The sequence below is a fragment of the Astatotilapia calliptera genome, chromosome 3 (genome assembly GCF_964374335.1).
Source record: "Astatotilapia calliptera chromosome 3, fAstCal68.1, whole genome shotgun sequence".
Lineage (NCBI taxonomy): Eukaryota > Metazoa > Chordata > Actinopteri > Cichliformes > Cichlidae > Astatotilapia > Astatotilapia calliptera.
The window spans coordinates 3,858,636-3,930,724 of record NC_137424.1 but is presented as its reverse complement, the minus strand read 5'-3'; the positions used below and the strand labels follow the sequence as shown (position 1 = coordinate 3,930,724).

At 44.0% G+C, this 72,089-nt stretch overlaps 4 long non-coding RNA genes across 4 annotated transcripts in view; 1 reads left to right on the top strand and 3 right to left on the bottom strand.

Annotated features, from left to right (window-relative positions):
• The window catches only part of LOC145424668 (uncharacterized), a 1,021-nt gene extending 382 nt beyond the window's left edge, over nt 1-639 (bottom strand). Inside the window, exons 1-3 of the long non-coding RNA XR_013905708.1 lie at nt 504-639; nt 352-412; nt 1-241 (exon numbers count right to left, since the gene is read on the bottom strand). The exon at nt 1-241 is cut by the window's left edge and continues 382 nt beyond it. This is a non-coding gene — a long non-coding RNA (uncharacterized LOC145424668). The remainder of the gene's footprint in view (nt 242-351; nt 413-503) is intronic.
• LOC145424924 (uncharacterized) lies at nt 228-3,694 on the top strand. Its single transcript, XR_013905736.1, has 2 exons — nt 228-365; nt 506-3,694. It is a non-coding gene; the product is annotated as an uncharacterized LOC145424924 (long non-coding RNA).
• Nucleotides 3,695-22,240: 18,546 nt separating this feature from the next.
• On the bottom strand, nt 22,241-24,180 carry LOC145425095 (uncharacterized). Its single transcript, XR_013905752.1, has 2 exons — nt 23,700-24,180; nt 22,241-23,374 (listed from the first exon to the last, which is right to left on the bottom strand). It is a non-coding gene; the product is annotated as an uncharacterized LOC145425095 (long non-coding RNA).
• Nucleotides 24,181-26,743: 2,563 nt separating this feature from the next.
• On the bottom strand, nt 26,744-47,418 carry LOC145424597 (uncharacterized). The gene is made up of 3 exons (XR_013905677.1): nt 47,182-47,418; nt 31,434-31,539; nt 26,744-26,802 (listed from the first exon to the last, which is right to left on the bottom strand). It is a non-coding gene; the product is annotated as an uncharacterized LOC145424597 (long non-coding RNA).
• Between the last annotated feature and the right edge of the window lie 24,671 nt (nt 47,419-72,089).

Sequence of the window (72,089 nt, the reverse complement as noted above, 5' to 3'; positions counted from 1 at the left end):
AGGATGCCGTCTGCAAGCAGAGCTGCTTGAACCTCAGCGCTGAGGTCCAGACTACTTCCTGTGAAGCCACGTGATGTAAATCTGCTGCTGTAACTTCACAGTTTACTGAAGCTAAATGCAACGTTACCATATAATCTGTTTTCAACAAAGGTTTCACTCCGTCCGGTGTTGATGGAATGATTCAGGCCGTACTCGTCAGGCTTCCCGTCGACCACACGCATTTCAGTCACAAACCCCGTGACTGACAACAAGGGAAACAGCAGAAGAAAAGATGTGAAAAATACTGGATGATGATGATGGAGGATTAACCGCGGTGGCTAAACTGTTTCCTGTCTTTGTGGGCGTACTCACAGGGAAGTTTCCAGGCACGTCAGTCTTGGTGGCTAAAGTCTCCATTTTCCAACATGTATCGCTACAGGTGCAAAGACACAACATTAATCATCAGTGTAAATATTTTAATGCTGTCCAAACGGTGTTTGCTTTGTCTGTCCTCTCGCGCTCACAGAGGAAACGAGGACGCCACCTTCAACCCATCTTCAGTTGGCTCAACCATGGCCGGACTTCCTGTTGGCTTTGTGACAGCAAACCACTTGAAATGAGAGCAAACTGCAGTCAAGCACCACTTACAGCAACCTGTGGACACGCAAATGGAAAGCACTGAGAATCATACAGAAGCATAAGAGCTGTTTATTGTAACACGTGTGTGTGTGTGTGTGTGTGTGTGTGTGTGTGTGTGTGTGTGTGTGTGTGTGTGTGTGTGTGTGTGTGTGTGTGTGTGTGTGTGCACATTAATAACACACTGATGTATGTTAGTTTGATTTATGCTATATCTGAGAAAACAACTGCAGAATTTTACATCAAAGTTTCCAAAGCTGATGTTTTGTTGTTCACTCTGTTTTATATTCATATAGTTTGTTGTTTTTAAATCAGTGGACAAAATAAATATTATCACACAAAATCCAGGGTGAAACATAACCAAATAACCTAAATGGTGAAGTCATTATAGAAGTACATGTTGCAAAGGTCAGCCTCCTGTATAGACTGCTAAACTGTCTGGGGGGGCCCTGCCTGTCCTCGTTGGATAAGCTCCACCCCTTTTCCATAAGACGGAGACATTTGTATGAAAATAGATGCGCAGTAAAATAAAAAATAAAAAATATTATGGATGACTCTGTAAATCAAAGTCCGCCTGAGGCAGAAGCAGAAACCATGAGGAGCACAGCACCACTCCCAGAAGGGCACGAAGTGAAGCCATAGCTGCTGAAGAGTGAAGACGTGATGATGGAGGAGATCACAGATGAAGATCTGCTGCCTGCTGACTCTTTATATAGAAGAGTGAGACTATCTCCCCACCAGCAGCTGCACTTATACAAACCCCAGGTGCTGGGATGGCTTTGAACATGTGACATTTTCTGCAAACACATGGACAGTTTCATAAGCACAAAGATTATTCCTGCAGCGGCAGAATCGTATCCACTGTGTGAGAGGTGAACGTCAGACAGTTCTTAGAAAATGTAGTTTCTCTTTAAGCTTTTAACGTCTCTTTTACCCCCATTTGTCTAAAACTACTTGACAGCCCTTCATGTCAGAGGTTTATTACCTGTGCAGGATGGAGCACATGGTCTCAGTCAGGCTGGACACGATCACTCCTACAGGAAGTAAATGTGCTGTGATTTTATTTCACCTGTGAAATGATGAAAAACAGCAGAATAGCTCACGCTAACAAACGGGTGTTGAAATGTTTCATTTTCTGCTGTTTCACAGGTCAAAAAGGGCGTCGAAGCAAACTGAAGCTGAGCTGCTGCTGCTGTTGTAGTGCAGCATCTGCTGTGTGCTTCATCAGAGAACCTTCTGTACACAGCAGACAGAGGCTGCTGCCACTGAAGTCCATCTGCTAGAGAGCTTTAAACACTGGTTATTGAAGTGGCTTTGATGATACTGATACACAGTCTTTGCTGCTGTCACAGGACAGGGATCCACCAGGGAGTAGTTGTCAGGATAAAGAGCCTTCGCTTCTCTAAATATAAACTGGATACTTGTAGGAAACTTTGGGAAGCAGCATTTTTCCTCATATCGTCTAAACTGAAGTTAGCTCAGGTGCTTCTTCCATACTTGCTCTGCAGAAAGCCAAAGAGTTTGGAGCTCTGCAAACATTTGCAGCACAGCTGGATGTTTGTAACTTTGGTCACCTCTGTATCATCCCTCAGATTCTTTCTGCACAGCTTTGAAACCACGACAGCACGAGTGATGCTGAGGAGACGTCCAGTTTAAACAGACCTTTATTCCTGGAACACAAACACATGAAGTGATGCTGCTAAAGAAGAACATTTAATCGCACTAATGAATCAAGCATCTGTTTGTCTGTCAGTCTGTCAACAGTTCCTCTGATCGACTTCAGACTTGGTGGGTATTTTGTTTTTGCAGCGGTCAAAGTCGATCAGCGTGTTGCTTTGTCTGCTGTAAATCTGCCTGTACAAAGGGAAACATGCATGTTTTAGATGCAAACTCACAACATGGCTGCATTTTTGTGATTATGTGTATTTTATATTGATTTATTCTATTATGTTTTGTATATGAATCTTTACAAGTGTGTCGATACAAAGGCTTGATTAAAACAAAGGTCTCAGCTGTGCTGTTAGGGATGCTCTCATATTTGTTTCAAATGTAATAAATCAAAGGATTTCAGGCTTTTCATCCTTTTTATTTGTTTGGTTCTAACAGCAGCTGGATAAAAACATGCAGGTGATGAATATAATTGTGTGATATTATGAGCATTGTGAATAAAGAAAGAGCAGAGATAGTAAAAAGGAAACAGATGATGGACGTGAGATTTTCAGAACAAAAGCTCCTCAGTGAGACGATCACCTGGACACAAGGTCAGGCAGCTGGGACTCATCTAGAGAGCAAAATGGAAAAGTGATCTGTGCAGAACATCACTGTTGATTGCAGTTATTTACATCAGACTTCTTCTCTGAGATAAGAGCACCATTTGTGGGAAAGATGACAGTATTTCCAGGCTGGATGCTGTTTGCAGGGAGAACTGAATGAAAGTCTCCTGCACCTCAGCGCTGAGGTCCACACCTGTGAACACAGATGAGGTCAATCTGCTGCAGCACGTAGAGCTTTACTGATCAGCAGGTTCAAAGGATTCAGCAGAGCGTAGAGTCAGAGCTAAATGCCACATCACCATAGAGTTTGTTAACAACAGCTTTCTTTGCCCTTTGTCTCGATGGACTGAATCAGGGATACTCGTCATACTTCACCTCAACCACGTCACTGAGAGACCCCAGCCTGACACAGCAGCAGAGATGATGAAAGCAGAAACAGCAAACAGATGCTTCAGTTGTGTTTCTCTCTGTGTGTGCGCTCACGCCCACTTGTGTGTGTGAACTTTCCACGTACCTCAGCTTGTTTCTCCAACATGAGCCATCAGGGCTGAAAAACATCACTAACACATGAATTCTTTCTCTTTTTGTTATCACCTGTGATCATGTGTCTCATGTTTCTGTCATTCACCAGTTCTTGTATAGTTACGTGTAACTAGACTTCTGTGGGACGTAAATGATTGTTTTGTATGCAGATCTGTACAAAGGATGTAAACACTTGATTACAAAGGAGATCTCAGCTGTGTTGTTGTGGATGGACTTCAACGTATTTGTTAAAAAAGAGAATAAAGCAAAGTGTTTTAGCTGTTTGGGAGTTTTTGTTTAATTCGATTCAGTTTTATTTCTATGGAGTCAAATAATAAGAAAGGCTCTAGAACAGCCCTGAGTTTGTCCAGGTGACACTCCTCTGAAGAACAAAGACAAAGAGGAAGAAGGGGATTCGTTTTCAAGTCTTGTTTCTTTCAAAATAAAAGCTGAAATGTTTTGGAAGCATGATAATATTTCAGCCAGGATGCCGTCTCCAAGGAGACCTGCACCTCAGCGCTGAGCTCCACATCACGCCCTGTGAAAGCACAGATATAAATCTGCTGCAGTGAGAATAACTTTACCCAACACAAGTGTAGAAGTAGACATTTGACTTTACCTACAACCTGTTAACAACAAAGCTTTCATTGCCTCTGTTGTTGATGTCATGTAGGACTAATCATACTTCACATCAGCCATGCACACGTCAGAGGATCTCCAGGCTTTCAGTAATAAAGCCAAGCAGATGATGTGAACATAGCAATAGTAAAACATGCATCATAATCAGCTGTATGTGTCGACTATGTGGCACCTCAGTCTTGTTGGCATGAAGAAAAGTTGTGTAACATGTAGCATAAGGGCTGCAAAGACATCATGTAGACAGCAGTCGTCTGTTAGTCGTAACGGATCTCCTGTTAAAGAGTTAAATGTGCGTTCTCCATCTCTGTCCTCTCACAGCTCGCCGTACACCAACTCCAGCTGTGGTAACCATGGCTGTGCCCATCAACACGCTGAAGCTGAGACGCCACCCGTCAAAATAAAAGTCTTAGTTCTGATATTTTGTAATGAGTTTGTAGATTTCCCACAGCTGATCGTAACAGCAGGCTGCCGGTTTGGAGAAGCCAGTTCAGGAATACTGGAACAGAAGCTAAACAAAGTCCTGCTGTGAACAGCAGCAATATGGATTTTACACATCCATCCATCTTTTCAGCTCAGGGTCGTGTGTGTTTGCACCATGTTTACAGAAACTGGAACGTGACTCCACTTGTGGACAAAATGAGCGTCGCCAAGAGTTTGAAGGCGTTTTTGAGACTAAACATGGTGTTTTAGTGTCAGAGGTACGATTAGGTTGTGGTTAGGTTTAGGGCTGAAGGTTAGGGTCAGGCATTCAGTTTTTAGGGTTAGGGTTAGGTAAAGCATTACATCAATGTCCCCACGGAGATATGAAAACAGGACTGTGTGTGTGTAACCCTATCCCAGCTGTTATTAGGCAAGAAGCAGTTAAACTGTGGGAGGATGTCAAGGTACCAGGAGAGAATCAGACATGGATTCAAACCCAGGACCTTCTTGCTGAGAGCAGGTTGATCCCACCTACAAAGATCATCTGTTTAAACGTGCGCTGTAACTGAGTATTTTTTAAACATGAGAAACCGAATATAAGGGTTGCTCTGCCACTGCTGCCTTGACCGGTTACTTCATTTTATCCAGTGACCACGTTGGCAGCATCAAAGCTGAGTAAGGCCACGCCCACACGTACACCGGGATTTTTGAAAACGCAGATTTTTCTGAGTGTTTGCGCCTTTCATCCACACGTAAACGGCGTTTTCACTGAAAACTGAGATTTTTGAAAACGTCTTGTTAAGTCTAATTGTTGACCCCTTTTCCCTGGCGGGTCGCGGAGTGTGGGAGTGCCTACTGGGGTCAGCGGGGGAGCTGGCCCCAGGGAGGGGTCACCTGCCCCTCCCTTCCTTCCCTCCCCATCTCCAGCTGCCTCCCTCTCCCCGCTCCACCACAATCACCCACACATGCAGGGCCTTGGAGTAGGGGTATGTCACCAGGGTGCAGAGGAGGCTACCCCCCCCCCCCCCCCCCTCTGTCCCCTTCTGGCTGCCCCTGCCTCAATTTTATCCCACAACTTAGACATTCACATTACTCACACCCTCATTACACATACATATAGGATCTTGGGGGTGGGCACAATACACGGAGTCCAAGTTACCATCAGGGTGCACACCTCACCCCTGGCTTCGTTACCCACCTCTCAATTTTAAATACACGTAGACATTGAGGGCTAACACGAGGGACTATGCGCTTACCTGCTGCTCTCTGGCAGGTAGCTCCATGCCCTCCTGGGTTTTAACTGCACCTTAGAACACACATGCATCAACACTACTATGAGCGGGTGGGAGTAGGTTTGGAGTCTTTTCTCACCCCCGTTCTCTGCGACCTGCTGGAGCGGGGGGGCTGGGAGGAGTTGGCCGTCTGGCTGCGGTCTGGGGTGTGGGGCCTCCCTGCTGCTGCGGAGTCGGGGCGGTCTGCCTCTCCCCACCGCAGGGAAAAGGGTAACACCACCTGGGTCTGGGTGCAGTTCCCCCCTCCAGGGGCAGGGGTACCTAGACCCGGTTTGTAGAGTACGCTTGGGGAGTGTGATCGCGTGTACAGCGTCTCTTTATATTTGTCTCCACGTCGGTTGAGTGTGAAGTGCACATGAGAGCATGAGGGTGGGAATGGATGTTTGTGTCTGTGTGTGCCTGTATGTTTGTATCTATATGTCAGGTTGGGTATCAGACGCCACCTCTCTGGGGACATCTCGGGCCTTCCAAGGTTTGGAGGCCTATCTCCACCCACCACCACTTCCCCTGCCGGTGGCGGACTCCCTCAGGTGTCGGTGCATTGGTGGTTCTTTGTATCTGGGGGTGGGTGTCTGGGTACACACCGGCTCACTCCTTGGCTGCCGCTTATTGGGGCTCGCTTGGGCCATTTCGGAGGTGGGGTGCCCCCGGCCTCTCGGCCTGGGGCTCGGTCACTCAGGCACAGCTGGCTGCCGGCGGAGCCCACGGGCACATCACTGCAACTCCCCCTGGCTTCTGCTCCGCGGCTGCTGAGTGAGCCCTCATCTGGGACTCTCCTTAGCTCTTACAGGGACAGTGGCGCAGCTGCCCCTCTGTGGGTCTTCCTTGGTCTCTTGTATTCTGGGGGCCTCTGGATGTCTGGAGTTTTGATCTCCTCCATACCCGCTTGATACCATAAAGGACAGGGCTGTGGCTCCCCACACTCCCTAACAGATCATTACATGGAGAAACCTTTGGAATGCAAGCATGCTGATCCACACAGGTATGCACACAGGTGTACACATGGGTATTCACCGACGCGGACTAAAGCTTTCTTGGCTGCTGCCTCAAAGCACACTGTGCGCTGTCTATCTTGCGTGCTGAACAATATCGTCTATTATTTAGTAACTATTGATATGTCTTACACACCTCTCTGCAGCTTCTCTCCTCCTGCTACCCCCCCAAAAACCCATCTCCATAGAGACTGTGTCAGCTTCCAAACAGACAAAAACCAAACTAAAAACCATCAACAAACAACTTAAACATAAACAATTACAAAGAAAGAACAATACAGTATCCACATCTGAACCAAAGAGTAAAACAGTGAAATGTGGATTATTAAATATTAGGTCTCTCTCCTCCAAGTCTCTGTTAGTACATGACTTAATAATTGATCAACAAATTGATTTACTCTGCCTTACAGAAACCTGGTTGCAGCAGGATGATTATGTTAGTTTAAATGAATCAACACCCCCGAGTCATTCTAACTACCAGAAATCTCGAAGCACAGGCCGGGGGGGCGGTGTGGCAGCAATTTTTCACACCAGCCTATTAATTAATGAAAGACCAAGACAGACTTTTAATTCATTTGAAAGCCTGATGCTTAGCCTCGTCCACCCCAGCTGTAAAACTCAGAAACCAGTCTTACTTGTTATCATCTATCGTCCACCTGGGCCTTACACAGAGTTTCTGTCTGATTTCTCAGACTTTATATCTAATTTAGTTCTGAGCTCAGATAAAATAATTATTGTGGGTGATTTTAACATCCATGTAGATGCTAAAAATGACAGCCTCAACATGGCATTTAATCTGTTATTAGACTCAATTGGTTTCTCTCAAAATGTAAAAGAACCCACCCACCACTTTAATCACACTCTAGATCTTGTTTTAACATATGGCATAGAAACTGAACATTTAACAGTGTTTCCTGAAAACCCTCTCCTGTCTGATCATTTCCTGATAACATTTACATTTACAATTATTGATTATACAGCGGTGGAGAGTAGACTTTATCAAAGTAGATGTCTTTCTGAAAGCGCTGTAACTAAGTTTAAGAATATAATCCACCCACTGTTATCATCTTCAATGCCCTGTACCAACATAGAGCAGAGCAGCTATCTGAACGCTACCCCAACAGAAGTCGATTATCTTGTTAATAATTTCACCTCCTCACTACGTACGACTCTGGATACTGTAGCTCCTGTGAAAACTAAGGTCTCTAATCAGAAGTACCTGACTCCGTGGTATAATTCTCAAACACGTACCCTAAAGCAGATGACTCGTAATCTGGAGAGGAAATGGCGTGCCACAAATTTAGAGGATCATCATTTAGCCTGGAGAAATAGTTTGCTGCTTTATAAGAAAGCCCTCCGCAAAGCCAGAACATCTTACTATTCATCACTGATTGAAGTAAATAAGAACAACCCCAGGTTTCTCTTCAGCACTGTAGCCAGGCTGACAAAAAGTCAGAGCTCTTTTGAGCCAACAATCCCTTTAACGTTAACTAGTAATGACTTCATGAACTTCTTCACAAATAAAATTTTTATCATTAGAGAAAAAATTACCAGTAATCATCCCACAGATGTAATATTATCTACAGCTACTCTTAGTACCATTGATGTTAAGTTAGACTCTTTTTCTCCAATTGATCTTTCTGAGTTAACTTCAATAATTACTTCCTCCAAGCCATCAACGTGTCTTTTAGACCCCATTCCTACAAAACTGCTCAAAGAAGTCCTGCCATTAATTAATTCTTCGATCTTAAATATGATCAACCTATCTCTAATGATCGGCTATGTACCACAGGCCTTCAAGCTAGCTGTAGTTAAACCTTTACTCAAAAAGCCATCTCTAGACCCAGCAGTCTTTGCTAATTATAGGCCAATCTCCAACCTTCCTTTCATATCAAAAATCCTTGAAAGAGTAGTTGTCAAACAGCTAACAGATCATCTGCAGAGGAATGGTTTATTTGAAGAGTTTCAGTCAGGTTTCAGAGCTCATCACAGCACAGAAACAGCTTTAGTGAAGGTTACAAATGATCTTCTTATGGCCTCTGACAGTGGACTCATCTCTGTGCTTGTCCTGCTAGACCTCAGTGCAGCATTCGATACTGTTGACCATAATATCCTATTAGAGCGATTAGAACATGCTGTAGGTATTACAGGTACTGCACTGCAGTGGTTTGTATCATATCTATCTAATAGACTCCAGTTTGTTCATGTAAATGGAGAGTCCTCTTCACACACTGAGGTTAATTATGGAGTTCCACAGGGTTCAGTGCTAGGACCAATTCTGTTTACATTATACATGCTTCCCTTAGGCAGTATCATTAGAAGACATAGCATACATTTTCACTGCTATGCAGATGACACCCAGCTCTATCTGTCCATGAAGCCAGATAACACACACCAATTAGTTAAACTGCAGGAATGTCTTAAAGACATAAAGACCTGGATGGCCGCTAACTTTCTGCTTCTTAATTCAGATAAAACTGAGGTTATTGTACTCGGCCCTGAAAAGCCTAGAAATATGGTATCTAAGCAGATTCTTACTCTGGATGGCATTACCTTGGCCTCCAGTAACGCTGTGAGGAACCTTGGAGTCATTTTTGACCAGGACATGTCCTTCAATGCACATATTAAACAAATATGTAAGACTGCGTTCTTCCATTTGCGCAACATCTCTAAAATTAGAAATATCCTGTCTCAGAGTGACGCTGAAAAACTAGTTCATGCATTTATTACTTCCAGGCTGGACTACTGTAATTCATTATTATCAGGATGTCCAAAAAACTCACTGAAAAGCCTTCAGCTAATCCAAAACGCTGCAGCAAGAGTACTGACAGGGACTAGAAAGAGAGAGCATATTTCTCCTGTTTTGGCTTCCCTTCATTGGCTTCCTGTTAAATCCAGAATTGAATTCAAAATCCTGCTCCTCACATACAAGGTCTTAAATAATCAGGCCCCATCTTATCTCAATGACCTTGTAGTACCATATCACCCTATTAGAGCACTTCGCTCTTGCTCTGCAGGCCTACTTGTTGTTCCTAGAGTATTTAAAAGTAGAATGGGAGGGAGAGCCTTCAGTTTTCAGGCCCCTCTTCTATGGAACCAGCTTCCAGTTTGGATTCGGGAGACAGACACTATCTCTACTTTCAAGATTAGGCTTAAAACTTTCCTTTTTGCTAAAGCATATAGTTAGGGCTGGACCAGGTGACCCTGAATCCTCCCTTAGTTATGCTGCAATAGACATAGGCTGCCGGGGGATTCCCATGATGCATTGAGTTTTTCCTTTCCAGTCACCTCTCTCACTCACTATGTATTAACAGACCTCTCTGCATTAAATCATATCTGTTATTAACCTCTGTCTCTCTTCCACAGCATGTCTTTTATCCTGTCTTCCTTCTCTCACCCCAACCGGTCGCAGCAGATGGCCGCCCCTCCCTGAGCCTGGTTCTGCCGGAGGTTTCTTCCTGTTAAAAGGGAGTTTTTCCTTCCCACTGTTGCCAAAGTGCTTGCTCATAGGGGGTCATATGATTGTTGGGTTTTTTTCTCTGTATCTATGAAGCGCCTTGAGGCGACTTATGTTGTGATTTGGCGCTATATAAATAAAATTGAATTGAATTGAATTGATATTTATGACTAGGTAGTTTATTGTGATGGTGCTTTTTTTTCTATTATTATGTTGCTCTTTGTTGTTTGCTGTCTCCTCTGTTTGTTTGTTTTTTGTTTTTTGTTTCTCTCTCCATACAGGTGACCCAGGAGTTTTTTTTTGTTGTTTTTTTTTCCCTCTCTTCCTCCCCTTCTCACCGTCTCTTCTCCCCTTTGGTTTTCTTTCTTTCTCTCCCCCTCTTTCTTTTATTCTTTCCCCCTGTCCTATTAAAAAGAGAAAAAAATAGATGACAAAGGATGAACTGAAGCTCCGCCATCACGTGACGTCACATGCTGCTGTTTCTGATGTCACTTATAAATAAAAAAAAAAGTCTAATTGTTGAATGTTGCCATTGTGTTTCTTAAATTTGTACAGTCTTAGTTTAAGCCATAGGATCAAAGCCATTCCTTTGATCCTGACCACCTCTCCAACCACTCTGTGCTGGAGGAGGTTTTATTGTAGATACATCCTATCTGAAAGATCTGTTTCTTTTGATGTAAGCTTCCTGGGTTTACGACCCTTTGGTCAGCAGGAGGTCTGACATACACACACACACACACACACACACACACACACACACACACACACACACACACACACACACACACACACACACACACACACTCAGTGTATACATTTACATACAGTGCCTTGTCTTTGTAACCAAAGGGGGTTGCAAGGGGAGGTGTTTAGTAAACTATTGTTTGAAGTTTGTCAATAAAAGTCAGCGAGAGGAGGCCATCATCGGGGTCATTTTCGTGCTGGACACAGACGAGGCCTCCCTTGCGCAAGTAATCGATCGATTGACTGTCTTGTTTTCTTCATGATGAATAAGTCTCTAGAATTGGCGGGGTTTTTGGAAACACAGACCCAACATTTGTTTGGTCCTCCGAGCCGGAGCCTAACACATTGCATCCACCGAGGAGAGGGAGAGGACGCCACCGCAATGTCTGGGATGATTGACGTAAAGCCCTGGTGTTTCACTTTGCTTTGTCACCAGGCCGGGAAGTTTGCGCCTGAACTCCCCTCGGGATGGATGACGATTGACGGGATCCAGAGACTCTTCCCATGAACGTAAACAAACAGTTAGTACAGAAGCCTTAGAGAGCGGCTACGTGACCCTGCGTTGACCGCAGGTACGGGAGCGCGCTAGCCGCGTGAGAAAGACGCAGGCTTCTCCGCCGTTTGGGGCGTGGAGATAACCTAGGTTCGGTAGCTCCGCCGTGAGGAGTGTCCGGAATCTCCGCCATTTGGGGGCGTTAGAGAGTGTCCGAAGGTTGAATTCTCCGCCATATGGGGCGTTTGAGAGTTTTCAACAGAGAGCGCTAGCTGTGCGTGCAGACGCAAGCGATAGGCCTATGTTATGTGGTTGTGCGGGCCAGACGTGGTCTGCGTGAGTGTGGCTGGTTGTTGTCTTGTAATGGAGAATAAAATGTGTAAGTCTGCCTTAGAAGGGGATGTAAAATTTATGCAGAAAGTTTTACCAGGCAGCACGCAGTATGTAGGTTGTTGGTGTGAGAAATATGGATTTGAAGGGACATTAGTGGAAGTTCAGTGTAAAATGCTTGTAGAAAGAATAGCTGTAAGTGTAGCAGGTAAAACAGGGAAAGCGAAGCAGAGGAAGGAATTGCAGTTAGCAGTTGCTAAGTTGTGGCTGGAGCAGACTCAGAAGAGGAGAGAAGCAAGAATGTTAAAAGAGCAATATTGCAAGAAGTAGTTGTGAAACCTGAGGATGAAACTACAGCTCAATCCACTGCAACTACTCTAGAACAACACCGTAGAAAAGCTTTAGGAAGAGCAAGAATGTTAGCAGAAAGAAGAGTCAGAAAAGAGCGTGAGAGAGCAGAGGCAGAGGTGGAGGAGAGACTAAAGGCTGAGTATGGAGAGACATTAGGAGCAGCATTGAGTCCAAGACAGACTAGGCAGGGTAGGAAACAGAAAGTAAAGTTAGTGAACACAAACGTTACAACCACATATCCATCCCTGACACAACACAAAAAAAACATATGGTGTTTCTGTCCCAGAGTGTGAAGATGAAGAAAGTTTTTTCTCCTGATCCATTCCGTGAGTGTGAGCATGTTTGACGTCATGGTGTGTGTGAAAAGGTATCCAGCTGGGGCAGACATGATTCTGCAGGTCACCTGCCCAGTGGACCAAAAGAAATAAAATAGTTGTGTGGATGAATGATGGCATGAAGAGTGTTTGGTGTTTCTCAGTCTGAAACAGCTGTAATGCTATTTTCTGTTTTGGAGAAAAGTACAGTTAAAGAAAAAAACAGAGAGAGAGGTGTGTTGTTTAAGCAGTGATGAGAATAATTAAAGTGTGATGAGAGAGGAACACAAAAACATACAGAAAATGTATGTTAACTATACCAACCCTACATGCATATACACATACAATGACACTCATGAAGACCAGACAGCATCTTAAGCATGAGATTCTGTTTGTCATCTTGTCCAAGTCACTAGTAAGATGAAAGTGATATATAGACTAGTGGACTGAATATTATAGGAGGACAGATGGTTGCATCATAGAGGAGAAAACAGAATGCTGATGAGAGGTCTTAAATGAGTGAGTTGAGTGAGCTGATTGTGAGTTTCTGGTGTGTGAAGAAGTTTTACCATGGCACACATTTAGTTACATGAGAACTAAAACTTATTATGTGCTGAGACAGCAGGGTTATGCTGTATGTTGTGTGTATGGCTGATTGGATGAATGTTTGAGATTGAACTGGCTGTTGATTTGTCTTTTGTTACTAAGTTGAGCCTGCCAATTGGGTTGTGACGATTTATCCCCCTGGCATGAAGAACACGTGTCATGATTTAAACAAGGCCTTTCTTTCCTTTGCTTTCCTTTATTTTCTTTCTTTTATTTTGTTACTTTCATGGTGCACTGAAAGTTTTGTTTGATGATCTCTGTTTGAGCAGATCTGCATGATTAGAATCGAAGCGTCGTCGAGAAAACTGTTGCAAAGTGAGCTTCTCCAAAATTAAAATGGGCTCAGGAGAAAGCCACTTATTTGGGACAATTAGGAAACAAGTTCCTGTCCAAAAGGATTCAACGAGGAAATCCAGTCTAAATTCTTTTTCTTTTTGAAATGACGTTGTTTTGCTGAGCGTGGAAACGAATGCGACGATAATTTCCACAATTAGCAAAAGAAGGAATCACTGAGTGAATGAGTAAGAATTTTAAAATAAATGGGGAACTGACTGACTGACAAAAGCTGACAAGACTGACTGACTTAACACCATTGTGTGAAGTCAACCCCCACCTGACAAAGGTGTGGATGTATCTCTGTGTGTGTCTCTGTTGCAGGAGCAGAAGGAGACCACAGGAGGAAACTTGGGTCACATGACTATGTGAACTCTGAAAATTTAACCTTTTTAGTTTAAATTCTCTGTCTGTGAATTTACCATGTGTGTGTGTCATTCACTACCTTGTGTTGCTCACAGAGATAACTGTGAGAAAGAGTGTATACACCTGCGCAGCGCTAACATTTACATTTCTTTTTACAGCCGATGGTTAATCATGTGATTCGATCATGTGATTTACAGCAGGACACAACTTGATGTTTCTCTACCACAGGATTACTGAGATTTTGTATGAAGGAAACTATAGTTACAGGCTATATGTTGATGATGAAATTACACTGTGTTGTTGAGAGACTGTGAATGTTACAGGGGAGAAATTAATGCAGTTTGAGACATACTGTGATGAGACCATTGTTACTTTTTCCACAGCGAGCGTTAACTTTACGACTTTTCACAGCTCCTCTGGAATCTGGATGGCCGACACCTGACAACCAGGATGAACCGTGTGTTTGGCTGATGTTTGTTTTTCTTTTAGAATGCTTGTAAAGGATTCAGCACAGACAGACAAGTGACAATTGAACAGATGTGCAGTGGTTACAGAATAGTTACATAGAGCTCATTTTCTGACCACACCGTTGGGCTCATGGTGAGTGACAAACTTAAGGGAAGTCACTGATTACAATGTGGAATAACATTGAGATGTTAAATGATTTGGAACAAATTATGGGAAAAGTAGGAGTTTAATGAGTTTCAAATAAACCTGCAATGATACTCGTCTCTGTGATGCTGAATACTTTATTACTCTTATGATCTACAGTTGGTTGCAAATGTGAAGTTGTTTTATCTTTAAGACTTTGTCTTCTAGGATACAGGAGCTGGAAGCTAAACAAGCTGAACATTTAAGTGCTGACTAATGTTTGGAGTGAAGCTGCTCCAAGGGACCAACCCTGGAGATTGTTTTAGGGAGACGGTGCAACACTCTTGTACATGTCTCATTGGGGAGTTGACACGTGGCAAAAGCCGTGTGGCGAGAGCAGTGTCATTTTTCAATTTGTAGATGTCGTGAGGTGCCATGACGAGAAGGAGTGACTGAGAGGATCGCCCATAAGATGGAAGCTGAGGCCTGGAGAGAGTCTTCAGCAGGATCAGAGATCACCTTCAGCACAGAGAGCTGTGCTACTGGGCTTCCAAAGGATTGTCACGAGGAGACTTTGCACAGCAAATCTTAAATAAGATGAAAGAGTTTCGACGTTGACGTTAAGGAAGACAACTAAGGTGTACGACGTGCTCTGCCTTAAATCTTCAGCAGTGTTGGAAAATGGAACCTGAGGGAGCGTGCCAAGCTCCAAAAAGTGACAGCGCAGAGGAGGTCCAACGATGGACTTGTGGTTCTGTGAACAGCACAAATGCCAGGTGACTGTAAAATAACTAACAGCACTTTTTCCACAAGTGAAGCCAGTAACTTACTATCCTAAAAGATTAGCTCTAGTTGCTCGTGCTTTACCTCCATGCGTGAGATCAGTATGTGCAGCAGCTTAAGCTGTACAATGTTTCAATAGTTTATTTCACCTTTTGACATTGTTAGTTCCAGAAGAGGTAGATGTTTACTACTGCAGACTAAACTTACATTTCTGTCACCTACAAGACACTTGTCTTTCATGTTACTCTCACAACCACACATATTACCATAAAGTGGTGCACAATTCTGAATCTGTCCAACCCTTTTTGCCAATGGAGGGCACTTCTCATGAGAGTAGAGAGCGCGAGGAGAAGACGTGTAAGCTGAGGGATGACTTAATAGATGTGCCACTCGTTGAGGGAAAGGTTTGGTTTGTTGATGGTTTGAGTTTTACAACAGCAGAGGGACAGACTAGAACAGGTTTTACTGTAGCAGACAGTGAGAGAGAGTTATCTATGTAGGACAACTAGCATGTTTCATATTTGCTTGAGCAGCAGAGATGCTAGCTTTAACGGAAGCGTGTAAAGCTGTAGAGAGACAATATACACTGATAGGCAGTATGCATTTGCTACTGTACATTTCTTTGTAGTGCAGTGAGTGAGACGAGGTGTGACAACCTCTACAGGGAAACCTGCAGAACACACCAAACTCTTGCAAAATCTGCTGGAGGCAGCGTTATTAACCAGTAGAATTGCCGTTTGTAAATGTGCAGCACACATGTGAGGGAAAGATCCAGTTGCATTAGGGAAAGTTCTTGCAGATATGATCACAAAGGAGGCAGCAGTAGTTAAACATGGTGTTAACATTTTAGCAGTACAACATCAGCAGACATATAGGGCCACTCACCTACTGCAGGAAAATAGTTGTGACTTACAGAAGGAGCGAGCTTGCAGGTTGGTGTTTATTATCTGTGTGATAAACCAATACTGCCTAATAATTTGTATAAGACTGCTGCTATTTTGAGCCATGGGCTATACCATGTCTCAACAGGAGGGAGATGAGCAGTCGTTATACTCACTCTAGGATTAGTTTATACTTTAGGATTATTAAATACTTAAAAAAAAACTTTTTGCAGGCAGAGAGAACTAATGGAACAGTAAAGTTAAGATTTAGGAAGACAGGCAGGACATGGTTAGACTGTATAGAATAAGTACATGAGGATTACTCCAACAGAGAACGGTCTGACTCTTTGAGATAACACATGTTAGAGCATTTAGAGTTCCAGTCTTCTGTAGTGATGATAGAAAAGCAGAAGAGAGAGCATATTAGCAGATTAGATGATTGAAATGTTTAAAAGTAAAGTAGTCATGAGAACAAATGATCTGCCAGATGATTCTGTTTCTCTGCAGGAGCAGAGCCTGAAGTCTGGAGATTGGATGTTGATAAGGCCATGGAGAGGAAGTGCTGGTCCAGTCCACGATGGGAAGGTCCATATCAGATGCTGCTGACGACGACTACAGCAGTGAAGATTGCTGGAAGGAACATTTGGATACATCAAGCGCACTGCAAGAAGGTGACACACATCCAGGCCAGCTCGGAGTAAGTGCCAGGAAGACAGGGTACAAGGGGGGGGGGGGGGGGGGGGGAAAGCCTCCAGGGCCCCTCGTCTCAATCCGGTGAAGAAACCAACTGAGCCACAGGTACTCATCAGAATGGCTGGGAATGTGCTGTGCATCTTCTTGTGCCTGTGGACCCTGAGTGGGATGACAGGGAGCGCACTGGAACAGAGCAAACCACACCCAGTACCCGCATGGGTTTTCAACAACTACTGGTGGCAGTTTAAGAACACAACCGCTCACATAAACAACGAGACCAATGGTTATGCTTGTGATGCCACTGGCTACACATTCTTCTGGACTGTGGCCATATAGCATCACTGAGAGCGAGACAGTTTGTTTGGTTGCTTTAGCAACACATCCAGGAACACTGCCAACTTTTCAACTGCTCTGAACCTGAATGGAAGGTTGATTCACCAGTAGCTGGGAAGGTGAACTGCTCTGGTAGGACAGACCTGCTCGTCTGACTCAAAGAATATGACTTGTTGCAGGACATTATACAGTTAAACGAACTGGAAACAGGCCAATTGCCTATGTGTATGAAGGACAATGGATTAGCCCAAGTTGGAGATTAACCATGGAACATGGCAACATCACTTATTCTTTTGTCTTCTGCAAGAAGGATGTAAACAGAGAAGCCTTTTGTCTACATTTACATCATGAACACTTGAGGTTTTGAGCCAAGAAGATCAAAACAGCTTGATCCAATTTCCTTTACAAAGCTTTTTCTGTGGTGACAACAGGACAGGAGAAGAGTTGTAAATGCAGATAATTCACATGTTGACTCTAACCCCCACAGGATGCCTACAGTGAGAAGATTTGGGGGGTTGATAGGAGTCATAAAGACGGGTGTTGACCAGGCTGCAGCTTTGAAGTTAGCTGAGAGCCACATGGACAAACAATAAAGTTGACTGATGCATTTAAATACCTATGTCTATATACAGTTGGATTGTAGTGACATATGATTTTTGAGAATGATGATTCTTCTTGTTTGACCTTTGACATTCAGTTGTTTACTTGCAGAAATACATAATGAATTGCACGACAGGAGTAGATCCACCACAAGGCTGGATAGCTTGGTTACCGTCTGGTCCTTGGTGGCATCTTCTTTTGAAAATATTAATTCCTGTTTTTGGACTGTTGACATTGATTTTCTTATGTATAGGATGTAGTTTACTGTGTATGAATGAAATCTACACTGACACTGTCCAAACAAAGGGTGCATAAGTTGAAATTTAAGTATACAATGACAAAAAGGAGGGAAATGTTAAGTCTAATTGTTGAATGTTGCCATTGTGTTTCTTAAATTTGTACAGTCTTAGTTCAAGCAGTAGGATCAAAGCCATTCCTTTGATCCTGACCACCTCTCCAGCCACTCTGTGCTGGGGGAGGTTTTATTGTAGATACATCCTATCTGAAAGATCTGTTTCTTTTGATGTAGGCTTCCTGGGTTTACGACCCTTTGGTCAGCAGGAGGTCTGACACACACACACACACACACACACACACACACACACACACACACACACACACACACACACACAAATTCTCACATAACACACACACACACACACACACACATTCTTACAGAAGTTCACACATATACCGTATTTTCACGACCATAAGACGCACTGTACTAAAAGGCGCAGTCTCAGTTATGTGTGCCTTTACTGTATTTAACACACACATAAGGCGCACTGGATTATAGGGTGCATACAAGTACCATATGCGTATTTAAAAATAAAGCGGGAGCAAACCTGAATTCGGTACCTTACTCACATTTCTATTACCGGTAATCGTCATCATCAACAACACACAAGCATACAAGTGTGCGTATTTAAAAATAAAGCAGGAGCAGAACGAAGTTTGGTACTCACATTTTTATCATCAAACCCATCGAAGTCCTCATCCTCTGTGTCTGAATTGAACAGCTGCGCTAAATCTCCATCAAACATGCCAGGTTCACTTTCTTCACTGTCAGAGTCACTTTCCGTGCCGTGCGGCTCCTCGGAAATGATGCCGGCTTTTGCGAAAGCTCGAACAACAGTGCCAGCAGACATGTTAGCCCAAGCATCTACAATCCATTGGCAAATTGTGGCGTAACTCGCCCGGCGCTGCCTTCCACTCTTGGTGAAACTGTGGTCTCCATCGGTCATCCATCGCTCCCAGGCCGCTCGCAGCCTTACTTTGAACACCGATGTCCAGCGGTTGGAGTTCCTTTGTCAGGCCTCCCGGAATGACAGCAAGCTCACAGTTCATTTGTTTCACTAGTTTTTTCACATCGGCTGTGAGGTGGGCACGCATAGAGTCACAGATTAAGAGTGATGGTGATGCGTGGAAAAAACCACCTGGTCTCCTTACATACACCTCCCTCAGCCAGTCTTTCATCATTTCCTCATCCATCCAGCCCTTTTCATTTGCCTTAATGATGATTCCTGCTGGAAACTTCTCTTTAGGCAAAGTCTTTCGCTTAAAAATCACCATAGGCGGCAGTTTCTGTCCATTAGCATGGCAGCCAAGCACAACAGTAAAAGAAGACTTTTCATACCTCGTTGTGCGTATTGCTACCGTGTTGGTCCCCTTCTTCTCCACTGTGTGACTCACTGGGATGTCGAAAGTGAGCGGGACCTCGTCCATGTTTGTGATGTGGCTGGGCTGGATGTGTTTGTCGCCGATGTGTTTGCTGCAGTAGGAGCGGAAGATGGCCAGCTTTTCCTTATAATCCGCTGGAAGCGGCTGCCCCTCTGTTGGTCTTCCATGGTCTCTTGTGTTCTGGGGGCCTCTGGATGTCTGGAGTTTTGATCTCCTCCATACCCGCTTCACACCCTGGAGGACGGGGCTGTGGCCCACCCACACTCCCTAGCAGATCATTACATGGAGAAACCTTTGGAATGCAAGCATGCTGATCCACACAGGTATGCACACATGGGTATTCACAGACGCGGACTAAAGCTTTCTTGGCTGCTGCCTCAAAGCACACTGTGCGCTGTCTATCTTGCGTGCTGCACAATATCGTTTATTATTTAGTAACTATTGATATCTATGGCTAGCTAGTTTATTGTGATGGTGCTTTGTTTTCTCTATTATTATGTTGCTCTTTGTTGTTTGCTGTCTGTTCTGTTTGTCTTTTTTGTTTGTTTGTTTTTTCTCCATACAGGTGACCCAGGAGTTTTTGTTTTTTTTTTCTTTTTTTTTTCTCTCTCTTCCCCCCCCTTCTCACCATCTCTTCTCCCCTTTGGTTTTCTTTCTTTCTCTCCCCCTCTTTCTCTCATTCATTCCCCCTGTCCTATTTATTAAAAAAAAAAATGACAAAGGATGAACTGAAGCTCTGCCATCACGTAATGTCGCATGCTGCTGTTTCTGATGTCATTTAAAAAAACAAAAAAAAAACAAAAAAAAAAATATATACATATATATATATATATATATATATATATATATATATATATAATCCGCTGGACGTTGCTGCGCTACCGTAGTCCTGGTCCGGATGGAAAAATGGCACCGTTTCATAAAACGAAAGCACCAAGACGGGCCTCCTCGGAAATGTTCAATGTTCATCTCTTTAGCTAGTGAAACTGCTTTTAGCCGAATGGTGACCGTCGAAACGCTTCTCCCGCTCGTTCTTTGCTCGATGATCCACCGCTCGAGTCTTTCCTCCAACTCGGGCCACCTCGCCTTATGTCCGCGGAAACTCAGCTGCTTTTTCTTGACCTGCCGGAGCTTGTTTTCTAGCTTCCTCCATTTGCGAACCATCGATTCGTTAATCTTAAATTCTCTCGCTGCTGCTCGATTTCCATGTTCCTCCGCGTAGCTGATGGCCTTCAGCTTAAACTGTGCTTCGTAAGCGTGTCTCTTTGCCATTTTCAGGGTTGTTAAAACAACGGTGTCCTGCATAACGCACATACCTGTTCTTTTATACAGGTATGTGCGATAAAGTCAACGCACACACTTCACCCTTTAGCATTCTCATGGTGTTCTCTACTACGTCCTCATTACAACACACAGGGCGCACTGCGCTATAGGGCGCGCCATACTTTTTGAAGAAAATCTAAGACTTTTAAGTGCGCCTTATGGTTGTGAAAATACATATTTACATACAGTGATTTGTCTTTGTAACCAAAGGGGGTTGCAAGGGGAGATGTTTTGTAAACTATTGTTTGATGTTTGTCAATAAAGGCAGCGAGAGGAGGCCATCATCGGAGTCATTGTCGTGCTGGACACAGATGAGAGGCCTCCGTTGCGCAAGTAATCGATCGATCGACTGTCTTGTTTGCTTCATGATGAATAAGTCTCTAGAATTAGTGGGGTTAGTGGAAACACAGACCCAACAGAAAACTTTAACCTTGTAGACTTCATTATGTTCCAGCTGCTCTACAGACGCTGTGACCTCGAACTTAAGCAGGTCGTAAAGTATGTGCAGCTCAATAACTTCATAATTAGACCCTGTGGTATTTAGGCAGCAGAACAACTAAGAATAACAACTACAAATAATGTTTTTAGGTTTCTGTTGTACTGCAAGGTTCTGTACAGGAGAACCAAACCAAGAGCAAATATTACGTCTCATTTACACCTGAGCACGAAGAGCCATCAACATTTAGCAAATTGAATTATCTTTGTTTAGATGCAAGAAGAATCATATAGAAATGAAAAGTAGAAATAGAAATCCAGAGCAAAGATATCCTCTAATTCAGCGTAGCACATGTGCAGCTGCTGCGATTCACGTAAGCATTCGGCTCGTCGCTGTTGCAGATTTTTCTCTCGCTGTTCTGGCTCACAGCGCTGCAAACACAAAAATAAATATCCCCAAAGGTGTGAAAGGGAGCTAATTAGTAAGAGTATTGTTACTCTCCGCAGGAGTAGTCCAGCAGTAGAAATCAGTCCAATAACAAGGTGTGTAACATCTAGCAGGGTGACAGAAAAACCCAGGGTAACTTCTAAGGAGCTCAACGTCTCTCTCACATTGTGTTTTTTAAACATGCTTCCATTTGTCACTTCAGTCTTTACTCTGAAATACAGGAAGAGAAATCATGGCTGAAACAATTTCTCATGAAACCAGGGGTGTGGTCCAACAGTCAGTTTGGTGAGGAAGGTTCCTAACTGAGAGAAGTGACCCAGAAGTATCTGTGTAGCAGCCACAATGAATCCAGATCATGAGCTTTATTAACTGATCAAAGTCTCTTCTTTCATCTTCTGTATCATTCAGTTTGCATTGGTAATGCCCATTATTGTAATGCTTTTTTAAGACCAGCAAAACTTTATTTCACTTTGGGTTAGCTGGGATAAGTGATGGATGGACGGAATTTTACTTCAGCCACAGAAATCCTAAACAGGAAGGAGGAGCAGAGTTACAGTGGATCACTATCCAGCAGGGAAACAAGGTTTATTTCAATTTCTTGGCCATGAGTGAGATTTACTGAGTGGGCAAATTAGGGAGACGACACCATCAGATCCCGAGCCCTCCATGTGTTAATCAAGAGACGGCTGCTGTGCTACATCCATAAATAATGAATAAATTAGGAGCTAAAGCTGAAAGGACAGTTTATTTGTACCATCTTCACGTGAACACATTCAAGAACATCACAGATGAAGAAACATTAAAAACTTCCACACTACATAAAGCAAGAAAAATAGTTTTTCTTTCAGGTGGTTTCAGAAAAACAGAAACATCAAACATCTCCAAGACTCTCTTTGAAAGAACTAAAAACCTTTGTTCTCATGGTCCAATCATGAGTGAACTCCCTGATGAAGCCTTGTGTGCTAAAACATGTCAGAGTTTTAAAGGTTAAACATGAGTTTCCAAAACGTTTTGCTGGAGAACAATGAACTATTTGACTGAGTTTCAATCATTTACAGACGAGCAAAACCAGGACAGAGAAAAAAGGACAAAACTGACTCAGTAAAAAACAGAAAAGAAGATCCCATGTAGATCTGTATTATGTAGAAGTTCAGCCCAGCAACCAGTTCAGTTCAACACAAGTTTAAATGATTCTATCTGAACTCTGTGGAGCCTGATCTCAAGCTTTTTGAGTCTGACACAGAAACCAGAGGATCTTTCTGTGTCTTCAGATTCACTGTGATCCAGTGATGGGAGTGATTTCAGCCCTGAGTGATCGCGCTGATGTTTGCACAGAGCAGACAATGAGGTGAATGTTTGGGCACATTGGTAACAGTGAAACAGTTTATTAGTAACGTGGGATCGTTTGTGTGCAGAGTATGATCTGAGATTCCTGAAGCTCTTGTCACACTGGTCACAGCTGTAGTTTCCTTCCATGTGTGCACGTTCATGAATGTTACGACTACCTGACTGTGAGAAGCTTCTCTCACAGTGTCTGCACTTGTGTGGTTTCTCTCCTGTGTGGACTCGTTTGTGTGTTTTAAGCTGACCTGCAGTGGTGAAGGATGACCCACACTGATCACAAAGGTGCTTTTTAACCCCACTGTGAATCAGTTCATGTTGTTTTAAGTGATTTGTTTTGGTGAAGCGTCTCCCACATTCTTTGCAGTATTTCCATTTGTCTCCAGTGTGTCTACGTTGATGTACTTTTAGGGTCTTTTGCTGACTGAAAGTTTTTCCACAGAGGTCACAATGAAAGTCTTTCCCACCACCACAGTGATGACAGGGTTGAGAACTGGATCCATCTGTGTCGCTCTGCTTCTAAACAAAGACACAAAGACAGTGTAAGTCAGTCCTTCAACATTTGTATCCTGAACGTCGCCTGAAATAAAGAGCATCTCTGCAGACGTCCAACTACATTTGACTGTTTCAGTTAACACACTCAGTTTACTGGGCTGCAATAACTACAATACTACCACCATAATACTACAGTAATACTAAAATCATAACTGAAAGGAAAATCTGAATAATCACTCAGAGCTGCTTTTCCATGCAGTAGAATTGCTAACATGCTAACACAGTTTAATGAGCAGAGTTGTTCCAAACAGTCAGGCTAAAATGACAAGATAACAATATAAATACATACCTCACAGTAGCTGCACTTGTAGAGTCTCTTTCTGGTGTGGATCTGTTGGTGTTCTCTCAGGTGATGTGGAGCTTTAAAAGTCTTCTCACACAGGTCACATTGATAAGGCCTCTCCTCAGTGTGGGTAAACATGTGTTCTTGTAAGTGTGTGTGAGTTATAAACTCTTTGTCACACTGTTCACAGCAGTACACATCATGTCTGGTGTGAATGCGTAGGTGTGTATTTCGGTTCCCTCTCCGACTGAAAGTTTTTCCACAGATGTCACAGCTGTATGGCTTAATTCCAGAGTGGGTAACTAGATACCTCTGTAAGTGGCTACTGTGAGTAAAAGCTCTGCCACACTGATCACAGCTGTACGCTTTAACTCCACTGTGGATGAGTTGGTGTGTTTTTAGGTAACCCTTCCAGGAAAAAGACTTTCCACACAAGTGACAGCTGAACGGTCTCTCTCCAGTGTGGATGACCTGATGCTGTTTTAGTTTAGCCCTCACAGTAGAGGTCTGCGCGGGAATGTTTTTTTAGTCCCGCCCGCTCCCGCAAGGTTTTGTACCGCACCCGACCGTTCCCGCTAAATTTAGATCTGGTTTCCAAAATCTCACATTGAAATGGGGTACCACCAAAAAATAGAGATAACAGATAAAACTGCAGGTTGTGCAATGATTGTATTATCAGTTTAACGAAAAAATGTCCCAATGTCGAATTCAAGGTCTCTCCTACAAAAGAAAATATGCATATATAAATACAACAATAAACGACATCTCAAAATTATAAACTATTAATCAAATGAACGAAATTTACTTAAAAAATCCAAATTATTTTAAATTTCCATGCAGGAAAAGAATGTCACTGACTGATGAGGGTTTCAGTACTGAACGTCTCTCCTCCAAAATCCGACCACAAAGGCTGAATGCTCTCTCGGAAGGTGCACTCGTTGCCGGGATGCAGAGGACAAATCTTGCAAGGTTGCTCAGGGCAGGGAACTGGGAACTGTTGGAATTCCACCACTGCAAAATGTTTTGTTGACTTGATAATTCAAGTTTCATGGTCCTGTACTCCTGAATCTGAACATCTAGTGATTTTGATCCACATGATTCTTCCTCTTCCTCCCAATCTGAAAATTTATGAAGAACAGTAGGCCTTTTGGCAGGTGTTGGTTCAACATCCTCATCATGTGCATGATCAAACTTTAAATCTTCGATCATCTCCTTGACTCCCTGTATCACATTCTATCGCCCTCTTTCATCTAACATTCTCAGACCTCGCAGATTTGGTGTCAGAAAGGTTGCTATTTTATAAAGCATGTGAACAGAATGGGATGAAGTGCTGTCTGCTGACAGTAATTCTTTCAGCCGTGTTACACAGACGGTTGCAATTTCAGAGAGCAGAGGGTCTTTTGTGGCTGATGTACTGTGCTCAATTAATCGCACAGACCACGGAAGAACAAGTAAGGCACTGGGAGTTGTGTTATCAGTTTCCAAGTCGTCAGTTGCCTCTTTGAAGGGTTTTAGGAATGATACTAGTAACTTAAGAGTACTGATGCTAATGCGTCCGATCTTGTCATAATTATTGCTCTCAGTCAGCACAGATGCAATGTCTTCGTACTGTTCCAAGACAGAATTTAACATGTCAAAGTTAGAGTTCCATCGTGTCTCTATGGATTGTTTCAGTGACTTTTTAAGCTTGCCCTGCTGTCCTGAGTGTTTGAAATATGTAACCAACTTTTTAACATCAGTCAGAAGGCTAGCGATCTCTGGAGACTTTTCGATTATGGCAGGACCAAACGCACTGGAGAGAGTCACGTTTAGTATGTGCGCTGTGCAGTTTAGCCTCGTGTATTCTCGTAAGGCACTGATCATGTTGGCTCCACGATCTGTGACAAAAATAATCTTTTTGCCCATGTCTGTCGCATCAATGCCAAACACTCTGAGATTCTGCAGCAGGTGCCTTCGAATGTTTTCACCTGTCTTTGAGGTGCTTGGGTCAAAAGGGGCAGCAAAAAGCACTCTTGAATGTAGCTCAGATTGCTCATTAACGTAATGGATGGTTGCAGACAAAAAGGACGTTTTTCGACATGTTTCTGTCCATATGTCTGCTGTAACAGCGCATCCAAACTTCGATATTGTTGCAGTGATTTCCTCCACAACATGTTTACATAGACTCTGAGCCCTCATTTCAACATTTCTTGACACTGTTGTGGGGTGTGGTAGTATCTCACAGACATCGAATTTTCCTATTCTTGCTGCTGTGTCGACCAAATGTTGGGCCAGCTGTGTGAAGCCTTTTCCAGAGATGGTATTATACGGTCGAATGTCTTGGCAAACAAACTGAACACATTTGTCTCTGGTTTCTTTTTTAAACGTCTCTGGCACCAGCAAAGATTTAGTAAATGCCAGTTTTGTTTGCCCCTTTGTGATGGGACATGAGTGCCGCCTTAAACCTGAGGTTCCAGTCTTGTGACTGCAAAAGGGTAAAACTTTGAGGCATTTATCGCATTGTACAAAGGGTAATTTTTTTCCATTTGCGTCTATGACGCATGAAAAAGACTCCCATACATCAGACTTGCCTGATGTGGGTTTCCTTAAAGTAAACTGACCGTTGTCTAATCCCAGCTGAACGTCCTTCAAGGAAATTGTATCTTCAGTTTGCTCTGCCATGTTGGTAAAGCGCGCTCTGATGCAGGTGATGCGCGCACAGAGTCACAGACTGTGCAAGTAAAATGCACGTGCAAAAAGCATTGATCCATGCGCTCAGTGCGTGTAACAGGCGTGAGCACTGGCTGTACCAGTGCTCAATTAGAATGAGGAAATCACAGATATGCTGTTCCGAAAAAATGTCAGGCACGCTATATTTTCAGACCGGGCGCTCCCGTTCAAATTACACCAGAGTTACCGACCGCTACCGCATTTTATTTGGAAATTTATTCACACGCCGCAAGAAATCTGGTCGGGTCCCGCGGCTCCCGTGGGACAGCCGCGGGAATGCAGACCTCTACCTCACAGTAAAACCCTTCCCACACTCGTCACAGGTGTGTTTTTTCTCTCCCTTTCTTCTGTGAGGTTTGTCGGCCTCCTGAGAGCGCTGACTTCTGGCTCCATGTTGGTCCTGCAGTGACAGAGATACAAACAGAGGCAGTGAGTGAAATGCAGTCGTGGAACAAACTCAACCTTCAAACTCCATTAACACTAGTTTTAAACCTGAAGGTGGAGCGTGGCACCAAACACCTTAAAGGTCTCTTATCCCCACCTGCTGGTAGTTCTAACACATTACATCCAACCTGCTGTTAAAGATAATTCATGACTGTTCAAACACTAAAATCATGCACACACACACACACACACACACACACACACACACACACACACACACACACACACATTATTTTATAATTTAGATTATTTTGTTGTTTCCTATTACATATTTCTATAATTTGTATAAATTTATACAGAATTATTCAGTGATAATAAATCCTATGTTTGTTTATTCTAAAGGAACCCCGTCAGCTTCCACAACAGATGTTGCTTGTCTTCCGTCAAATACTCACATAAAATATTACACAATAAAGTGGATTCAAGATATCCACATAATTTCACTCTTACATCCACAGTGAGGTTTCACAATTGTTCAAATATAAGCAATCAATAATAATAATATCAATAACATTGAGGCACATTACACAAATTTCAAAAACAAATCATGTCTTACAATATTTACAACAACTAAAAGCTCTGTAAATCGGCTTTTAAGTGTTCATTGAAGTTTTGAATAATTCTCTAATTTTTTAAGGCAACTTATTCCACTTAAAAGTTTCTCTAAATGTAACAGTTTTACAAAATGTTACTTTTAACTCGAGCATTTACTAAATTGCAGCTTGTTGAAAACTGTGTAATATGATGATGTATTTCATCTGGATACTGCAGCTGAGCAGAATAAATGTGGTGTGTTTAACAGAATTGCTTTCTTTAGAACTACAAGTAAGCCATAGAATATTTTAGCCTGTACAGGAAGCCAAGAAAGGTTATTATGCATTTTATCAATATTAGTATAGTATGAACATCTTCACACTAATCTGGACGCCTTATTCTGGACTAACTGAAGTCTGTTAAGATCTGTCTTATTAGCTGCTGACCAAATGATGGAACAATACTCCAGATGAGACATTACTAGTGCATTAATGACATCTTTCATAATGAAGAAGTGATACACAAAGAGCATTTCTTAGCCATAGCTATGCCTTGTCGGCAGAGTTATGTGACATTAGTGATGTTTGTACTTTCAGCGTTAACTTGGTTTTAAAGCCTTTAAAATATACGCCGTTCAATAGTCGACCTTCATCTGACAGAGAATGTGATGATTTTGTGGATAATTAAAGTCAGTCATATATCCACAAACACAACAAGCTGAAAGTCAGTGATGCTGCTCGGTTTGCAGTCCTGAACATCACGACACAAGCAGGATTCACTGCACTGTTAATGTGAGCTGTGTTATATTGCTGCCTCTGTTCGGTGGTGTCGAGCCAAACGCACTTTAACGTGTGTTTGAACGAGCTGACGGTTCACTCGTTAAGCTGAAAGAAAGATGCTTTAATCACAGCAGTCACACATGTGTCCACTGCACCATCTGGAACTCTTCTTGTTTACACTCGTAATAACACAAACACTAAATCCTGCTTCTCTGGTGCTGTTGTGTAGCAGTGTGTACACCTGAGACTGTCACCTGTCTGTCTGTCCTGCACTCTCTCTCTGTTTCTTTCTCTCTGATTGTGGAATAAAAGTATGAACATGTGTTTATAAGTTACACTTGTGTTTGAATCCTGCAGCTTATCACACATTTGATTTCCATGTGTGACGACTGCAAGAGTCCAGAGTGAGGACAGACTGAGGGAGCCACTGCTGCACATCATCTGTGAGGCTTTGCAGCCCTGATGATCCACCAGGACAAACTCAGCAGTGTGTGAGGAAGAGGAGGAGGAAGAGCCGGCAGCAGCTGACAGATGGAGAGAATAGACAGACTGTTCCCTGTTTGTGAAGGACTGCTAGGAAAGTTTAACATAACTGTCTGTGCTGAATCAGTCTTATTAGGTAATGTTCAAATAATGTGATCATCCCAGTGTTTCCAGTGTGGGAGAAAGCACTCAGGGCCTTCAAGTTACACACTATGAAAGGCAGCAACAAGTTTAATGTTCAGAAACCTAAAGTCTGTATCAGCAGCAGGATGGAGCTAAAAATAAATGTTGGTTTCAGTTCTATGAAGCTTTGAGTCTGTGAAGGTTCTCAGTCATCCAGGTCATAGTAGTCAAAGGAGCTTGCAAAGAAAAGCGTCTGGACTTCTTTAAGTTACTTGAAGACGTTTCACCTCTCATCTGAGAAGCTTCTTCAGTTCTCTCTCTTCACTTGCATACCCACCACGGAGGCCGTGGAGACAGTCAGAAAATGACTACAAGAAGACAGCTCCTTGGAGGACAGGACCAACTTCACACCCGATCAGATTTGCACCCTGTTAGACCTCTGCCTCACCACTACATATTTCAAATACAACGAAGGCTTTTACAGACAAAAACATGGCTGTGCCATGGGCTCCCCCGTGTCACCTATTGTAGCCAACCTTTACATGGAGGAAGTGGAAAGGAAGTCTCTTGGCTCTTTCAAAGGAAGAGTACCCGGCCATTGGTACAGATATGTGGACGACACCTGGGTCAAAATCAAGACACAAGAAGTGGAATCCTTCACTGCGCACATTAACGCTGTGGATAAAAACATCAAGTTCACCAGGGAAGACACAAAGGACGACTGTTTGCCTTTCCTGGACTGCGCTGTGCACATTGAAGAGAACGGCAACCTCAACATCGAAGTTTACCGGAAGCCCACACACACGGACCAGTACCTCCTCTTTGACTCCCATCACCCTCTGGAACACAAACTTGGAGTAATTAGGACCCTACACCACCGGGCAGAACATGTTCCCTCTAAGCCTGAAGGAAAAAAGAAGGAACACACACATGTAAAGGAAGCACTCAAAACGTGCGGCTATCCTAAATGGGCGTTCTTAAAGTCAGCAAAGAGGCACAGAAAAGAAGACCAGACACCAGCGAGGGAGGATAAGAAGGATAGACGCAACAACATTGTTATCCCCTATGTAGCCGGTGTATCAGAGAAACTCAGGAGAGTTTTCTCCAAGCATGACATTCCGGTGCATTTCAGACCCAGCAACACACTCAGACCAAAACTGGTTCACCCGAAAGATAAAACGCCAAAACACAGACTTAACAATGTGGTGTATGCTGTACAGTGCAGCGAGGAATGCCCAGACCTCTACATTGGAGAGACCAAACAGCCACTTCACAAGCGCATGGCACAACACAGAAGAGCCACCTCCACAGGACAAGACTCAGCAGTCCATCTGCATCTTAAGGATAAAGGACACTCTTTCGAGGATGCCAATGTTCACATTTTGGACAGAGAGGACAGATGGTTTGAAAGAGGAGTGAAAGAAGCATCTATGTCCACTGTGAGCGACCATCTTTGAACAGAGGTGGGGGTTTACGACACCAACTCTCTGCCATCTATAATCCAGTTTTGAGATCCCTTCCCAGACGCCTTAACGCCCACTCACATCCTGGGCCATCTGATCTCAGGAATTCATATGACAAGGTGGGGCCAGGTTTCACAATGAACTCACCCGAAACTCTGGCTGATCACACCCAGTTTCACACCTTGGCTCAGGCGATTAGAGGATCATCAGGGGGTCCTTTTGTCCTTCTGTGGGGGGTTACTCCCACTAGGCTTATATCTGGGACTCTCCACCATTTGACCTTAGAACTGAAGAAGCTTCTCGGATGAGAGGTGAAACGTCTTCAAGTAACTTAAAGAAGTCCAGACGCTTTTCTTTGCAAGCTCCTTTGACTATGAAGCTTTGAGTATTTTGGATCAGTAGCTGCTGTGTGTGTTGCATCATGTTGCTGTAACTGTTTATATGCTTTATATATTCTGAGCTAAGTTGATCTATAGTGTTACATCATATTCTATAAGGATGTTATGTGTTTGTAGACTTTCTGCCCAGTTTGACCCATTTAGCAGAAGTCAGCCTGTTTAAGGCTCTGATATCTATTCTGTGTGACTTAAAGCAGTTATGACAGGGTCTGATTTTCTCACCCAATAAAGGAATATTTCATATATCAGTTTACTCTTCATTCTATCAGACACAGTTATCACAGCTCGTACATTTGCTCTTTACACATATATGTAAGCATTGAGACAAATTTAGTAATGCCAACAATATAATAACTATAATATTGGCCATATTATATTTACATTACCACAGTGAGATGACTTTAGTCTCATGAACAACATCAGCTAATTGTTATTTACAGCTAATCTTAAACGACTGTTCAACACAGAAATGAAGCCCAACAATCATGTTTCACAGTCCTGTGGTCTCAGCCTCAGATACTCATCAAATCACACAGAGCTCATGTAGAAACAAATGAACTAAGTATGTTCTCCTTCATTTCTGTCAAACACAGCTGTATGAAACGTTTCCAGCTGTTAGTACATAAACACATAAACAACAGCTACTTGTTTCAGTGAAAATACATTGATGGGTTTTTAATAAAGTTGTGCAGCTGTAAAGTATTTTGTCTGGTGTCAATTCTATCGTCAGCTACATCGTCATGGCAAATGTTCAAATGTATATGGTGATAAATATCTTTGGTCATATGGTCCTGCTCTGTCTGTCACCTTCTGTGTTGAGCTCATTGTTTCCTCTGTAGTGGCTGAGCTGAGTCCAAGTAGCTGAAAATGTTCCTCTGCTGCTCCGTCAGACTCTCCTCCTCCTGCTGATCAGCTGGGACACAAAACAGATCTTTGTTAGGCTCCACACTGCACTGAAGAGTCAAAGTGTCTCATATGTTCATCTGACAAGTAAAAGAACACATTTTTGTTTCCCGAGGTGGGCAACTTGTTGGAAACAAACACAAAAGGTTTGAGCACTGATACCTGCCATTGCTGGCATTGAAAGATGCAACACCAGCAATGTGGATTGTCAAGACTCAAACCAATCATCAAGCAAAGACAACAGGGATCATTTGTTTCTCTTTATTTAGCATTCACAGCATTTGTAGTTGCCTTCTGTGCAGGGGAAGTCCACGCACACTGTGTGGTACCGCCATCCGCAGAAGGTGCATTCAACCTCTGTAAGAGAAACGAGATTGTCTGAGACTGAAATGATATTAACTAAAGAAGTGGTGATTTGTAAAACTTCACATTTTGTTCCGGGACGTACTCTGCATGAAAACAAGCGCTCACTTTTCCTGCTCAACAAATGACAAGGGCGGAGCCTTATACCACGTGATACAGAAGCTGTGCCGTGTGATGCTAAAATTAGCAGGGAAAAAACAACGGAGAGCACGTCAGGGATGACGAGAAAGTGACAGGAGAAAATCCGTCCCGCTCAACCACCCAAACATCAATAACCGGAACCTTATACAGCGCTTCCCTATACACGTCGAACTCCCGCAGGCACAAAGACATCACGGAGGCTATCACTTATCACCTGACCAAAGATATGGCTCCATCAACACTGTGCAAAACGAGGGATTTAAGAAAACGATCAACACCTTAGACAAACGCTACACAGTGCCGTCCCGCAACTATTTTTCTATTGTTGCACTACCTGCTCTGTACACGCAGCGTCGAGCAACGGTGGAGACGGAATTTCAAGCAGGACAACATTTTGCTGCAACAACAAAACGTGAGACATTTGTTGTTTTATGTTTATTTATTGTTATGAGAGAATCATGATCTCAATTCTAAGCCAAAAAATCATGATTCTCATTTTATGCAAAATCGTGCAGCCCTAACATTAACACAAAACTATTGTTTCACCAGAGAAACACACATGAAGAGAGAGAGAGAGACAATAACAGCTACCAAACAGTCGTCATAATTCGTCACACAATGAGGAAAGGACAAATCAACAAGTAACAATGACTAATTAATATTAAAATCTGTAACATAATGTATTGTTTGGCGTTTAGTCTGACTGGTTCAGGATGAGCTGCCATTATCCAATCACACGTCTGCTTACCTGCATCTTTTCTCTTTTTTCTAACCTGAGCACCTGATGGCTTTGAACTTATTTTGTCCATCTTCCATTGGTTTGAATTTTGCGCTCCAGTACAAACACAAATCCCCCAATCCGAGGATCAGCACAATTAACCTAACAGACCTACACCTTAGTTCACAGATTCACTTTGTCTAAGGTTGATTTCTGGGATTTCACACAACCCAGGATTCAGATCGTGAATCCATGATGGGCTTGGATTTACATCATTATAAATGAAATGTGCTCTACTTGGAAGCAGCCGGCCCCGCCCCTTTTGACGGGTTGTGTGAGACTTTAAATCATCAAACTGTAAATTATAAATTTAAATTGTTATTGATCTTTTACCCCGAGTCCTAAAGTGTAGATTTATTTTCTTACTCTTCTTATATTTATTGTTTGTTTACTTGCACCGCTGTAACTGCAGCCTCGTCGTCTCGTCTCTCTATATGCTGGACTGTCTGTAGCGGAGATGACAATAAAGTTTACTTTGACTTCAGCAGCGCGCAGGCGCACCGAGGGCTCTCGCGCTCACTTTATAGAATTTAGAAAAAACATGGGTGCAGATTATAAGTCTGTATCATAATATCTGTTTGTTGTGTTGTTTTTATTTTGTTTTGCGAGTTGGTTATTAAATGCCGCTCCAGCCAGCCAGAGACTCCCCGCCGCCCCGCCCTCTCCTCCCTGTGCCGCCAGCAGCAGGCGCACCTCGCAAACGGAGGGCGCCCTTACTCCCATCAAATGGCTGATAGAAAACCGATCGGTGCCTACGAATTTCCCAATATGCGTTGGCATGATGTCGGGGAAGCATGGGTACGACCGATTCTTTTATTTTTTTCTTGCCCGTGATGCCCCCCCACCACGATGCATTCTATTGGTTTGCACACTTACACACACCCAGCTGTGGTTTCCTGTTTTGCTGGACTCTGGAGAGCCCCGCCTTTAACGCTCTTCTCTCACAGAGAGCAACAGAAAACTTGGAAAAACTCCAGATTGACTGAACTCAGTTCAAAGTTACCTTGACACCTTTAGATGTGAGACGTAGTGATGGTCCGCTTGAAGCTGACGCTCCGGTGCGTGTGTCAGAAAGATCAACGCGCTGCTTCAGAAGCACCGTGTCGAGGCTTGATTCGTTTGACCAGAGTCACGTGATCAGTGACGTCTGAAGCTTCGTTTAGAACGTACCTTTTTTTAAATCGAACTTTATTGAAACACAATGAGTATACAACATACAAACAGATGAAGTTTACAAAAGAACAGAACATGAACATACAGAACCAGGAGTAAAAAAATTATGATATGAATAGGCGAAAAAAATCAACATATTGTAACGTGCAGTGGAGATGAAGCCAGCCGCGGAGGTGTGCAGGTGGATAGCGAATGAGCAACAGCTTCTGACTTTCCAAAAAGTACTCATTTATTTACAATATCAAAAATAAAAGTGCTACCTCTACCACACATTATGTCCGGTAAATCAAGTCAATGTCCGGTAAATCAAAGGGGAATGGCTCAGAGTCAATGTCAGTGTCTGCAGGGGGGCCAGGGTGGGCCTGAGAGTCAGAGTTCAGACCCTCTGCGGTCTCTCTCTCAGCAGGCAATGAAACAGAATGTTCTTTGGAAGTGAGAGAGTCCCAGGTATGGAACGGTTGCATGTTCACAACATGATAAACACCTGCATCCACACCGGAGTCCACCCAAGTGAGCCTGTAATTAACATCACTGAGTCTCTGAGATACGCACAATGGTCCCTGAAACAGTGGTGCAAGTTTAGCAGTAAAGTTAGACTGAGCGTCTGACCTGGGGTGCGTCTTAACTCTCACAAGGTCACCAACACGAAACGTGGCATGTCGATGTCTCAAGTCATAGTAATGTTTTTGTCTGTCATGGCTATAGTCCAAAGCTGCTTTGGCGTGGTCGTGAGCTTCCTGCAGGGAGGCTCTCAGAGTCTCAGGGTAAGGCACACCCGGTTCATCAACACCTGCTGTAGAAGGCTGAGTGATAAGGTCAAGCGGGGTGTCTAACTCACGACCATAAAGCATCATGGCAGGAGTCATACCTGTACTGTCATGGGGGGTGGTGCGCAGAGCAAAGCTAATCTGAGGGAGAAACTTGTCCCATGACCTACATAAGCGCGGATTGCAGTTTTCAGAGTCCGGTTGACGCGTTCAGTAGCATTTGTCTGAGGGTGATATGACGTAGTGAGTCTGTGCACCGAGCCTAAGGCAGAAACAACATGTTCAAAAAGCTCACTCACAAAAGGAGACCCTCTGTCAGAAATGAGGTAAGTGGGTGTACCATGCCTAGCAAAAATGTCAGTGACGAATTTACCAGCTGCTACCTGAGATGTAGCTTCTTTGACAGCACTGGCTTCAACCCATTTAGTCAAATAGTCAACAAACACGATCAAATAAGCATTACCAGTGGGGGTGCGGGGAAGTGGCCCAACAAAATCCACACTCACATACTCCCAGGGTTTCTGGGGGACGATGGGAACCATAAGACCGGCTGCTTTTTTCTGACTTGGCTTGGTGAGTTGGCACACTGAGCATGAAATCACATAGCGTTTCACATCAACTGCCATTTTGGGCCAGAAAAACCTAAAACGCAGTCTAGCCAATGTCTTAGAAACACCCAAGTGGCCTGCTGTGGGGTGGTCATGGTAATAGTCCAGCAAGGTGCCTCTCATGGAAGTAGGGGCAAACAGTTTCAGCTCTTTCAAAGGGTGCAAAGCACATGTGGACTTGGGTTCTCTGTGATACAAAAGAGAGTCATACACAACATACTGTAACAAGGTGGCGTTGTCCGAGCTGTTCAGAGAGTGTGCTTCAATGTCTCTGAGGAGTGGACCTGTGACATGATCGTCTAACTGCAGCTGTCTGAATTGTGAACGGTCAGCCAGAATGTCAGGGGGCAGAGTACGAATGTCCAGGCTGCCCATAACAGCATGATCTGGTAAAAGATCAGTCGGCCTGTCACAGGTCAGAGGCAAAGGGTTGCGTGACAGTGCGTCGGGAACTTTGTTCTGTGCACCAGGTTTGTGCACTATTGTGAAATCAAAGTCCTGCAAACGAAGTGACCAGCGGGCGAGTCGGCCCGTTGGGTTTTGACGAGACATGAGCCACCTGAGACTGTTGTGGTCAGTGAAGATAGTAACATGAACACCTTCAACATATGGGCGGAAGTGTTCCAGAGCCCATATCACAGCGAGGCACTCCTTCTCTGAAGTGCAGTAGGGGAGTTCAGCTTTGTGAAGGGAGCGACTAGCAAAAGCCACAACGTACTCACGACCCATGTCATCCTTTTGCATCAACACTGCCCCAAGACCAATGTCACATGCATCGGCGTGAATGGAAAAGGGACGGTTGAAGTCTGGAAATGACAGGATCGGGGCTGATGTGACATGATCCTTCAAAGTGTCCATGGCCCTTCGACAGCTGTCGTCCCAGTGGAAAGCATTGTCCTTTCTGGTGATGGCGTGAAGAGGTTCGGCATGGCGGGCATAATTCTGAATGAAGCGTCGATAATAGCCAGTCAAGCCAAGGAACTGACGGACGTGTTTCACTGAGGTTGGGGTATCAAACTCCTTAACCGCCTTTACTTTGTCCGGATCGGGCTTAACACCTGATGATGTGATGCGGTACCCGAGAAAGGTGAATTCATCGAGGCAGAATTGGCACTTTTTAAGCTTCAATGACAAGCCAGCAGCCTGGAGTCTGCCCAGCACCTCCTCGAGATCCACTAAGTGCTGTTCAAAGGTAGGTGAGGCGATAACAATGTCATCCAGGTAGATTGCGCATGTTTTGTAAATGAGGCCAGCAAGCACAGAGTTCATGAGTCTCTGAAAAGTTGCAGGTGCGTTGCAGAGCCCAAAGGGCAGCACCCGAAACTGGAAGAGACCGCAGTGAGAGATGAAGGCAGTTTTAGGCTTCGAGTCCTCTGCTACAGCAACCTGCCAATAGCCTCGCGCTAAGTCCAATGTTGAGACAAACTTTCCTCTTGCCAGAAAGTCCAAAGACTCATCTACACGAGGCAGGGGATAAGAGTCTTTTTGGGTAACTTGGTTGAGCCCTCGAAAGTCCACACAAAACCTTGGTTCCGTGGCCGCTCTATTTACAATGACTACAGGAGCTGCCCAAGGGCTTGTGGAAGGTTCAATGATGTTGTCCTTCAACATTTGTTGCACTTGTTCTTCAATCACACGTTTCTTAGCAGGTGACGTGCGATAGGGTGGGAGTTTGACAGGTGTTGCATTGCCAGTCTCTATGGCGTGCTCAGTGAGAGCCGTTCGACCAAGTTGACCATCAAACAAGGAGCTAAACTTGCTGAGCAGATTTAGTAAAGCATCCTTGTTGTTCTCTGAGAGACTTGCTTCAGATAGTTTGGCTGTTAAGTCTGAGCGAACCAAGTCCAAAGACATCAGTGTTCCAGGTGAATGTGAGTAATCATTTTGAAGGTCCTCTTCATTGTCTGCGAGTGGGCAGGGGATGTCCTCAATGTAGACTGTTCTAGTGGGAATGTGAATAGAAACAGAAGCTCTTGCCATAAAATCCATTCCCAGAATGAAAGGAGAGGACAAATCTGGTATTATGGCAAAACGCTGGTAAAAGTTCTTGTTCATGAATCCAATATTGAGCCAAATAACACCAACAGGGATACAGGGAGCATTATTGGCGAGGTTAACTGCAGGACCATTCCACACACTTGTGTTTCTAGGGTAAGAGTCATTTACTTGAATGAGATCTGCTCGTACAGCCGAGAGGGAAGCACCCGTGTCGAGGGTAGCATCCACAGATGAAGCATTGAAGTTCACTTTCGTTCTTAGTGGGGTATTCCAGTGGACTTGTGAAAAATTGTCTTCCAAGTGTCCAAGACTGTGTCCACCCTGTAGTGAATCGGGCGTGTGAGGCTCCGTTAGTAACTGGGGGAAGGTTGGCCTCTGTGAAATGTCCTCCCCCCCCCCCCCCCCCCCCTGTAGTTTCTCGACTGCCTGTATTGTGGCTGGGATGTGGTGCTGCTTAATTCCCCCTTTTCATGGCCAGGGTCAGAGGGGCCAGGTGCTGGCAATGGCTGGACTGGGCCTAGCGGTGTTCGAGGCTCGTTGTGGCAAATGAGGTTGGGTGTTACAGTTTGGGCAGGTGCGTGTAGTGAACCCTGGCTGAGAGCATTTGAAGCAGTAAGGTTCAGGCTTATAGTTGTCTTTGCTATATAAAGCAGGCTGTGGTCTTTGTGGTCCAAGCACTGAGTGAAGCTCATGAGCGCGTAGCAGCAGGTCCATTACAGAAGTGACATTAGCGCCATACAGGGCAACTCTGTATTTTTCGAGAGCATGTTTACTAATTAGGTCAATTCTGTCTTTTTCAGGTGGGGGGCTTTTCAGTTTGTCAAACTCACTCAACATGTGGGCGACAAAGGTTGGGAGCGGCTCGTCCTGAGCCTGAACATGATCCAAAATTCCTCTCAGGATGCGTTCTTGGTTGTCGGAGGGCAGAAAAACTGTCTTAAACAGTTGACAGAATTGAGCCCATGATGTGATGTGGGAGCTCAGTGCCTTGAACCATTTCCCGGGCTCTTTTGCAAGAAAGTGTGGCAGTTCGTTTGGCAATTGCCCATCAGTTAGGTTCAATGAGGCTTTGTATGTGCCAACTGCATTTAACCAGTCCTCAGGTTGCACTTTTCCGTCCCCAGCATACACAGGAGGCTCCAGCTTTGCGTGATGTAAAGCTGCCGCAATCACTCTGGAAGTGCTGCTGAGTTCAAGTGAGTGAGATGGGAGGAAAGGATTTGTAGGTTGAAATGGGTTGCTGGGCAGGAACGGATTGGTACTGTTGGTGGGTTCAGTTTTGTCCATCACATGAACATGAGGTGTCGATGTGGCCATTGGGAAAACAGGAGACTGTGGGACTGCAGGAGGGGGAGAGTTCCCCGTTGTGAGTTGGTCCCACTGCCTTAGTAAACTCTGCTGTATGTTCAGTGAGTCACATAAACAATCACTAAGCTTATTCACCTCAGTTCTTAACTCCACCACTTGTTGGCTAAGGCTAGGAGTCACATTTTCAACTATCTGGCACATAGGTAACGAGGTAAGTTCCATGACTGAGTCAGAGTCATCTGGGCAGTGTGCCATTGCGATTTCAAAAAAATTAAGCCGCTCCAGGGCACAGCGCAGTTATTGATATAGCAGTAAAAGAGTCAGTTAGGTCAGACTAGAAAGACAAAACTGCGTTCAAGATTAAATTTAGAAAAACCACATAAAATTTCGCCCAACAACCGAAATTAGACTGGAGTGATCAGAACCATGTTATTACAATAGCATGTCTGCAACACTAGAGCTCAATGCAAGATTAGTTTTAAGTCGTTTCGTTATACTGAGCTGAAGACCAGCACCAACGGTTGTAGTCGGCCAAGCTATCACTTACATGTGCTACAGTTAGTCTCAGCAGAGGGAAAGGGGAATGAAAAGCCAGCAGAAATGTTCATGTCCAGGCTCTCCACAGAAAAATTAATCCTTAGAAGACGAAACCAACAACAAATAACAAATCCACGGAGTCCATTCGCGTCGCGGAGTCAGCTTCTCTCCTTTTCTTTCTCCCAAGCGGAGCAGCGGCACACCACGGTATCCAGAAATTAGTCGGGTCCCACCTGAGCTGAGGCTGCGGCCATGGCTGGAGAAAACGTCCGAGCGTCCGCAAAACTGGGGGGATTTCCGAGACAGTTCACGTGCTAGAAGAGAAGAATCCTTGGTGGGATGCAAAAATCGTCTGAAGTCCAAGGGGAAAAAGTTCGGGCGCCAGTTGTAACGTGCAGTGGAGATGAAGCCAGGGGTGTGCAGGTGGGTAGCGAATGAGCAACAGCTTCTGACTTTCCAAAAAGTACTCATTTATTTACAATATCAAAAATAAAAGTGCTACCTCTACCACACATTACTAAAGAGCACACTAGTCCGCGTACACACGGGAGCATCCATTACAGAAGGAGTGCGAAGAAGAACAAAAAGGGGGTGACACCAGTCGTGAGACAGGAGGCGCCGCCATGTGGTGATACACTGCATTACAATAGCAACTGTTACAATATAAATATTGTTCTGAGAGGCTTTTTGTTGGTTGAGTCTGAAATTGATTGTATGTACAATTCATATCCTTATAAAACGGCAGAAATATGGTGTTTTATTAATAAACTTACATTTATGGATATAAAATAGCTAAAAGTATTAACATGCCTCAGAGAAATCACTAATAACACTAAGGGCTGGACGGATTTGATTTGCATTCTTCAAGAAGAGTGTGGTGTCATCAGCTAGCTGGCTGATGATGAGCTCCTTATCAGCTGTGCTGATTCTTTGTATAACAGGTCAAATCTCGGGGTGGAGTCTTAATCATTTTAATTGAGCTATTGCCATTCGTGTACAAGGTTTTGATAGCTTTACAGAAAAATGCCAAATTTTTCCAAAGAGTGGAAAATAAATTGATGTTCAATTGTATCAAAAGCCTTTTAAAAATCCAGGAAGAGAATGAAGCTATAGTCAGATACCAAATCAGAGTAATCAAGTAGATCTAAAACCAGTCTCATGTTCTTAGAAAGGTGTCTGTTTCTCATAAAGCCTGATTGTGTCTCATCGATAATTGTGTCCAAGAACTCTTTCATTCTGTTAGCAAGTACTAAAGCCATAATCTCATAGTCATCATTGAGCAGACAGATGGGTCTCCAATTATCAATAAGAAGTAAGTCTTTGTTTGGCTTTGGAATAAGTGTTATGAGACCCTGAGTAAGAGTAGGAGAGAGGATGTTATTCTCTACACTTCCTATGAAAAGCTGCAGTAAGAACGGAGCCAGGAGATTAGAAAATGATTCATAAAACTCTGCAGTTAAACCATCTGTGCCGGGAGATTTGTTGGCCTTAAGTGCAGCAATAGGATTACAAACGTCCTCCACAGTCAGAGGGCTGTCACAGTGACTTCTATCTTCCACAACAATAGTTTTTAGGTTTTTAATATTATTGAGAAACAGCGTTGAGATATATATATATATATATATTCTACTTTTCTAAATGATTGACTATTTCAATGGAGAACCTAAATGACACGGACCGTGTTTGTTATTACATATCTCTATTTTGAATGTGACAAGTCTATCATTGCCTGTTATTCATAGGTATTAACAGAGTTTTTGGCCTTTTTTTCCTCTATAACAGTTAATTGACTCTTTACAGTGGCCTGCTATGGTTAATAATAACATGTTCAGTCATGAGTGAAATCAAAGCTTTTCTTCACTTTAGCATTTAACATTCCCAACAATATAATGTGATACCTTAATTAAAACACAGCTAATAAAACACAATTTTCTTAATGCAAACATCAGTGACTCAACATTAGCAACCAAAGGGTTCAGTCTGCAGCTCACACTCATGTGAAGCTACAGCCTCCCCCTTTAGTCTCTGTCATCCTTCTGCTCCTGCACAAACAAAGCAAGACAAAACCTCCACCCTTCTTCTACAGGCTGGGTGAATTGTTGTGGACATTCACTAATCCTAAAGTCGGCACCGTTTTTGTCTCAGTATCAAGTCAGTTAAACTTTTAGTCGTCAGTCCATCACAGTCCAGTCACATGCATACATCCACACACATTCATACCAGATATTGCTGATAATGGAGTCTCACGCGCAGCCTATTCGAGCCTCCATCACCAGCAAGATGACGTCATCATTTTAAAGGAAAACAGCTCCTTGTTTTTGGACTGGATTGACTCGCTGCAATCCTTTTAGGCTCAGGACTTCTCATGTGATCAATGTCACATATAAGTGAATTTCTCCCAAGCCCATTATAATCATGGAGAAAAACACTTTGCCACTGTTTCCAGTAAGAATATTTTATAGCGCTTTAAAGTTCAACCTCTCAGGTCTGGATTAAAGAGCTGATTTGTTAAATCGGGAACTCACAAAATACCAAAATTGTCATGGTCCTGGGCCATGTTGGCCCAGTGTTCTTAGTTTTCTTGTATTTTTGTATTTCGTTCCTTATTTAGGCCATGTTCCTGAGTTGCCCTGTTGTGGTGTTCCCTAAGTGTTTTCCCTTCATGGTTTTTACCCCCTGTGTGCCCCTCTGTGAGCCCTCGTCTCTCCTTATGTTTTATTCCATGTTTCCCCAGCCCGTTATGTCTGTTTTCCCCGTGCTCTCTCTCCTCCTGTCTGAACCTCTGTGCACTTCCCGTTTACTTTGTGACTCTCACGCCTGTACATGTCATGTTCAGTTCACCCCGCCCTGTCTCGTTATGATTATCAGTGTCACCTGTGTTCCCCGTGTGTTCCCACTTTCCTCGTTAACCCTCTGTGTATTTCTGTCTGCGTCTCCCTCTGTTCGGCGTCGCGTTCTCCCTCATGCTGTGTGGATTTCCCTGTGTCTCTCTCCGAGTGTTAGTTTACTTTTCCCAGTTTAGACACCTCAGTGTCAGATCATTCACCGGTTGCTCTCGCTAGTAACCTTTGTGTTCTTGAGCCCTCTGATTCTGGTAATGCTCACAGTTATTTCTTTGGTTTAACTGAACCTAGGACTGTTGCTTCACACCAGACCCATCTACATGCTGATACTAGCATCGTAGCCCCGCAGAACTGTTTTAACCAGCCTGTACACTCTGAGGTTTTCCAGTCTGAACTCAGCCGCACACCACCACCATCATCAGCCGAACTATCTGAGACTGAGTGTTTTGTAACTGATGCTCTTTCTAGTGACTGTTTCATAGTCCAGCCTGTTTTGTCTTTATACATTTCTGATGTTTCCCAGCCAACTCCTCAACCAGCCATTGCTTTCTTGGCTCCTCAAAGAGTTACTGAGACCTGTGTTGCTGAGTCAGCCATCTTAATGTCTACGCCTAGCGTTCTGCCTGAGCCAGGTGACACAGAGACTAGTAGCCATTTCTCTGCTATGAACAGTTTAATCTTTAAACCGGCTCTTGTGTCTGTGACTCCCAGTGTGGTTCCTTCAGTTTCTCAGGCTGTGAGTTTTTCTGTGCCACAACTCGAAAGTGCTAGCTCGGATGCTACCTGTGTAACCTCACCTTCTCTCGTGCCTGCTAAGCAAGAGACTGTCTCTGTTTTTCCTCGTGGACTCCTTGAAACTGTGTATTCAATACCTGCTAAGGTTAAGAGCCGCAAGGCTCCATTCGCTATACATAGACTGGCAAGCGATCTTGGTTTAAGCACTGCAGAGCTGTTTGCACAGGTTAAATTTTCTGTTCCCCGGTCATGTCAGTTCAACTCTGTGCGCCGCACTTTTCAGCCAGGTTTCATGGACTCTATGCGCACTTCGTCTCAGGCTACATCCCATACAACTGTGTGTAGTATTGTCTCACATTCAGGTTGTCCAGACGCTGCTTGTGTGAGTTCTCCTGTACCTGAGGCTGCTCCTAAACCCACTCTTTCCAAAACTGCTAATTATGTCATGGACAACTTAAGTACAGCAGAGTTGCGAGAACCAGCCCACCATAAGTCTCTGTTGACTGACACTGTGTTTGGCTTCAACAACTTAGTTCACCCAGTGACTGTTACTGTTCCAGTGCTTCGCTCTCCAGTTCCTGTAACCAGGGCAGCGCGGGCCCAGCTTTCCCTTGCTCCCGTATCAGTTCCTCGGGAGAGGGTGGCTGAGGTCCAGCCTGTCCCTGCTTCTGTCCCCAGTCTGGCAAAGGCTCCGTTCATCCCGGCACCCGTACCTCGGGTGGGGTTGATGGACACCCAGCCTTTGCCTGCTCCTGTTCCGGTTCCCCGGGTGAGGTCAGCCGTGACCCTGCCGACTCCTGCACCCGTCTCAGTTCCTCGGGTGGGAGCGACAGAGGTCCAGCTAGCTCCTGCACCTACACCGGCCCCCAGGGTAAAGGCAGCCAGAGCCCAGCTCGTCCCTGCACCCGTAGCTGTTTCTCGGGTGGGGACGGCTGGTGTTCGGCCAGGCCCAGCACCCGTCCCTGTCCCTCGGAGGAGAGCAGCCAAGAGTCAGTCACCTGTTCAGTCACCAGTTCAGCTACCTGCTGTTCCACCATCACTACAACCACAACTTGCACTTCTGTCCTCAGCACAGTCATTAACTCAGTTAATCGCTCAGCAACCCATTCAGACACTGCCAACCTCAGCTGGAAGCCTTTGTGAGCCTTCTCCGCCAGCTGAGGACTGCGTGGTGCTGACAAACTTTGGACAGACTGTTTGCCCTGCACAGCCCCAGCCGTTGCATCCTAAGCCGACTGTGTGCCCTGTGCAGCTACAGTTAGCGTCCCCTCAGCCAGAAGTCTCTGCACCTGCTGGCTCTGCATCTGTCTCCGCTGGGGGTTCAGGAGGACCCCTCCAGCAGCTCCTCGTCTCCGCTGGCGGCTCTGCCCTGCCCGGCCAGCCGCTCCTCGTCTCCGCTGGGGGTTCAGGGGAACCTCTCCAGCCGCTCCTCGTCTCCGCTGGGGGTTCAGGGGAACCTCTCCAGCCGCTCCTCGTCTCCGCTGGGGGTTCAGGGGAACCTCTCCAGCCGCTCCTCGTCTCCGCTGGCGGCTCAGGTCAGCCCGGCCTGCACCTCTTCGTCTCCGCTGGAGGGCCCGAGGAGCCCATCCAGCCACCTTCTGCTTCTGCTCCGCCTGGTCCAGCCTCTGCAGCGACGCCTGGTCCGGCCCCCGCATCGCCACCCGCCTGGTCGGCCCCCCGACCGTGTGCCCCGTGAACTCTTGTGCCTGTGGGCTCTGGGTCGGCCCCCTGAACTTTATTTGGACTGTGGTCATGTGCTCCTGTGTCTTCTGTTGTTTGTTTTTGTTTTTTTTCCCGTTCTGGTCCCTCCGTCCTGGTCCCCCGCCTCCCGCCCTTGGTGGGGTGTTCTCTGTTTTGTTTTGTTTCTCGGGTTTGGGCTGTCGGGAGCCAGCCCTTGAGGGGGGGGTACTGTCATGGTCCTGGGCCATGTTGGCCCAGTGTTCTTAGTTTTCTTGTATTTTTGTATTTCGTTCCTTATTTAGGCCATGTTCCTGAGTTGCCCTGTTGTGGTGTTCCCTAAGTGTTTTCCCTTCATGGTTTTTACCCCCTGTGTGCCCCTCTGTGAGCCCTCGTCTCTCCTTATGTTTTATTCCATGTTTCCCCAGCCCGTTATGTCTGTGTTTTCCCCGTGCTCTCTCTCCTCCTGTCTGAACCTCTGTGCACTTCCTGTTTACTTTGTGACTCTCACGCCTGTACATGTCATGTTCAGTTCACCCCGCCCTGTCTTGTTATGATTATCAGTGTCACCTGTGTTCCCCGTGTGTTCCCACTTTCCTCGTTAACCCTCTGTGTATTTCTGTCTGCGTCTCCCTCTGTTCGGCGTCGCGTTCTCCCTCATGCTGTGTGGATTTCCCTGTGTCTCTCTCCGAGTGTTAGTTTACTTTTCCCAGTTTAGTTTTGTATTTTCCTACGTTCTGCCTCTTCAGCAATAAAGCTGTTTTTTGAGTTCATCCCCTGTCTCTGTGAGTTTTGCGATTGGGTCCTCATCCTGCCTGCCACACAGCGATCCTTGACAAAAATATCACCACCGGTGGATCACACCTCTCAGATGTTCTTATCTCAGTGCACTGTAACAAAAGCACAAACAAACGCAACCAATAAAATACTAATAAAGTAACAAATACTGGGGCCCATTGCAAACATGTCCAAGCATAAAACCATCTTTCTCTCTCTTAGAGAAAGAAAACAATCCAAACCTCACTGATAAAATCAACCTAGTGTCAAGCAAAACCCAAAAATCAACCAAAACTTCACCAGAAAGTTTTCCTCCCTCCCGGGACAATATTGTGCAGGAATACAGGCACCGTAACTCCTTTTGCACTGACAAAAACATGTTGGATTTACTTGATTCAATAGTGGACACTGGTTGCACACAAAGGTTTTGCTTTGGCAGAAACTTAAACAACTGAGTTAAATCAACACAACCTTTTCATATTCAGTAAACCTGCATGTTGTGTTCATAAAACACGATTGAAACATGTTCAGATGGAGTAAGTTGAGCTCCTGGAACATTTTAATCCTTCAATTGAAATTGAATGGGTCTACAACAACCACCATCCTCCTATCTCTATCCTGGTTGCAGCAGGGCTGGGAAATAACCCTGAAGTGATAGGTTACCAGGCAGGGTACACCCTGGACAGCTCACCAGTCTATCAGATAGAAACACACAGTCGTTTACATTCATGGATAATTTAGCCCAGGACCTTCTTACTGTGGAGCAACAGCACTAACCAGCATGCCAACAATGGAGGAAATACAGGAAAGCTATGATTTCCTGTATTTGAGGCAGAATTCTTTTGTTCTTGCCCTTGACAGGTTAATCCACAATAAATAGCAACAGCATGCATGTGGTGTGTGTGTCGTTGTCTGCCTCTTATAACTCCAGTGATTTTCCTGTAGTTTGAAATCTTATGCGGTGTTGACACAATAATTTGTTGTAAGCCAGGAAATTCCCAACTGTGGTAGAAAGCACAGCTTAGCCTTAGCAAATGTTCAAAGAAAAGTCGTCACTTCCTAATTTCTGCTTCACTGATAAATATTGTCACACTGGGGTTTTTGCAAATGATATCAGTGAGCACTGTGTGGCAGCTGGAGTCAGACAACTGAAGCTCCCACAATCAAGACCACAAACAGCTTTCAAAGGAGATTTGAAGCTTTTCTGGCAGCAAGCTTCATGATTTATGGGACTGGAACTGGAACAGAAACTACCTGATCACCAATGGTGAGCTGGCATGGAATTATTTTTATGACATTTTATCAAAGTTATAAATAAGCATGCCCATTAACACATAGTGAGTGAGCATGTTTTCTTCCCACGCAGTGAACAGCGGATGCTAATGTTTTTGTCACTTTTTACAGAGTCAAACTCAAAGTAAGGTCAGTGCTTCCACGCTTTAAACGCTGCACGCTCACACTCTCTCCACACTCGATGGATTATCCATTGTTCATCTGCACACAGCTGCGGTTTTAGTAATGCAGTAACGCAGCGTGCTTACGGGAAAGTAACAGTAATCTAATTACATTTTTTGCAATAGTAATCCCTCACTTTACTCGTTTCTTGAAAAAAGTAATCGGATTACTGCCCATCTCTGGTTGGAGCTGTGCACTTGTGGGTTCCACCTTGTGTACACGTTTATCTTTGCTGTGTGTACTTGTACCTCTGAGTGGAAGCTGAACTCTTGAGTTCGAGTATCGAAGCATCAGCTGTGACGTTAAAGTCCAAACAGCTCGTTCATTTGACGTGCAAATGAACGAAGGTAACGCCGTTTTCATGTGGATGTGTCACTGAGACACTTTCCACATCGACAGCTCACAAAATGGGAAAACTATAGAAGTATCACAATGAAGAAGTTACTATGTTACGGGTCCCAAGGATGAAGACCTCGATGACAAATATGCTACCTGTAAAAGCAGGTGAAGAGCAGAGTAAGGAAGACACGATGCGTCTCTGCTTTCCTCCAGAACGTGTCTGAGTCTGATTTATTTCACACAAATAAATGCTATAAAACACTAAACATGAGCTTTCAATATACTGTTCAGCTGGTTCCTCATTCACATCAATTACATTTACTTATTTCACAACATCAGTGAAATATACTCTTTTTAACTGGTTCAGTTTCTCAAGTTCACACTTCTTTCCATAACAGCTCTAACTCTATTGAGTTAAGGGAAAAAATCCAGATCAAAATATGTTCACAATTGTCTACTGACAGTGAAGATGTAAAATGACATAAGGGAATGCCACATATTTCTCTTCTTGTGGTTTCCAAAAACAATTATAAAAGAGGCTATACACATGACATTTTTTCTACTTAATTTACTCGTGTGTGCCACACAGAGGGAAATATCTCATAATCAGAATCGCATTTATTGGCAAAGTATTTGCGCAAACACATACAAGGAATTAGGTTCCATTTGAGGGCGTCTCTCAAGCACAAAAAAGTAAAACACAATCCATCTGTGTGTATGGACATACATAAATACACATGCACACAGGTGTATAAACTAACAATATAATACACAATCTAATTCTTTTACACAGAAATTACAGGATTACAGAAGTTGATACCAAAGAGTGCAGTTGCAGTCTAGCAGTGTGACAGTTTAACCACTTAGGAGGGAGATGGCGAGGGGAAAGAATTTTGATCAAAGTTAATGTCTCCACTTGTTTCGAAAAGAAAAAAAAGAAAAAAGAGCATACTGTCATTTACTTGCTTTTATTATTTATTTATATGCCCTCCGCGGACCATCTCTGCACTGCGTGGGTGATTAGTGGCTCCCTGCACAGTAAGGGCTGCACACAGGGACAAGACACACTCGGTTACGATGGGATCTTCCCTGGGCAGGGGGAGGTGATGAACTGTATGCCACTTTTTCATTGGCATGCATTAAGTACAATGTTTTATTGCCTACAGTGGGGCAGGTCACATACTGGGTGAAGGTGGGCAGTGTGGAGTCCAGCGAGACATGATTAAAGTCCCCTGATATTAGAAGAAGAGCTCTCGGAGATTGCGTTTGCAGTCTGCGGACCACAGAGAGTCACAGGCTGCCTCCACGGATGCTAACGGCTAATAGCTCAATGTCTGTGTTGCAGAGTTGTTCTTTCACAGCGATGTGCCCAGAGATACCATAACTGTCTTTAACAAACACCGCCAGACCCCCTCCTTTCCTCTCACCGCTGTCTCTCGTCTAGTCGGCCCGCAGCAGCTGGAAGCCGGGCAGCCTACTCACAGAGGGAGTACCGGGCAGTGCCGGGATACTGCCATTGTGACCGGGTTAGCGTCATTAGCTCCTCAATCACATCAGGGAGCGAGCTCACATTTAAAGTGATTACAGGAAGGAGAGATGGTGTGTGAGGTGTCCTCGGGAGACATCACCCCCGTTTCTTCCCTCATTGGGGATGTAGGGTCTGTCTGCCTGTAGCGCAGCTGCAGGGTGCAGCGCTAGCAGCTGATCCCTAATGTAAACAAAGGAGCCACGCGCCGAGTGTCCAAACACGGGTGGAAAAAGTGGAGACAAAAGAAGAGAAAAGTCAACATAACTAGCACGAAGTGGTAATGCAAGATGGCAGGATCTGATTGCTAAGACATAAGTTAAAGGTTAAGAGAAGTAAAGAGGAAAATAAGAAAGAAGCTCAGAAGTGCTCATTACCTGTTAGCTGCCATAACAGGTAACACAGTTAAGGTTTCAGAAAAAGTATTCTGTCGTTTGTTTGCTCGATCATGCCTTAAACACATCAAAATGCATAGTGGGATTATAATACAAGTGAATACTGTGACAAGCACTGGTACTGAATAGGCAATCACTTAGCAGCAAGGTGAATCGGTGATGCATTAGTGTGGTCTGCACTTCCTCTTCTTTGATTGGGTGAAATGAGTTGAAAGTAATTGGATGAGGGAACCATGGGGAGTGCCCCCGCATAATTTCAATAAAACGCCGTTTTAAACGCCGTTACAGCTGGCAGAGAACGCTGTAAAAAACGCCATTCAAAGATGCATAAAAACGGCGTTTTGTGCCGAGTAGCGTAAAAAACGGCGTTTCCGTCTGTCTTTGAATGCCGCTTTTTACGTCACTCGGATGGTGCGTTCAGGGCGCCATCCGAGTGGCGGAAAAAGCGGCGTTTGTCGGAACAGAACGCCGTTTTTTTCAGCGTTTTGAATAATTAAACGGCGTTTTTTTACGCCATTTCTTAACCAAACGGGTTAGGAAAGTGGCGAATTTTGGCACTAATGGCTTGCCATATTCCTAGAGTCGCACTGTTGTAGCCGTGACTCTAGTTTTTCCCCGTAGCTCGTCATTGTCTTTGTATCCATGCTGCGCACGTTGTAAGACACAGCTTTGTATTGGTCCATATTACCAGAAATGAGCCCTTCATTGTAGGCAGCAGTGCGTGGTCTCAGAGCATCGTGGAAGTTTTTATTCACCCACGGCTTCTGATTCGGAAATGTTTGGATGATAGTTCTTTCCACTGTATTATCCGCTAGTTTCCCGATAAAATCCACAACTGCTTCCATAAACATGTAGATGTCATCAGAGCTGCGCTGAAACATGTCTCAGTCTGCGTCATCCAGTGCGGTCTGCATTGTCATTGAATGGTCATCCAGTGTGTGACCTCCCTCCTGATTGGTCCTTCCTTAAACATGCATTAGGAAAATGGCAGGACGGTCCAATTTTCCAAATGCCGGCAGAGACTGTGCTTGGTAGCAGTTCTTGAACGGGGTGTAGCAGTGGTCTAATGTCTGTGAAGGTTCTCAGTCATCCAGGTCATCGTAGTCAAAGGAGCTTGCAAAGAAAAGCGTCTGGACTTCTTTAAGTTACTTGAAGACATTTCACCTCTCATCCGAGAAGCTTCTTCAGTTCTAAGGTCAAATGGTGGAGAGTCCCAGATAGTGGTGGTCTAATGTCTAGTGCCCCTGGTGGGGTAGGTGATGTGCTGGTGAAGGTTATGAAATGTGCATTGGGGGTTTACTCTGTTAAAATCTCTCATAATAATAACGTCCTGGTGAAGTGCTTGTTTTGTGTGAGAGCCTCATGTAGCTCACATAAGGCAGTGTCCGAGTCCACGTAAGGCGGAATACAAACAATGCAGGCAGTGACCGCTGTGAATTCCCAAGGAATATAGAAAGGGCAACTTTTAATCATCAAAAATTCCAGATTGGGTGAGCAAGAGCATGTGAGTGGAGAAATGCTGAAATCCTCACGCTGTCGCACCATCTGTTGTTCACCATCAAACACACTCCACCACCTCTTTTCTTCCCGATCCATTATTCTGTCCATGCAGTAAACCGAAAAGAAAGGAGGTTGCAGTCCCGAATATCTCCCTGGAACTTAAGTTTGGCCCTGAGGTCATCAGACTTGTTCTCGATGGACTGAATATTGGCTAGCAGGATACTGGGCATGGGTGCACGGTGTGCGCAACCCAGTAGCCTGTTCCTGATGCCAGCTCGTTTCCCTCAAGGCTATCACATAGGGTCGCGTCCTTTGTTCTCTCTCAGGATCTCTCTTGGCCAGTTTGGGTCCAGAGTTGAACACGATGAAATCTGACTAGATGGAAATCTTTACCCATATCACTCATGGGAAGGGTCGCCACTATAAAAATGATGATCTTGCCAAAAATAAATTACTTATTTTTGATGATCCCTAACAAACCATCACAAGATTGGTTCAGATCTCTGGATTCATATATTTCCAAATTCCTTTGGAAAGATAAACCCCCGCGTATTAGCTTAAAAACGCTACAAAGAACCAAGGATAGAGGAGGATTAGATCTGCCTAATTTTCACCAATACTTCTTAGCCAACAGGCTTCAGTTCATCTCAGAATGGTTAAAACATACCTTCTTAGTTGAGCCCTGGCTAGATGTTGAACAGGCACTATGCAAGGATCTAGAGATTTCAGACCTACCATTTATTAGCTCAAACATCAAAAGACATGAATGCTTTAAAAGTATCAACATCAGCTTTTCTCTAACAGCATGGTGGGAGTTCCTAAAAATAACGGAGTCTTCATTAATCCCATGCAAACGTACACCTATCTGGAATAACCCTGACATATTACAAAACAATAATATGATTAATTTCCCAGAATGGAGTTGTAAAGGAATTAAATACTTAGAACATATATTAGAGGGAACAGAATTTATTCCATTTGACAGACTAGTTGAACAATATGGGATCAACAAGACAAGGTTTTTAGAATATCAACAAATTAAATCCATAGTAAAAAAGAAATTTAACCTCAGTCAAGTTGAATTACAAACACCACTAAGTGCGGCACATTTTCTTACTCTTAAATCCCCCAAATTATTATCTAAAATATACAGAACACTTTCTAAATTAGATGAATCAATATCCCTCCCTACTGCAAAGTGGGAAGCAGATTTATCAGTCAACCTAGACCAAAACTTCTGGTCTCAGATTTGCTTAAAAACCTTTAAATTAATTAAAAATCCGAGTCTGCAATTAATACAATACAAAATACTACATAGAGTGCACTATACAGGTCATCGGATGTTCAAGATGGGCTTTACATCTTCCAACAACTGCTCACACTGTCAAGGCAATACACCAGACAATTACATCCACGCTCTTTGGTTCTGTCCACCAGTGCAAAAGTTTTGGCGCGAGATATGTGAAGACCTATCAAAGTGTCTGAAATGTAACATTCCAACTTCCCCCTTAGTGTGTCTACTGGGCAGCTTAGATAATGTCACTTCAGAAAAGAATATAGCCCATATGATCTTCACTGCCCTATGCATAGCCAAGAAAACAGTCCTCATGAACTGGAAAAATAAAAATAATCTTAATTCTAACCAATATAGAAATTATCTATTAGATTACATTAGTCTTGACACAGCCTCTGCCACCACATTAGATCAATTGCTCTGGGCCCCTTTTATCAGCTCCATCACCTAGTGGGGGTGGGGGGTCATAGTTTGGTCCCGCCTTCACTGTTGTGATTGGTGAGGGGGTAGGGAAAGGCTTAGGGCGTCGGGGGGTTCCCCGGAGGCATCTTCCTTGGGGGGCTCTACCCGGGGTAGCGGTCACGTCCGGTTGGGGGCTCTGTTGGCTCTCAGGTGACTGTTTCCTCGCGGCTGCGTGCAGTGGGGCTAGGGGAGGGTCTGTGCTGACGGACGTGGGTTACTGACCTGGCAACCTGGCTGCCCCTGGGTGGGTCCGGGATGGGCGTGAGGTTCTGGGGGCGCTCCGTCTCTGGGCTGGGGCCCGGGCCGGGCCTCGGGGGCTTGGGTCCTGGTTGGTGTGTTGCCGGGGTTGTGGGCGGGTGGGTTCATGGGGGCCCGGCCCTGGAGCAGGGTGCCGCCGGTGCGTCGAGCCGCCTGGGGGGATTCTTCAACTGGGGGGGATGGTCACATCTTGCAGGAGCTTTCTTCTCTTCAGGAACTCTCTGCAGGAGGGGGAGATACAGGAGAGGTGGAGGAAGATCTCAGCCTGGGCATTTACCATCTTATGTAGTCTGGAAGATGAGTGGATGGTGGGGTGGGTGCAGTTTTCTCTGTGGTGGGGTTGGGTGGACTGTCCAGGGCTCTGTGGAGCCGGGGGGCGCTACTGCACTGGGCCCCGGTCTGATGGGCCTGGGCCCCCTTTCCCTGGCGGGTCGCGAAGGGTGGGAGTGCCTACTGGGGTCAGCGGGGGAGCTGGCACCAGGGAGGGGTTACCTGCCCCTCCCTTCCTTCCCTCCCCATCTCCAGCTGCCTCCCTCTTCCCGCTCCTCCACAACCACCCACACATGCAGGGCCTTGGAGTAGGGGTATGTCACCAGGGTGCAGAGGAGGCTACCCCCCCCCCCCCTCTGTCCCCTTCTGGCTGCCTCTGCCTCAATTTTATCCCACAACTTAGACATTCACATTATTCACACTCTCATTACACATACATATAGGATCTTGGGGGTGGGCACAATCACGGAGTCCAAATTACCATCAGGGTGTATACCTCACCCCTGACGTCGTTGCCCACCTCTCAATTTTAAATACACTTAGTCATTGAGGACTAGCAGGAGGGACTATGCGCTTACCTGCTGCTCCTTGGCAGGTAGCTCCATGCCCTCCTGGGTTTTAATTGCACCTTAGAACACATATGCATCAACACTACAATGAGCGGGTGGAGGGAGGTTTGGAGTCTTCTCCCACCCCCATTCTCTGCGGCCTGCTGGAGCGGGAGGGCTAGTAGGAGGAGTTGGCCGTCCGACTGCGGTCTGGGGTGTGGGGCCTCCCTGCTGCTGCGGAGTCGGGGTGGTCTGCCTCTCCCCACCACAGGGAAAAGGGTAACACCACCTGGGTCTGGATGCAATTCCCCCCTCCAGGGGCAAGGGTACCTAGACCCGGTTTGTAGAGTACGCTTGGGGAGTGTGATTGTGTGTACAGCGTCTCTTTATGTCTGTCTCCACGTTGGTTGAGTGTGGAGTGAGTGCATATGAGAGCATGAGGGTGGGAATGGATGTTTGTGTCTGTGTGTGCCTGTATGTCTGTGTCTATATGTCAGGTTGGGTATCAGACGCCACCTCTCTGGGGACACCTCAGGCCCTCCAAGGTTTGGAGGCCTATCTCCACCCACCACCACTTCCCCTGCCGGTGGCGGACTCCCTCAGGTGTCGGTGTGTTGGTGGTTCTTTGTGTCTGGGGGTGGACGTCCGGGTACACACCGGCTCACTCCTTGGCGGCCGCTTGTCGGGGCCTGGGGCCTGGGGCTCGCTCGGGCCCCTTTGGAGGTGGGGTGCCCCCGGCCTCTCGGCCTGGGGCTCGGTCACTCAGGCACAGCTGGGGGCCGGCGGAGCTCACGGGCGCGTCACTGCAACTCCCCCTGGCTTCTGCTCCGCGGCGGCTGGGCGAGCCCTCATCTGGGACTCTCCTCAGCTCTTACTGGAACAGTGGCGCGGCTGCCCCTCTGTTGGTCTTCCATGGTCTCTTGTGTTCTGGGGGCCTCTGGATGTCTGGAGTTTTGATCTCCTCCATACCCGCTTCACACCCTGGAGGACGGGGCTGTGGCCCCCCCACACTCCACACTATTATTTAGTAACTATTGATATCTATGACTAGCTAGTTTATTGTGATGGTGCTTTGTTTTCTCTATTATTATGTTGCTCTTTGTTGTTTGCTGTCTCCTCTGTTTGTTTTTTTTGTTTGTTTTTTTTCTCTCCATACAGGTGACCCAGGAGTTTGTTTTTTTTTCTCTCTCTCTCTTCCCCCCCCTTCTCACCGTCTCTTCTCCCCTTTGGTTTTCTTTCTTTCTCTCCCCCTCTTTCTCTCATTCATTCCCCCTGTCGTATTTATTAAAAAAAAAAAAAAAAATGACAAAGGATGAACTGAAGCTCTGCCATCACGTAATGTCGCATACTGCTGTTTCTGATGTCATTAAAAAAAAAAAAAGAAAAAAAAAAAAAGAACACGATGAAATGTGTGTAAACCAATAGAATCCAGAGTGTCTCTACTGTAGTGAATTTGTGTGTTTTCCATAATGCCTGTGCACGATTGGAGCAGGTAAAGCATAAAGTAACAAAAATCAGCAAAAAATGGAAAAACTGGGTCAGAGCATCCAGCACAGCAGCTGACCTCACCGAGGTCCAAGAAGAGCTATTTAACTTTAGGTCTTCTATTTGTGTTTCAGTAAAAACTTTTTCCATCCATTTAGAAAACTGCAGCTGCTACAGTTTGTGCTCATTGATCACTAGCAGATATTTCTGCTAACGTAATGTGATGTTTCACATTAAATACAACATAATATACATCATTTTTTATAAAACGTAGGATTTTTTTCATTTTCTGATATGGTTGATAGAGCACGATGATCTCTATTTGTTCACTTCACCATCTACTAGAAACACACTGGAGAAGCCATCATTGGCTAATCCTGAAAAGTGTTGGATGGTTCCTTTTCAGCCTCTCTTTAAATGCTTTCATAAGTCTGTCTTTTGTTGTCATGTTACACTGTCCAGCAGCTGAATTCATGTGATCTCACATTAGTATCTGTAGAGCAGCCAATAGAAAAGTTGCCCTCTATGAAAAAAAACAAAAACAAAAATCAAACAAAGCTGTGGTTGGTCAAAGTTCCCTGTCACATGTTAGATTCTCTAAAAGCTAATCAGAGCTCAGATGGGGTACAGTGGACTCCAAATTTACCAAAGAGGCAGTGAAGAGAGCAGGCGTGAAACAGCAGCAGTACGTTTATTTCTGTGTTCACACTGAAGAAATCAGGAAGAGGAAGCTTTGATGTCTTTAAGGGTGAAGGGGTGAGGCGCAATTGTTCAATTTTTATCAGACACCATGAAGCCTGCATCAGTCTCTCTGCTCCTCGGTGAGTCACATACAGAACTTCTACGTGGATTTGTTCATTTATGACAATGATTAATAATGATTATTATCTTTATTATTACTGGTGGAATTGCTGCAAAGCATCACATCCCATGATATACATGTCATATATTTCTTAAATTCTCTCCGCAGAGAATTTGGGCTTCAACATTTACGCATGTGACACATCGCGGACATTCTCTCAGTTCATTACATATTATTTGTATTGCACTTCGGTTTTTTGCAAACGGGAGCTTTCTGTATAATATTGGTGACGCTGAGCACGTTTCCAAGGCTACCGTCTGTCGGGCAGTCAGGAATGTTACAGTTGCACTGAAACGTCTCCTGTACTCGTTTGTGGTGTTCCCCGGTCATAGACCCACAAGATTTATCAAAGAGGGATGCCACAAAATTGCAGGTATCAGGATGAACAAAACTTAATTTATGATGTGGTGATACTTGAACTACTACTTAAATTTTACATTTGTTTTCACGGTTCCCAGGCGTGATTGGCTGTATAGATGGCACTCACATTCCAATCATTGCTCCTTCTGTAAATGAAGGAGACTATGTGAACAGGAAGTCTTTCCACAGCATTAATGTACAGGTACATAGTTCCCTGTAGCATTTCAAACTAACAGATTATTTCATCATAGTAATGGATGCTAATTTGTGTTCTCTGCACTGTGAAGATCATATGTGATGCTGCCAACATTATCACAAATGTGGAAGCCAAGTGGCCAGGCTCTGTGAGTGGTGGTGGTGGAGGACCCCCACCTGTTTTTTGGGCCTCCGCTTTTTTTCTAGTGGCCATAACGGGTCACATTTGAGCACACAGAGTAAGCAAATATGTACTTGTAATGTGCTCAGATAATTTCAATAAGTGCTTACAGAAAGAAAATTAATGTAGCCTCTGACTGCAGTTGATTTACATGGGACACACAGACCAAGCACTATGGCTCATAATACAATTACACCTTACCTGTTTGGACTATATTTTTATATTTCATTTTTACTTGCTGCCAGGAACGTTTGGGGCCTGTTGGGTTGCACCTGCGCTCACATCACATCACAAAATAAAATGTATAAAATACAAAATAAAATAAAATAAATAACGTGTTAAATGGGTGGAAATCCCTAGATCAATGTTTAAATTAACACTCACGCATTGACTCTGTCGGCTATGTTTTGCCATGCATGCTCCCTTTGTTTTGCAGCTGAGGCTGTGTTACTTTTTTTCTGCATTATGTGCATGTTATCGGCATATGCTGCCATCAGAATTTCGGCCTCAAGCGCTGTAAAATACATTGACCGCGCCTTCTTTCCCTCCGTCTCCATGGTGACTCGCTTAATCTGTGCTCCACTAATCAGGGCTTTATGTATCCTCGTGCGCGCGCTTAACTTGGGGTTAAAGCAACTCCGCGTTGACTGAACTACTTGTTATCAGCCTTTCTGAAACCGAATATTCCGAGTTGGACAGTTCGGGGTTACTCAACCCTGAGTATCGTTTTTCACTCTGAGTTTTCTAAACCGGCTTCCTGAAATAGGGCCCTGGAGACTATCTGCCTGCATCTTCAAACATACACACACGTAGGTCTGCAGGAATATGTGGACCACAGTCAATCAGAAATGTCCTGCCCTTGACTATCTCTGATTGGTTTAGACCACGATATGGGCACAATGTGTGTCTGTTGTTCATGACACAGAGACTTTCGTAATTGTGGAGACTTCTGGGGTTTTTTTTACTCAAACGGTGTGATCTAAGATTTTTTTTTATCAAATTGGTCGTACTTCAGAGCCCTGTGTCAAACTCCAGTCCTCAAGGGCTGATATCCTGACACTTTTACATGCGTCCCCGCTGCAACACACTTGAACAAAAATGAATAGGTTGTTGACTCTATAGAACTTGACAGCATGTTGAGGTGGCAGTTCAGCCATTTGATTCTTCAGCAGGCAGTCAGGTTTTATACAGTCTTGCTAATGACCTACTCATTTTATTCAAATGTGAAACAGCTAATGATATGGACAGAGCTAGCCAGCTAGTGCTGCTATTAGAATGACCACAGCAAGGAGCCAATTGCAAAAAGTCATCGCTTTTTAATTAATTAATCCCAATTAATTACATTTAATTGCAGAGGAATATTTGCCCCAAAAGCACAAATGTTTTTTTTTTTTTTAATTTAAATAGGTTTTAGTGGGCGACAGAATAAATAATAGACATGGACACAAATATTGTTTACCCCCACACTTTTTTATTTATGGGGGGGAAAAGCATTTAAACTACATTTCAATTCAAAACAGAGAAAAAACTGGGCAGTCTTAAAAATAAAGTGCTATTTTAAGTTTTTTAAGTACATTTTCAAAATGGTATTGTCTTTAAATAATAATATAAATTTTCAACATAAAGTGCAGTTTTTCTTCTTAATCAAATAAGGCAGCAACATAAGGTTATTTGACCAGTTTCACCTTTAAACTCTGAGTAACATTAGCCAAGATTATTTTTAAAAGAGTGATCATTTTAGTGCAAAAACTAACAAACCCATTGCACTCACAATATCTCCATGCTTATTTAGTCTCTGTCTCTTTCAGCCAGTTATTTAGACAAACTAGCCTGTTCACATTTTCAGAGCTCAGGGCAGCTCTCGTTTTGTTACTATGTGACCTGCAGGTGAGAACCATCTCTCACATGGGACAGAAGTGGCAGGACTAATCAGACACTTGCGGGCCAGGACAGACAGCTGTGGGTGGGTCCCTGCTCGACTGGACCATCACTGCAGCGGTAGTCTGTCTGGCTGCTGGTGGATTTTGCTCTGTACAAACTCAGGGCCCTGTTACACCGGGCGTCCTTATCTCAATCACAGAGGAGCAAGCTCTTTGTCTTTGCTGGCTCCCTTGTGGTAGCATTGTTACACTGTTCCTGCAGCAAGACCTCAAGGCTGCTCCAAACCTCTTCTCGCTCTTTCCTTGATAGACACTTTAAATCCTTAAAGTGCGGGTCGAACACTGCTGCTATCTGGAACCACTGATGGTTGAGCGTAGCTACACGTTGGGATGTGCAAAGCTGATAGAGACAGACCCTAAAAAACTGGAAGCTGTAATTGCAGCAAAGCTGGTTCTACAAAGTATTGACTCAGGGGGCTGAATAATTATGCACACCCCACTTTGCAGTTATTTCTAACAAATGTTGGAATCATGTATGATTTTTGTTCCACTTCTCACATGTTCACCACTTTGTGTTGGTCTTTCACCTGGAATTCCAATAAAATTTATTCATGTTTATGGCTGTAATGGGACAAAATGTGGAAAGGTTCACAATACTTTTGCAAGCCACTGCATTTTGAGTCATCATCGGAACATGAGACGTATGTCTCACCTCCAAGAAGCTCAGTCACAAACCTGTAGTAGACAGTTCAAGAAAGTAATTTTTAATCTACACAATAACTGTCAACTAAAGAGCTTTTTGAAGAAAGAGTAACAATAAGTTAAAACAGTTTTATTTACCTGCATGGCTCAAGGACAGTCGCCAGCCTTTGGAGTTTTACCACTTGCTACTGGTGTATTTCCTCCATACTAGTGGCGCTATCTGTAATGCATCTAATTTTGCTTTTTTTTTTCAGTGTCATAAAGCTGTTGAATATTGCTTGAAATAGTCTTTTGGCACAGTAGTTGGAAAGTTGGATCACCTGACGCTAACTTCAGCACATTTTGTCCGATGTTGACTTACTTATTTAGGTCCTGAAGCCAGTCCAGGGGCCTGTTCTTCGTACCTCGCTAAGTAAGTTAGCTGGATTAGATTGTTGACGATTTCGCGTGATCATGGATCGTTCGGTTCCCCAAAGCTCATCCGGGACTTGCTGTCATAGCAACAGAGCCGTAAGCGTAAACCTGCTCGGGGGCAGGTTTACTTTATGTAAACAGGATTAGATCGCGGCCACGCAGGTATGTCCGCTTCATTTATACGAAAGCAACAGCGATATTCCACCACTGTTTCACCATAAATAAATAACATCAATGTAACTAAAGATAATGCAGCACTTGATCCTTTTATTGATGTCACACAGATACATACAGGTCATTTCCTAAAAAAGGGAGATGTACTATTAACATTCTATTACATGTATGTGATTATTACAGATGTAATTCATATTTCAGAGTAGTAATTGTAAATTACTTCGTGTAATCAAGATTAGAGACCACGGCTATAAAAGCGAAGGTGGATTTGGGAAGTCTGTCGCTGCCATGTCCTGTCCGTTTACGCGAGCCACCCATTGAAGGAGGTGCAAGATTGATAAGGAGAGTTTACAGAATTCAGCGTATAGTGCGGGATAGACAGGATCCTTTAGCTCAGCGCGACAGTGTGCTCATTGAGAGATATCGATATTCCCGTGAGGGTATTATTTACTTAACCAACTTGTTGACGAAAGGGTGCAGGACCACCACCTGTCTTTGTTTGCTCTGCCCTTTTCTTGGTTGCTGTTATGAACAAACCAACAGAGTATTACAGGGTCTCTTTCCAAGAGACGAAAAGCAATATAAGAGATAAATATTACCATTCTGTAGAATATTCTTATATTTCACTTTTACTTGTTCCCATGTTCTTGTGGGTCCTGTTGTGGCTCTAATGTGAAAGGGGATATAATATAACATATTATAATATAATATAATGCCATATGATATTGGATAATATAGTGTCATATGATAGATGGGTGCCTTGGAAAGCGCTATATAAATCCAATCCATTATTATTATTATTATTAAATTACTTACGAGTTTAAATTGTCAGCAACTTTCTGCCAGCCCTCTCTCCTTGCTTTTGCAGCCTTTGCAGTGTTCCCTTGCGTTTTGATTGAACTCTGAAACTCCTGAAATTCCTCACTCAAGGGTTCTTGCTCTGCTGCCGGAAAATACCGAGCGTGCTCCTTCGACATTTTCGCCGACCAATCAAAGGGTTGCTGATCAATGTTTCTACTATCGATGCGTAGCCCCTTTTACGACACCCAGTGATGTCACATTACTGCGTCCAGCTGTACTAATCGTCAACGGCAGGTGTGTTCGGGGAACCGGATTAGCGAGCTCACGGTTAGCGCGATGGTTTGGTCTTGGATGTGTCATTTGATCTTGGATGTAGTGAGCGACGTACGAAGAACGGGCCCCAGGTTTGGGCTGCCAAACTGGGACTACTAGCGCTAACAGCTCCGGCAGTTTCTGTGCTCGCTGCAAAGTGTTTTGCATTTACATGGTACCCTAACGCTGAAGTGCTTCGGTGGTATGCAAACTCATTTTTGCACAGATTGAACAAAACCACGCTATAATCAAGGCTTCCATTGTTGCTTCCATGTTTAGTGGGTAAAGAAAACAAAACTTCACGTTTTAAAAGATGTCTACTACCAGTTTCTGAATGGTACAGAGCTGTGTTTCACAATATTACAAAATAAGAAATTTGTAGTGAAAACAAAATGAAGAAAATAATGTTTGCTGTATAGCCTAAAGAGCTTGGAAGCTGCAGCTTTTCTTGCACTATCCTACTGTATATCCTGTATACTAGTATACAGGATATACAGTAGGATATTACTGTATACTAGTATTCTTATTGTATATATTGTATGTCTTATTCCTGTGTTCCTCTGTCTCTCTTGCTGCATTGAGCATGTTTATGACAAAACAATTTCCCTCGGGAGAAATAAAGTTCTTCTTATCTTATTTTATCTTATATGCTATATCAATTTTCATTGAACTCTCATGCTGAATTGAGTAAATATGGCAAACTGTACTGCAAAACTAAATTTTTAAAATAATATTTAACTAAATATTAAATATTTAGTCCGAGTTAAATATTTAACTATTTAACTTATTTTTTGAGTTATAATTACAGAACAATTTGGAAACCAAACCACTACCTGCACTACCTGGACAGGGCAGTGTAAATGACCATGGCAGACCCGATCTCATTTGAAAGCTTTCCAGCATCTTTATTAACACACGGTTGCTGAAACAGAACACTCAACAGCTGCAGCTCTCCCACTGCCAGCTGTACACATCACCAAAAACGACAAAAAAAAAACACACAGGAAAGAACAGCTTTTTATGCCGGCGAGACATGATTGCAGGTGCTGCACAGATGCGTTCATCTCGCCTGCAGCAGCATCACAGACCACGACCCGCCACAGGCAGTCTACTGATAATTAGGTTTTAAGTCAGGACATGATCCCTAATAGACACCAGTTGAAACAATTAATGGTTCATCTACATGCAACCCTGATACTGAGTGAAATGGTGTGTGTGTGTGTCCTCCAGTGTTTCTGAATGTCAGTCCAAACCGTCCTCAGTTCTTCTCAGGAGAGTCTGTGACTCTAACCTGTGAGGGGGTTCACAGCCCTGATGGTTAGACCCTGAAGAGAAGACATTACATAGAAATAAAGAGCTGTGGTGAAGACTTTGGCCAGTTTGATGGTTCCTCATGCATCATCTCAGATCTGAAAGAGATGTCATCTTACTGGTGTGAGGACAGATCAGGACAGAAGAGTGACGAGCTCAACATCTATGTATCAGGTACAGAATCTTTGTGATGATTTGGTGTCTTTTTCTGTTTTTGTGGTGATTTGAGACTTTGACCTGCTGCAGGTGCTTTTATTTGCTGCTCATGTTGTTTATAAGTCTGTTACAGAGTTGCTGTACAATCATCCACCAACTTCATGAGTTTGTGTTTCTTTGTCTGTCTGTACTTGTTTAAATCACGTGATCCTAGTAATGCCTGCTCTGCCAGTGATGGCAGGAAGTAATGTCACTTTGAGCTGCAGACCTCGTTATGATAGATACAGAGTCTTCTCCATCGACAGGAAGAGGGAGTCTGGCAGGGAGAGCTTCTCTGCAGTCCACACCATCTATAATGTGCAAGAGTCTGATGAAGGCGTCTACAGCTGCAGTGTAATCTACACTGATATGGTGATGACATCAGGTCAAAGCAGGCTGACTGTTGCAGGTATTTAAAGCTAACAGCAACACCTGTTTCTGATTGAGTGACAGCTCATGCTGAAGTAGAGTGCTGACCTTCCAGTATTTAGCACGTCAATGTGACTGAAACACAAACTTGTCCTAATTTCCATGTGTTCTGCTCTTCCTCAGCTCCTCGTCTTGATCCCACATCTCCTTCTCCTCCTCTGTCTGTGTCTATGCTCAGAGTCTTCTGCCATCTGCTGGTTGTATGTCTGTACTGCATCTCCACCATCCTGACGCTGTTGATCTGCTGTAGCAGGAACAGGAACTCAGGTGAAAAGTCAGGTATGCACTAACACAGACTCTAATCCACCATTATAACATCTTAACTCTGCCTACAGGAGAGGAACCTGCCATATCCATGTATGATGATGTCACCACTGATGTCACCACTGAGCATGAGTTCTGAACTCAAATCTGAAGGAGCTGCACTGTAACATTTATGCCTAAATATTTCCACATGTCGCATCAAGCTGACTGTTTTCTGTCTTGTCTGCTCATGCCAGTAAAGCTTTGTGTGAATTTGTCTCTGGCTGATTGGAGTTTACTTTTAACTGAAAAGTTTGACCCAAAGGTTAGCTTCTCTAATCTGTCATGTGACCTCTTGTGCAACTATCTGCAATATTCAAAGAGATGGAATGAAGTCAATAAATAATACTGGAGATGAAATTTATTTCAATAACATTGATCTTTCAACCATAGACACAAATTTAGTGTTGGCCAACAATTCCCATCAATATTTCCTGTCTGAATTAAAAGGTTTAGCTTACAGGTTGTAACTCCGAAATGACAACACAGGCACGGCTTCTTCAAGACGGGCGCTTCGCTGCATTTATTGAACGCCGTGAAAACTACAAACACAGAACACAAAGGCTTTAAGCGCTTCGGTCTATCATAAGTAACACTTGTGTTTTAACAACAACAAAAAATTACCTTGTGGCCACTTCGGAGGTCCTAGAACAATAACTTTACAGTCCTGCGCATTCTAAATTAAAACATAAAATAATTAGAACACCATACATTACAAATTTTCACAATATTACAATACAGTTATAGCAAATGACAAATACAGTGGGGCAAAAAAGTATTTAGTCAGCCACCGATTGTGCAAGTTCCCCCACCTAAAATGATGACAGAGGTCAGTAATTTGCACCAGAGGTACACTTCAACTGTGAGAGACAGAATGTGAAAAAAAAATCCATGAATCCACATGGTAGGATTTGTAAAGAATTTATTCGTAAATCAGGGTGGAAAATAAGTATTTGGTCAATAACAAAATACAACTCAATACTTTGTAACATAACCTTTGTTGGCAATAACAGAGGTCAAACGTTTACTATAGGTCTTTACCAGGTTTGCACACACAGTAGCTGGTATTTTGGCCCATTCCTCCATGCAGATCTTCTCGAGAGCAGTGATGTTTTGGGGCTGTCGCCGAGCAACACGGACTTTCAACTCCCGCCACAGATTTTCTATGGGGTTGAGGTCTGGAGACTGGCTAGGCCACTCCAGGACTTTCAAATGCTTCTTACGGAGCCACTCCTTTGTTGCCCGGGCGGTGTGTTTTGGATCATTGTCATGTTGGAAGACCCAGCCTCGTTTCATCTTCAAAGTTCTCACTGATGGAAGGAGGTTTTGGCTCAAAATCTCACGATACATGGCCCCATTCATTCTGTCCTTAACACGGATCAGTCGTCCTGTCCCCTTGGCAGAAAAACAGCCCCATAGCATGATGTTTCCACCCCCATGCTTCACAGTAGGTATGGTGTTCTTGGGATGCAACTCAGTATTCTTCGTCCTCCAAACACGACGAGTTGAGTTTATACCAAAAAGTTCTACTTTGGTTTCATCTGACCACATGACATTCTCCCAATCCTCTGCTGTATCATCCATGTGCTCTCTGGCAAACTTCAGACGGGCCTGGACATGCACTGGCTTCAGCAGCGGAACACGTCAGAGAGATACTCCCTACTGTATGTGACAAAATTTGATTCGATTTGATTGATGACCCTAATCTCGACCTTTTGACCTCCCCCTCCCCCCCGGAAGTGTGTAATTTGATCCCCTAAGCGTGACGAATTGCATCCGGAGAAGGGAGGGGGAAACCCCCGGAAGTGTGTAATTTGATCCCCTAAGCGCGCCACCTGTTGCGCCACCTGTTGTTGGAAAAAAAAGAAAAACGTTTTTAGAGGGAGGGAGGGGTCTGCATAATAATAAAAATTATATAATAATAAAACCGTTATTCTAGCGCAACTTGTAAGCGAACTTGACTTTCAAAATAAAAGCACAAAGCATCAAAACGTTGACTAAAAAAAAAAACAGTAATGTACAGCTTAAACAATTTACAATCATGACATAGATCTTGAAGAGATAAAGAAATAATCCAAATTATATACAATGTCATCATGCCAACAGTTACAACATCGATGGAGGATCTGTGTAAGCGCTGAGGATCGTCCTGATGGACAGAACAGAAGGAGAGTGAGACAAGTGAAGATATACTAAACAACACTGTGACATGAACTGAGCCACACACAGTTTGATTCACAGGTGATTGACACATTATTTGACCACAAGCAATCTTTTCTGGTTTGACGCCGTCTTTGTAGCCAGAAACCAGCTCTCTCCTCGGCTTCCTCCACTACACGCTTCCCCCACGCCAGTCTCCTCCGTCACTATAAAGGGGAGAGTCATGAGCTCCATCACCCTCACCTGTGCCGTCCAACGTCCCGCCACCAGCCTCCACTGCAGCAGGCCAGAGACCACACCCCTGCCACAATAAGTAAAAGTATATCCTTGCTGTACCCTTAATGCTAAATGTGCTAAATTAACCGCTGCCTTTGCCCCTTTGGGATTATTCTTATGTCACTGGGATGTTGACCTTTGACCTTCACATGTTGATGGGCAGACATAATTAGTGTATGAATTTTAAAGTAACAGGTAATAAAGAGAGTGTAGCAAATGTAGTCAGGTTTATTACTCTGTATCACACATGAGTGCCCGAGGGAGGCGGGGCTGACTGGGGAGACACAGGAAACAGAGAGACAGGGCTGACTCGACATGAAACGATGAAACGTGGGACACGGGAACAGAAACTAAACACAGGCTGAAATGAACACTGAGGGAGGGAGAACTAAGATTACTGAGAGCCTGATAAATAAGAAGAACAAAAAGCAAGAAAAACAAGAGTCAAAGAAAACCAAAAACACAAAGCATTGGGCCAGGACCCACTGCTGTGACATTTATATGTGATAAAAACATTAAAAACTGCTCAGATGTTGAAATCTTTCTACGTATACTTTAGGTTCAGCTCTCCAGCCTGGCATTTGGTTAAGCATGATTCAAACATTTGATTTTGTTTAACTGGTTTTAATTATAGTTACTTTTTGTGAACATTTGTTGCAGCATTTAAAAATGCATCATTTATTTTCAAACTTTTATTTGATTTAGAGCATCATATTTGACCAATGTAAATGTTTTAATTTCATATAAAATAACTGAAACAGTGAACTAAATATCTGAAATCTTTCCTTCCTTAAAAGTTATAATCCTACTTAAGTTATAGTGCAAACGCTTAAGCAACAAATATACTTGATGCTAATTAATTAATATTTCCCTTTGATGTTGCAACTATGCGGTCACTTCTGTCTTTAAACAAAATAATATTTTCCAGTTACAGAAATCATAAAGTCCAAACTAAAGTGCTACTGTTGCTATATGCATTTTATATAAATCATGGATGATGGTCCTGACATGAAGGAAGAGAAAGTTACAGGTTGCATCCTTTGACTTTGTCTCCGTGCCTTTGGGCGATTTTCAGAAGGACAGATGTTTCTGTTCAATTCTTAAATCAATTTTTTCAAACACAAACACTATTTTAAAGCTTCTAGAGAGTAAAATATTCATGATAATTATAATAACAATAATAAAAACAAAAGCTCTCAGATCCATCAAACCAAGCAGCAGAAAGAACAATAACTGAAGAGAAAACTTTAACCTTGTAGACTTCATTATGTTCCAGCTGCTCTACAGACGCTGTGACCTCAAACTTAAGCAGGTCGTAAAGTATGTGCAGCTCAATAACTTCATAATCAGACCCTGTGGTATTTAGGCAGCAGAACAACTAAGAATAACAACTACAAATAATGTTTGTATGGCTGCCCTTTGTCTCTGGTTCTGTTCATAATTTTTATGGACAGGATTTCTAGGCGCAGCCAAGTGGCGGAGGGCTTTCGCTTTGGTGGCCTCAGAATCTCATCTCTGATTTTTGCAGATGATGTGGTTCTGTTGGCTTCATCGGGTGAAGGCCTCCAGCTCGCACTGGAACGGTTCGCAGCCGAGTGTGAAGCAGCGGGAATGAGGATCAGCACCTCCAAATCCGAGGCCATGGTTCTCAGCCGGAAAAGGGTGGAGTGCCCACTCCGGGTCGGGGATGAGTTCCTGCCCCAAGTGGAGGAGTTCAAGTATCTCGGGGTCTTGTTCGCAAGTGATGGGAGAAGGGAGCCGGAGATCGACAGACGGATTGGGGCTGCAGCTGCAGTAATGCGGACGTTGCACCGGTCCGTCGTGGTGAAGAGGGAGCTGAGTGTAAAAGCGAAGCTCTCAATTTACCGGTCGATCTACGTCCCTACCCTCACCTATGGCCACGAGCTGTGGGTAGTGACCGAAAGAACGAGATCGCGGATACAAGCGGCAGAAATGAGCTTCCTCCGAAGGGTGGCTGGCCTCTCCCTTAGAGATAGGGTGAGAAGTTCGGCCATCCGGGAGGGGCTCAGAGTAGAGCAGCTGCTGCTCCACATCGAAAGGAGCCAGTTGAGGTGGTTCGGGCATCTGACAAGGATGCCCCCTGGGCGCCTCCTGGGTGAGGTGTTCCAGGCATGTCCCACCGGGAGGAGGCCCCGGGGCAGACCCAGGACACGCTAGAGAGATTATATCTCTCGGCTGGCCTGGGAACGCCTTGGTATTCCCCCGGACAAGCTGGAGGAGGTGGCTGGGGAGAGGGAGGTCTGGGCCTCTTTGCTTAGGCTGCTGCCCCCGCGACCCGACCCCGGACAAAGCGGATGACGATGGATGGATGGATGGAATAATGTTTTTAGGTTTCTGTTGTACTGCAAGGTTCTGTACAGGAGAACCAAACCAAGAGCAAATATTACGTCTCATTTACACCTGAGCACGAAGAGCCATCAACATTTAGCAAATTGAATCATCTTTGTTTAGATGCAAGAAAAATCATATAGAAATGAAAAAGTAGAAATAGAAATCCAGAGCAAAGATATCCTCTAATTCAGCGTAGCACATGTGCAGCTGCTGCGATTCACGTAAGCATTCGGCTCGTCGCTGTTGCAGATTTTTCTCTCGCTGTTCTGGCTCACAGCGCTGCAAACACAAAAATAAATATCCCCAAAGGTGTGAAAGGGAGCTAATTAGTAAGAGTATTGTTACTCTCCGCAGGAGTAGTCCAGCAGTAGAAATCAGTCCAATAACAAGGTGTGTAACATCTAGCAGGGTGACAGAAAAACCCAGGGTAACTTCTAAGGACCTCAACGTCTCTCTCACATTGTGTTTTTTAAACATGCTTCCATTTGTCACTTCAGTCTTTACTCTGAAATACAGGAAGAGAAATCATGGCTGAAACAATTTCTCATGAAACCAGGGGTGTGGTCCAACAGTCAGTTTGGTGAGGAAGGTTCCTAACTGAGAGAAGTGACCCAGAAGTATCTGTGTAGCAGCCACAATGAATCCAGATCATGAGCTTTATTAACTGATCAAAGTCTCTTCTTTCATCTTCTGTATCATTCAGTTTGCATTGGTAATGCCCATTGTTGTAATACTTTTTTAAGACGAGCAAAGCTTCATTTCACTTTGGGTTAGCTGGGATAAGTGATGGATGGAGGGAATTTTACTTCAGCCACAGAAATCCTAAACAGGAAGGAGGAGCAGAGTTACAGTGGATCACTATCCAGCAGGGAAACAAGGTTTATTTCAATTTCTTGGCCATGACTGAGATTTACTGAGTGGGCAAATTAGGGAGACGACACCATCAGATCCCGAGCCCGCCATGTGTTAATCAAGAGACGGCTGCTGTGCTACATCCATAAATAATGAATAAATTAGGAGCTAAAGCTGAAAGGACAGTTTATTTGTACCATCTTCACGTGAACACATTCAAGAACATCACAGATGAAGAAACATTAAAAACTTCCACACTACATAAAGCAAGAAAAATAGTTTTTCTTTCAGGTGGTTTCAGAAAAACAGAAACATCAAACATCTCCAAGACTCTCTTTGAAAGAACTAAAAACCTTTGTTCTCATGGTCCAATCATGAGTGAACTCCCCGATGAAGCCTTGTGTGCTAAAACATGTCAGTTTTAAATGTTAAACATGAGTTTCCAAAACGTTTTGCTGGAGAACAATGAACTATTTGACTGAGTTTCAATCATTTACAGACGAGCAAAACCAGGACAGAGAAAAAAAGGACAAAACTGACTCAGTAAAAAAACAGAAAAGAAGATCCCATGTAGATCTGTATTATGTAGAAGTTCAGCCCAGCAACCAGTTCAGTTCAACACAAGTTTAAATGATTCTATCTGAACTCTGTGGAGCCTGATCTCAAGCTTTTTGAGTCTGACACAGAAACCAGAGGATCTTTCTGTGTCTTCAGATTCACTGTGATCCAGTGATGGGAGTGATTTCAGCCCTGAGTGATCGCGCTGATGTTTGCACAGAGCAGACAATGAGGTGAATGTTTGGGCACATTGGTAACAGTGAAACAGTTTATTAGTAACGTGGGATCGTTTGTGTTCAGAGTATGATCTGAGATTCCTGAAGCTCTTGTCACACTGGTCACAGCTGTAGTTTCCTTCCATGTGTGCACGTTCATGCCTGTTACGACTATGTGACTGTGAGAAGCTTCTGTCACAGTGTCTGCACTTGTGTGGTTTCTCTCCTGTGTGGACTCGTTTGTGTGATTTAAGCTCACCTTCAGTGGTGAAGGATGACCCACACTGATCACAGAGGTGCTTTTTAACCCCACTGTGAATCAGTTCATGTTGTTTTAAGTGATGTGATGTGGTGAAGCTTCTCCCACATTCTTTGCAGTATTTCAGTTTGTCTCCAGTGTGTCTACGTTGATGTACTTTTAGGGTCTTTTGCTGACTGAAAGTTTTTCCACAGAGGTCACAATGAAAGTCTTTCCCACCACCACAGTGATGACAGGGTTGAGAACTGGATCCATCTGTGTCGCTCTGCTTCTAAACAAAGACACAAAGACAGTGTAAGTCAGTCCTTCAACATTTGTATCCTGAACGTCGCCTGAAATAAAGAGCATCTCTGCAGACGTCCAACTACATTTGACTGTTTCAGTTAACACACTCAGTTTACTGGGCTGCAATAACTACAATACTACCACCATAATACTACAGTAATACTAAAATCATAACTGAAAGGAAAATCTGAATAATCACTCAGAGCTGCTTTTCCATGCAGTAGAATTGCTAACATGCTAACACAGTTTAATGAGCAGAGTTGTTCCAAACAGTCAGGCTAAAATGACAAGATAACAATATAAATACATACCTCACAGTAGCTGCACTTGTAGAGTCTCTTTCTGGTGTGGATCTGTTGGTGTCGTCTCAGGTCATGTGGGGATTTAAAAGTCTTCTCACACAGGTCACATTTATAAGGTCTCTCCTCAGTGTGGGTAAACATGTGTTGTTGTAAGTGTGTGTCTGTTGTAAACTGTTTGCCACACTGTTCACAGCAGTACACATCATGTCCGGTGTGAATGCGTAGGTGTGTATTTCGGTACCCTCTCCGGCTGAAAGTTTTTCCACAGATGTCACAGCTGTATGGCTTAATTCCAGAGTGGGTAAGTAGATGACTCTGTAAGCTGCTACTACGAGTAAAAGCTCTGCCACACTGATCACAACTGTATGCTTTAACTCCACTGTGGATGAGTTGGTGTTGTTTTAGGGAACCCTTCAAGGAAAAAGACTTTCCACACAAGTCACAGCTGAACGGTCTCTCTCCAGTGTGGATGACCTGATGCTGTTTTAGTGAAGCCTTCAGAGTAAACTCCATCCCACACTCGTCACAGCTGTATGGTTTAATTCCAGAGTGGGTAACTAGATGACTCTGTAAGCTGCTACTGTGACTAAAAGCTCTGCCACACTGATCACAGCTGTATGCCTTAATTCCAGAGTGGGTAACTAGATGACTCTGTAAGTGGCTACTTTGAGTAAAAGCTCTGCCACACTGATCACAGCTGTACTTTTTAACTCCACTGTGGATGAGTTGGTGTTCTTTTAGGGAACCCTTCAAGGAAAAAGACTTTCCACACAAGTCACAGCTGAACGGTCTCTCTCCAGTGTGGATGACCTGATGCTGTTTTAGATTAGCCCTCAGAGTAAAACCCTTCCCACACTCGTCACAGGTGTGTTTTTTCTCTCCCTTTCTTCTGTGAGGTTTGTCGGCCTCCTGAGAGCGCTGACTTCTGGCTCCATGTTGGTCCTGCAGTGACAGAGATACAAACAGAGGCAGTGAGTGAAATGCAGTCGTGGAACAAACTCAACCTTCAAACTCCATTAACACTAGTTTTAAACCTGAAGGTGGAGCGTGGCACCAAACACCTTAAAGGTCTCTTATCCCCACCTGCTGGTAGTTCTAACACATTACATCCAACCTGCTGTTAAAGATAATTCATGACTGTTCAAACACTAAAATCATGCCCATCCCTCCTGATTGTACACACACACACACACACACACACACACACACACACACACACACACACACACACACACACACACACACACACACAATTTTATAATTTAGATTATTTTGTTGTTTCCTATTACATATTTCTATAATTTGTATAGATTTATACAGAATTATTCAGTGATAATAAATCCTATGTTTGTTTATTCTAAAGGAACCCCATTAGCTTCCACAACAGATGTTGCTCGTCTTCCGTCAAATACTCACATAAAATATTACGCAATAAAGTGGATTCAAGATATCCACATAATTTCACTCTTACATCCACAGTGAGGTTTCACAATTGTTCAAATATAAGCAATCAATAATAATAATAATAATAATAATGATAATATTTCTCTGTCAGCCTTCTCGGTTACGAATCGTCTTCTGCTCCTCTGTCATGCGGCGTCCCACAGGGCTCAATTTTAGGGCCACTGCTCTTTTCACTGTTGTTATATCTTCACTCCGGGTTACTAGTATAACAATGATACTCGGACCACGACGTAACTTGAGGTATTTATTATAACAGCATGACTTAACATGGAGCTAGCCCGAGCAACAGCCTAAAGCATCTTTTCCCATAATGCATCGGGGTATGCCCACTACGGATCCTGTTATAACCCAAAATACACAACATCTCCTCCCCTCTTACAAAGGATGTACTACGAAATAAACAGGTGATATACTCACAAACTTCAGTCTTCACTGGAACATGACAGTAATAGCCTCACAAACATTTCACCTCTTATTAACTG